The following is a 72,089-nucleotide window of genomic DNA, read 5'->3' as shown; positions in this document are numbered from 1 at the left end:
TTGATCCTGCTAGACCAGTCATGCAGCCTTCTTTTGTCGGCAAGTGTAATTGCCAGGGCAGATTCCAGCAAGAGGCAGAAAAAGCTAAACATAGGCGGGGCCACACCTACAGACGAGGTGGCACCTGCAGCCGAAGGACCAGGCAAGGGCAAGCGACCACAACACAAAAGTTCTCGCCCGAGACTCTTCTGCAGACGACATGGAGCAAGCCCAGCAAGGTGTCAAGTCGATGGCCAACGACGCCATGAATTTCTTCAACCGTGTCTTTCAGGTGAGCTGAATAAGTAGGGTTTTTTTTACCTATCGCAAATATTATAGTTTTCACTTTACGCTGCTCGTTCCCATCATCCTGCTGCGGTCAGAGTTCTCGACCGCCAGCCACGTCGCACGTCACAAGTCCCTGCGTGCGCTAAAAACCGTGCGAGCCAACGCCCGTGACTGGCCAGAAATTGATAGTCATTTCGGACCGATTGGTTAAAAAAAAAATTCGTAACTTTTTGACTGGCTTTTTTGGGAAGTTGGGATTGTGTGGTCTGGGATGTGTAGATCTAATGGGCGCATTTGTTTGTTGTGATAACTTTTGTTGACGTTTGTGCTTTTTGTTTTGGTACCATTTCGGAAATTGTTTATTGATTTTGCTTGGTAGTCGGGTTTTAATTTACTTGGTAGTGGCTGTATATGGGATTTGGACCTGAATTATAATTAATGTACAGCATTGTGAGATGATATTAGAATGAATGACGCTATATAAAATGCAAGTATTACTATTTCTCTCTCGCTCGCAATTCAAGCGTTTTTAAAGGTCTGCAGATTGCATAATTTGGTCTGATATTGGATACAAAATATTTACACGTGTCAACTCGATCATTGATAATACCAGACGGTACTGAGTATTTTGAAAATACTGTCGTAGTTATATGAAAGGGTATCCCCATTTTCTGAGATGTTCAATATGCAATTAAGGCAGAGTTATTTTAGTATTTTCTTTAACAATAAAAGCATGACGTAGACACAATTGAAGCGCTGAAATGTTACATTCACAAATGTTGGGCTGTGTGCTACATGCAGCTAAAGTTCACCAGACAATGAAATAAATAAACCTCGCATAATCTGGAAATGCATTTGCCACCTTTGAAGTTAACTAAGCGTGAGAGTATTGCACGTCAGTGTCATATATCCTGGCCCGAGGAGTCACATCACATCACACAAGCTATTTAAAGAGTCATATTAGTAATGCTGAGGAAAGCCATTTGAATTATATGTATGTACTATCAATTCTAATTAATGGAAAATGTCAATTGACATTTCGATATACATTTCATGCAAAGGAAAAATGCGTTCCTTCTGCTTCATTGAGATGCGTGCTAAAGTGTCACCAATGAGGGTTTTGGTCTTTCTTTATTTGATGAATATTGAGCCATAGAGATAATGCGGGCATTGTCTTGGTACTGTTCACCATTTGGCGTCCTCTGGTCTGACACTGGTGAGACGAGGCCATTTAGAAAACTATCTCTGGTGTAGACCAATCAGTTTCAAAGACAATGCAGAGATAATCAAGGCGTGTTTATTTGCATGTGGACCACAAGTGCATGTGGTTAATGCAGAATTGATTCCTTGCCAAAGGTTTCTATTTGGTGTTTGAACATCTTAACACCTAAATTTTGATCTAAAGCTTTCGTGACTGCAGGGATTCATATTCTTGGTTCTTTCGGAAAAGTCACGTAGAAGGGAAATAATAAAATAATAAAAATATAAAACAATAAAAATTCTGATGATGATTGCTTGTGTTGCAGTCGAAACGTCGTGATAATTTTTATTGTTTCATATTTTATTATTTCCCTTCTACGTGACTTTACGGAAAGAACCAAGAATATCTTAACACCTGTTTGATTGCCAAACAAATGTGAAACCTATTCTTATTTTTCATAGCTCAAGATAAATGACTATTTTTATTTAACCCACAACACCGCAAAACTCACGAGTAGAACATGCTTCTTGGTTCTTTCATCGACAAAAAAATGACAATATAATTTCTACAAATGTTTGCAGAACCGAAAAATCGGAACTGAAGTCGGCAGATAAACGTTTGAAAATGAGAACAAAATGAAAGACATACTTTTAGGTTTTTTTGGTAAAGTCACGTAGGTAAAAAATAATATAAATAAAATAATAATAAATGAAAATAAATAAATTAAATCACGACGTTTCGGAGGCAACACAAGTCTCCGTCTTCAGGTGGGACCGTCAAAGCCAAATTTACAAATTTACTGTACGTGCGGTGTTGTGGCTGTGACGGTCCCACCTGAAGACGGAGACTTGTGTTGCCTCCGAAACGTCGTGATTTAATTGATATATTTTCATTTATTATTATTTTATTTCTATTATTTTTAACCTACGTGACTTTACCCAAAAAACCTAAGAGTATGATTCCTTGCAGTCACGAAAGCTTCAAATCTAAAATGAAAGACCCTTGAACAAAACTTTCCTCGCTGCGTATTAATACCACACCCAGGAATGCTACTACACTGCAGCGTATGGTACTGTACAGTCTCAGGTGAAAATACAATAAATCTGCAGCAGCGACGACTTCCTCAAGCAGTGCAGAGTTGACGTTCACAGCCAAATGGAACATTCCCTTCTCAGTGCATTGGACCATGATCTAGGCACGTATTTATTTATTTTTTGACACTGCCACACATCTCTGACATTTGCACGCTGTCAAAAAAATAACAAGGATGGCGTTTTGTTAAACGAATATGGTGTACGGCGCTTTCTTGCGGATATCTAACAGTGTTATGACCGACCCATAAATGGGCTTCAGGTCCGAGCAGGGAAATTTATTTGATTTATGTCTCCTGCGGGGCAATTGAACTTTATTGCACAATTCCCAGATGACGTTGGCTTAAAACCCATGCACCATCAAAAACATAATTTTTTTATACAAGCAATCACACTAGAACCCATAAAAAAAAGCATTTAAGTAGAGTTCTGTTATTTAGCACAATGTAAAAATATTGCTGTTCCTTTACGTGTGGCGGACCTAGAAAAGCGTACTGCTTGTGCATTGTCACATTTTTAGCTTGTACCGGGTGAGCGCAGGCGGGCATTTAATTGAGAATGGTGCCTTACATAATAAATGAATCATAATTGGTATCAGTATTTTGTATGAAATAAATGAAAAATATTACCCACAATTATCCTTGTTTATAAAAATCGGTGGATCTCTTCCAAAGAACTGCACTGCAGTACTGTACATTTTATTGAGGGTCTTAATAGATGGTAAAGTGAGGACACAAGGGAGAGATGTGTACCAATTTCACTAGAAAAGAGTGATTCAACTAGATTATTTAAATAAACAGCAATGACAAAACAGGAGATCTGTGGTCTCCTGTCATCCAGTTCAAGCAGCAGTGTGAATTTTCCCTCAAGGTTCCCATTTCCCACAATAAAAATGGTGACCATAATCATGACCATGTAACTATTGCACGCTGGTTTTTTTTTCACTTTAACATAAAAAATAAATGAATGTCATGTGCAAGTGATATGACTGTGCGGTAGCATGTTTGACATTTGGTGCAGAGGTTTGTGGTTCAAGCCCCACGGCTGTCCTGGTTAATACTGCGGGTGTATTAACCGAAAAGCACCGTGCGCCGCCAGCGTCACAGGGAACATGAACATCCCCTGACATTTTTGAGGAACAGAGGAGGTCACGTGTGTCGGCGTAATGGTCCAAATAAATAAAAACTATCATTAAATTACTCGATTGGCAAAATTACGAAACTACTGCAGACTATAATCGTCTGTGCAACATCGCGCTTGTTACAGCTTTGCACGATAAGAATACCAAATGTACTCATGATTTGAATTCACGATACCGAAACGTATGTATTCTCGCTTTTGTGAGAATAGTGCCAAGTTTTAGTTTTACAATGTGAGTAGTTAAAAAATCTAGTGATTTCTTTTTTTACACCAGCATGCAATGGAACTTTACAAAAACGTAGCATTGTAAAAGGCCCTCAAGTTAATAATATAACAGTGAATCTTTTACACTGAAATATGCCAATTTTGTACAGGCAGTAGTTATAGACATTACAGTAGTATAGCGCTACAACCTATAGTTTTGTACACCTACTTACATTTTTATCAGTTATTCCTTTCACTTCAAACGCACACACAGGTTGAATGCTTCCCTGCAGCCGGATGTCCCTTCCTCCGAAGACAAATTCACGCGAGTGCCGGCTGTACCTGCCTCCTAAGAGACATTCGCGTGCGTGCCCTCGGCAGATGGCGGGAGAGACGGTGGGCCAAGCCGAGAAGACAGAACTGGACGCCAGCTTTCTCAAGCTCTTTGGCGATGTGGACATCACCAAGAACTGGACAGATAAGCTCATCAAGCAAGTTGAAGTGGTCATACAGCCCAATCCCAGTAAGTCCCATTTCTCTGGTGTGAGGTCAAGGGTTTAAGGTGCAGCCCTGCAATTGCTTGCTCATTTTCATTGCTGGTGTAAGGGCCTCCAACTAGAGAGAGCTCTAGAGGGTATTTTTGGCCTACTCTTCAATGCTGGCCTGATGTCTTGAAAGAGGTGGGTATTACCCACAATTCACCCTACCACACGCGACCTTCCAGTAGACTGCAGAGTACATATTCACACAGCTGGGTGGACAGAGGTGGGCAGATTGCAGAAACCTGCGCATTGCTTCAACTGCTGTGCCGCAGAGTTCAAACCGGAGACTTCTCAATTTTAAATGATTAGCAAGCTGTGTTGGAGAGCCAAGCCACAACATTTACAATCTGAGTACTGTGGCTTGGCTCTCCAACACACCGGTGTGCTGTACTAGTGACGAATTGGCACGTTCTGTTTACGTGACAACCCTTACTAGTTGGCTGTGTCGGGTGGTGGCGGATTTTAACGACACATTTTATTTATATACGCGATCTAACCCAAAAACCTCTTATGGATGATATTGATCGCGAAAGCCTACGTGTCAAACTGAGCGGTAACTCAGTTTGGCGAAATAAAGAGACATTTTTTCTCACACTACATACAATTTATTATAAAGTCTTTGTCATGTTCTACAAACGTTTTAAAGGGCTGAAAAAAGGTACGTGTCAGATTGCATATGTGCACCCATGCATCACATTATTTATCTTGCCACTATAACATCTGCGACATCACAAATCAGTATTGGGTTGCCATCTGTTGTGCATTTCGTGTGACTTTACTTTATTTTTCTTGTCAATTTAATTGATTTGCTGACTACATACTAGAGCAGGATGTCCTAAACCATCGCAAACAACAACAACAATAAAACCGAACAAGTAAGATTTAAATTTAGATTTGAAGCTTTCGTGACTGCAGGAATCCATACTCTTTGGTTTTTTCAGTAAAGTTACGTAGGTATTGAATAAAATAAATCACGTTTCGGGCACAACACAAGCGTCCATCATTAGGTGGGAAAGCATGTGTCGTGCCCAAAACGTCGTGATTTATTTTATTTTATACCAAAAAAAACAGAGTAAAGATTTGAATTGCTTAAATGCTGTACTCGTAATTAATAACACATTTTACCCCATTGCATCTTCTGATGTCGTTCTCTCCAGGTGCCCGGGTGCAGGAGTTTTTCACCGGTTTTCTGGACATGCCACCAAGCCCACGGCAGACAGACACCGAGATCCTGGGTCAGAGCTTCGTGGATGCCGGCCAAGAGCTGGGACCCGGCACTAACTATGGTGAGCAGATTGAGTGCGTTTCTCAACGCGGAACATGGGCAGCCCATTACCGCCCCATTAATGTGATCAATCCATTTATATGCTGCATTCAATGGCCAATTTTACTATTGATTTGTAGGCTCCATAGGCAATCTTAAGTCATTTTCATAGTACATTGCACGTGTCTAAATCAGCTTTTTGTATTACATACAAGTCTTTACCATGGTCAGCCTTTGAACAAATCACCTGGAACGTGCCCCCAAATATTAGGATCGAACCAGAATAATGCTTGTATTGACGTCCATCATGCACAACAGATATTGTAGACTGCGTGGCTAAGTGACAGGCAGCAGAGGGCATTGCAGTAAAATCCATTGTTGGACTGTACTTCTACGTTCCCATGTCCATATGCCTTCACCGACCCACACTGACAAACATGGTGAAGGACGGTAAAATAACCCCCATGACCCACGCAGAATGAGGTCCTCATCCAGCAGTGGATTGAAAAAAGGGCTGTACATATACGTGTACCACTTGGTCAAGATAGTTCAACAGTTACCTGCAGAAACTACAATTATCTACAATCAGCTTTGGGAAATTGCACTGAAGTAGTCACTTAAAAAGTCCCGATATATTACAGAACTGTACTGGAATTCTCTACTGACGTCGGGACGACACATCTTGGCAGGCAACAACAAAAGAACTCATCATTAATTCATAGTCATATCTCCCAGGCATTTCACGCTTGAATGGCACAAAGTTCTCCTTAACTTTGTAGATGTGCTTAAACCCTATCTGATGCCATTTTGTACCCTCAGAGCTCGGGCGTTGCTATTCCAGAGTGCAAATACAGTACCGATTTACAATGGGCTTGTTAGTTTAACACGTAGGCTTTCGCGACCAATATTATCCATAATAATAATTTTTTTTGGGTTAGATCGCGTAAATATAAATGTGTCGTTAAACCTGCCACCACCCGACACAGCCAACTAATAAGGTTTGTCACGTAAACAAAACATGCCAATGCGTTACTAGTTGTGTTGTACTCGATTTGTAATTGTTGTGGTTTTACTATCCAACACACCAGTGTGCTGAACGAGTAACGAATTGGCATGTTTTATTTACGTGACAAGCCTTACTAATTGGCTGTGTCGGGTGGTGGGGGGTTTAACGACGCATTTATATTTACGCTATCTAACCCAAAAAAAACTCCCATAATGGGGATGTTATACATTCATCAGTGAATGAAATTAAACCATCAATGAACTGTGCACATGAGCACTGATAACACCAGGATTCCCTCCACTGCTTTTGTATGACAAATCAACGATATCCCAATGTAGGGCCACAGAGCTTGGGCAACTGTTGGTGTTGTATAATGGCTGCCGTCCCACCGCCTGTGGTTTCCTGCACCTCTCACGTCATTCTCTTGCTCTCCGAGAGCGAATGAAGACCGCGCCTGATATTTTTTTTGCAATATTTATCTTTATGCAAGGTTACATCTCGAGTGTTCCATTGTGGATTCAGGTGCTGCGCTGACAAAGGCAGGCGAAACCCACAAGCAGCTTGGGACCAGCGAGAAGGAATACATCCATGTCGTCTCCAAGGATTTCCTGGGCCCTCTGCACAAGTTCCTTGAAAACGATGTTGCCATCATTGCTGTGAGTTTCAGTTTCGCACTCCGTGGTGAAGAGGTTTCATCTTCTGAGTCATACCGGTGTCTAAAATTACAACCAAAAATTCACTACAATACAGTGATATTTCCTAATTGATTAATCGATAAACACAGTGTGATGGTAACTATTACTACGTACGTGTAGCTTTGCATTACCCTGCTAAGAATTACACAAAGGACTGAGTATAATCTGTAGGCGTTTGAAATGCCGTCTACTTAAATAAATCAGTTGATGGTCTTTGACCTTCGTTGTATTCATGAAGTCCATCCACAGTTTAAACAGGCTAGCGTGATATGCTTTAAAAATGTTCGTGTATATATAGGTCACGGCAGGTTCAATAAAATAAAGCACCAGCTAGGAAAGTGCTTCCTTTATAGTGGACAATACAGCACAGTATATTGTACATCTTGAAAAAAATTACACGGTTGATTGTGTGCCTGTGTTAATGCAGTATATGTTCATCCTCTAACCTCAATGCTTTGTATACCGTAATGTGTTTTCAGAGAGAGAGGAAGGCTCTGGAAGCCAAACGCTTGGACTTGGACACACTCAGGTCCAAGCTGAAAAGGTGCACTGATGAGGAAGAAAGACAAAAGGTACGGTATGGCTAGGCCGATTATGAACACCACCAGCTGCAACACCAAAATACATGAACACTGGAAATATCACATTGTAAAAAGTAAAAAAACGTAAAGATTTGAGTGATCCAATTACAAAACTTTAATGAACATGTAATAGGAAATGGCCTAAGAAGGTCATGATTTCGTTATTATTTCGTCAGTTACACAGTCTGCGTTCAAACACGAGGTACGCTGACATGTCACAAAGCAACAAACCTTCATTTGGTTGCTGCCCTGTCTGACATCTCTTGTACTGCATTCACAGCTGGAGGCTGAAACCCGCCAGGCCCAGGCCCAGTTTGATCACCAGGCCGAGACCACCAAGATCCTCCTGGAAGGTCTCAAGTCCACTCACGTGAGCAGCACAACGGCAGACACTTTGACATCTCATCTCATCGCACTCGGCCACAACACCTATATCTATACTCTATATCTATCTATATCTAAATCAGCTCATGCTTCATGTAAATCGCATAAATTCTGTGTGGCCACCTCGCACTGAATACCTTCCCTCTCTCTGCCCTCTGTGAAGACAGAAGCTGCTCCATGCAGCTTAGGGCCTTCATGTAGTCATCCCTATACTCCTCTCTCCTGACCCTCTTCCTCCCTATCCCTATTCATTGCTTTTCCATAAATTTCCTCCTATTTCCCATTCTTCTTCTTCTCTCTTTCCCATTCCTTTATCCAAACAATATTTTATCTTATGTTTATAGAGCACCTTCACTCGATACTCCCCTTTCCGTGGTGTGCTACGATTATGCTGAAGATGGGCTTTCATACTCCAATTTTCGCTCGGGACAATCTCGTTCATTTTAAAAACGATGCTCTCCATTGGAGCGAAGTGGGTTCTAACTCACTTATTTTACATTATCAATGAATATATGACGTCATTTTCTTTCATTTCAAATTGACAATATTGATAAACCTGAATAGATGCACTTTGAAAAGGCAAGAGCATTAGAGTTTTGTAAACCCTGAATGTGCACATGCTTTTTTTCATTGACTTAAATGTACGTAATGCATTGAATTTTTATTGTAAAATATCATATTTAGCAGTAGGCTCGTTGTGTTGAGTGGTGAAAAAAAGCATGTGTGGTAGGGCACTGCTTCTATTCCACCGTCTACAAAGTGGGTTCTCAACTATGTTCGGGTGCACATCAAGACCCATCCCCCCCTCCAAACTCTGAAATCTTGAAGTGTTTTGGACAATTGCTTGGCAACATGTGTGACTGCCATCTGCCACCTGACACCAGCGTGAAAAATATGGCCTCCAGTGGGTTTGTATGGTTTTTTTGGTTGGGATTCACACATATACACTGCCCAATTTTGTTTGACACGGTACTGCCATTTCCCACACCCAGGTGAGTCACCTGGCATGCTTGCATCACTACGTTGATGCTAAAGCCAAATACCACGAAGACTGTCTGAAGAAGCTGAAAACCCTGCAGCAAGACTTGGGAAAGTAAGACACTTGATACAATTTGTTTTTTTGCCAAGAAACAGCTGATTTGCGACGTAACATTGTGATGATTTTCTGTACTAGATTTATCAGGGTTGAGTGGTGGTGCACGGTAAGTTTCTTGAATCCCTCCATCCTGCATTATAAATGGATACACATGTTAGTCGATCAGCAGGCTGCGTGTGATGAGATAAAATGTGGTTACTCCCACCTCTTCCAAGACGTAAGGCCAGCATGGAAGAGTAGGCCAAATACACGCTTTAGAGAAGCTCTGTAGAGCTCCATCTAGTGGAGGCCCTTCCATCAGCGGTCACGCAAGTTATAACTTGCAGACCTGCACCTTTGCCTTGTAACACATACACAAACTCTATGAGATACGTGGGTAAGGGCTGCTGAAGTTTGCTTTGGTCCCACCCCACTGCATGTCTCCACTAAGTGGTCATTATGCTATCTTGGCATGCATTGGTTAAAGTTTGGTGTGCATGTGGGCTTCAACAGCTGCTTACATAAATTTCATGTAAAAATACACTCGTTTGAGATTTTCATTGTAGAGGTGTTGCAAGTAAAAAAAATGTCGTTTCACAGTGACGCTATTCGTGATATTTTTATACTGCTCAGGACAGCTATTTGGGATAATTTAAGCGTGACTTGTATTAGGATTGCAAATTAAACAAGCAGGAAAGTCTGACAAAAAAATAGAACTAAGTATATAACAGAATTGAAATTGTCTGCATTAACTTAACATTAGGCTTGTTTTTAGCCCCATATTCATATATGTACCAATGACATATTATTGCAAAGCGTTCATAGGGTTAACTATACTAAAACATACTGCTAAAGTATGATCTTGATTTGAAGATTTCGTGACTGCAGGAATCCATACTCTTTGGTTCTTTCGGTAAAGTCACGTAGGTATAAAAATAAAATAAATCACGACGTTTCGGGCGCAACACAAGCGTCCGTCATCATGCGTTAAAACGTGCTCTCTCTTATACATTGTTTGAGCTTTAACAAAAATGGACAGTAGTCTATTTAATACCCTGAAGAACATTATCTCTAAAGTTGGACCCTTGCCAGTGATATTTTATAAGGCTCATTTCTTCAAATTTAACTTCTCTAAAGATGAACACAGTATTTCTTTGCATTAACTACCGACGCAGAAGCTAATCTATGAATTCTAATCTATAAATTGCAGCGTTCCTGCATAGTTTATCAGTGCAAAAGTGATCGGGCAGGAGTCACGTTCAGTACTGCAATAACCATAATTTACATTTGTGATTAGGAAACCTGAACCGCCAAAAGTGGCCGATCCTCCAAAAGTGGCCGATCCTCCGAAGAACACATATGCCCCAAAGAACGTGGATCCTCCGAAGAGCACAGTCTCCCCAAAGGTCGTGGTTCCTCCAAAGGCTGAAGACGATGCTGAACTCTCCCTGATTGATGGCCTGTAAAGTCTGGTGGTGAGATGAACATTCACGGCTTTAAGAAATGCGAAATGTAATTCCACGGTAGGAAATATTTGACTTACTGGATATATTTTCATGTCAGAATAAACATGTAAAACAGTTAACGATAACAATAAACAGCAAAGAGATGTGATCCAGCTGTTTACTGGATATCTGTAACAATGAGCTTCATAGCTCACCGGATTCCTTCAGTATAAATAAAGATTTCGGTTCTGATTCACTCACTGTGCTATGAACCTGGATACCAGGGATTGATTCCCGGTCGAGGCTAACAGTCGAGCATGATATCTGAACAAGTCTGTACTCTCCCCTCCTTCACCAACCCGCACTGACCAATATCGTCAAACAATCCCTATGGTGACACAGTGCACGGAGGCCTTCATCCAGCAGTGGAATTACAGATATGTAAATTATTATAATTGTTCGTAACATTACTGTAGTTTTCCTAATTCATTGCAACATATGCTGCTGGATTTTTTTTCTTCCCCCACCACCCCCCAGTGTTTCAAATCCAGAGGATGCAGACTGGGAGGGACCAGACGTGCCTGAACAGCATAACGTCATCGCAATAAACGGTTCCAGCGAAACTCGCTAAAAGTCCCACCACAGTAAGCCAAGGGCACGAGGTTGGGTTCGATGTTTAAGCATGGTCAAGAGAGTAAATTGGACTACAGTATTGCAAAGAAGTAGGCAATTGCCACTGTACTGTGTACTTTCATTCAAAGAGGCCACAATTCGCATATCGTCTCTTATGAATTATGGCTGGCATGATGGGCTTTGTGGAAATGGTGATTTGTTTTAAACTGCTTGGTTTGGGGTGACGGCGGTTCACTTATAGGTTAGCACTTACAACCACGTAGAACGACGTAGTACAAATCACTTGTTTTACATGATTTCAATACGCATTTATATAACGTATGTATGCAGAGAATTCAACGGTGCCTACGTTTTCCTATCTCGGTGTCAATTGTGTATTTTAATAACAATGTTAAAGAGCTTCGGGCTGGGTATGCAAATCTGATAAATAAAGTGTTGTTTTTTTTACTGGAAATTGGAGCTAATGCAACATTAAATAAAAGGATTTTTTCTTGAAAATAAGTTTGTTACGGTGCTGAAATTTGTTTAATGAGAGTAGTGTATATTTCAATGTAGCAATGTAAATATGCATAAAAGATGAAATTATTTACGCAAAAGGGTTAATTATAAAAAACTATGTTAACACCACAGCAGCTGCAGATGTTTTAATTACTGTAATCCCAAAAACTTGGGAAATAAATTAAATTGGCTCCGAGTCAATCGCACAAGCCGCATACAAAGAAAAGTTATGGCGGTCTATAATGTTTCAATGCACGACTAATTACAATTTTATTCTATCATCAATACTGCATACAGTGACTTAAATCTGGTCACAAATTTAAGCCGAGACAAGATATAAAAAATACAAAGCATAATACGGGACTGCATTATTTGAAGAGCCGTGTATAAAACAGTGTCCCTTGTTCAATACAATGCTGCCTTTGAAAGCCATTATGCCATTCATTGCTGCAGCTCAATACTTGGCTTGCTCCTTTATGAGTTATTCAGCCCATAATGCCTTGCATTATGTACGGTTGTTTGTATTCAAGCCACGTGCCTAGAATCACTCACAGGCAGATGCGTATCTCTGTCTATGCAGCTAGTGGAAGTGCCTATTGCATGCAGATTACTGGTGATAACATCACAACACACCGTTGAGTGCTTTGGGATCATTAGAAAACAAATAAGCGAGTAAAGCTGACAGCATTTGAGGACACATCTTTTATGTAAAATAACATCTTTGTATTTGAAAGAGATGATACAGTATTTATGATAGTGAAAAGTGTCCTTATTCTATTCACAAGTCTGTCCGTGGGAGGAAATGGGAATTTGCATCACATGATCACGTACCAATATGTTTTTGGGAGGACAGATTACCAAATAATTTGAATCCCATCTTGGCAAATGGGATTTTTGCCCGTATTTTAAGTGAAAGTCGCAATGTATTTTTTATGGAAAAATACTGAAATGGTATTTTTTTCACGAGGGAAATCATGCCCAGTGTGTCCCTGAATATACCCCACTGAGCCCCAGCATCGCCCTTTCTCATCACAAATCAGGAATCCCCACCATTAGAGCAGTAAGCCTGCACGTGGAGCTTAATAATTTCTTCATTTCCCCAAGTGCTGGCAACAATAACATAATTTCCATTAAACAACAGACAGTAACATTCTGCGCCAGTTTCGCATCCTGCCTAAACAACAGTAACGCATCGCCTAGGTGATTTCCTTCGTTGCTGGTAAATAAAGACATTGTCACATTTTTGTCAAATATGAAACAGACATTTTTGCCAAATATCATTTGGGTCAAACATGTTAAAGATAGCATTTTCATTACACGGCACAATACTTTGAAGCCAATAGGCAATGGAAGCATCTTAATTCTATATGGCATGCTCTAAACAGCATTGGGGTGGTGCTCGTCCTTGTTGTAGATCCTGAATCAATGGTGAAAAAGCCACATTTGTATGGTTTAGACCAGTCTCCCCATAGGACAATCATTAACTGGGTTACCATTAACAAGCAGAATAACTTCCCATTATCCAAAACGGAATTCTTTCTCCTTAACAACCCACTGGAGTCGGTGTACTGTGATGTATGCATTGTTTTCACATTACGGTTCCTTGTTAGTGGTGTAATTAGATGGCATTTGTCACCCAAAGCTTATTTTGCCTTCTTTCTCAATCACGATATCCTGAAGGCATCTGCAGACAAAAACAGCCATTTTTTTTATCAAGGTCATTAGGATTAGTTTTTTTTTGCAAGGATGTGTATATTTTATAACCATCCAATTGATGTTTTCAATGTGTTATAGAATAAAAGACGCTCTAAACCAGGCTGTAACTGTTGACCATTACATGTAGGCCCTGTCCACACCCATCGAAGTATCTGTGCGTGGTGTCACTATTTCTATTGATATTTACATATCTGACCTGTTCACTTATCCATCTCTATACCTCAGTCCCCAGCAAGTCACGCATGCGATCTTGTACTCTGTTCAACTTAGCAAATCCACAGTTTATGGATGATGGGCTGAGTGACCTCCGTGGCCAGAAGTTCAATCTTGCCATCCTACAAGCGGGAGACTTTTGCAGTGTTAGGGCCTTTTTGTTGCCCCTATGCCACCCCTACAAACCTGCCCCAAACACCTTCGGAATTTGATTAAGTATTCGATGTAATTGCCTTATAGCGTCTTGCCTGTGTTTTCTGTACAGTCTCATCTACTCTCACATGTACGATCTCGTCTGTTTCACGTAAGTCACATGTCGTATGAAATGTGTTACAGTCATATCTGTTTCGTAGAAGTCTGCCTTATTTGAGCTGTCAGCACTGCTGTGCTCTCAACGTCCAAACCGCCCCCCGTCTGGTGTCTTGCCTGCATTGTGTGGCCCATATCTTTTGTTTCAACTTATTGCGTTCAAAGAAGTGACCAGGATAGCCACATGTGCAAGGTGTAATCTAGGTCAGCAAAACGGCAAGTCAATGACACGAAACAAAAATACGTTGAATAACGAAGCAAGTAGAAACATTAAAATAGCGAACACAACCAAACATAATTCAGAGCATTAATAAAAAAAAAACTCTTGATAACTTAAGCTTTCTTAAAGCACCCGCTCTCTCGTGGCATTTATATGTCAAAATGTTTTATAAATAACTGGACATCTGTAGGAAAAAAAGCGCTTTGCAGCTCACCGTATTAACCCCACTCTATGGAGATAAATATTCGGGGATCTGAAAATAACATGCCCCCGACCATCACCACCCACCCCAGCAAGGCCAGGGGACACACAACGCATTTTCTTGGTTCTTTCGGTAAAGTCACGTAGAAGGGAAATAATAAAATAATAAAAATTCAACATAATACAATTATAATTTCCCTTCTACGTGACTTTACCGAAAGAACCAAGAAGATGAATCACTGCAGTCACGAAAGCTTTAAATCGAAATTTAAACACAACGCATTGTTTGAAAACAGAGGCTGTGGGCGGCACAACAGCTGGGGGGGCGGGGGGGGGAAGGCTTCTGTCTGCCCACCCCGGATGTCCTGTGCGTGTTGAGGGGAGGGGGAAGGCCTCGCGTCCATTGGACTCGGAAATACTTCAAGGCGGTTAAAAAGAAAAAAAACATCACACATACACCGGCACCGCGTTTACATTTTGAACTGCTATCGCCTGCGTCGGTGGGATCTTACATGCACGTCTGCGGCGCTTAACCCGTGAGCCACCTCGCCATGGACTTCAACATGAAGAAGTTAGCGTCTGACGCTGGCACGTTCTTCACCCGCGCCGTTCAGGTGATGACCGCCGCGTCTCCCCCCCCCTCCCCCCCTGCATTGCCCCGATATTATGGGACGCTTTTAGGAAAACCGTAAGGCCCCGAAGGCATCCAGGCCTCACCACAGAAACGTCGCGGAAACCTGAATATGTTTGACGTGCGCGTGTCCGAGTGGCGTTTTAAAGTGAATGTTGGGAATAAAGACGATTTTGCGCGGTGTTGAACTTGTGGTTTTAAGTCGCTGCTGCTGATGTGGCGTTTGGTGACATGCAATCGGGGCGCTGTATTTGCTAGATCGCATAAGCGGGAGGGCTGTGTTTTGCTTGATGTGATTGGTGCGATTTTGGCACGCGCGCGCTGTGGCCAATCGCAGGCGAGTAAATTGATCGATGCGCGTATGTGACGTGGGAAATTAAATGTAGGTAAAGGTGTAATTTTTAGGACATCGATTGTGTGTGGCTTTTGAAGTTAAATGTCCAAACTTTTAATCTGACGTTTGTCTTGAGCTTTGGAAGGAAACCCATGACGAATTTAACAGCCACATGATCAGAGTAGACAGCCACAACGAATTGCAAGATAAAAGTCACCAGCGTGAATTTGTGTAATTTTTACCAACATTTTGAGAATGTATATAATAAGGATGTGATCTGAATTTATGTTCATTTTTATTTCTTCAAAATTAGTTGGAATGGAAACGCAGTATTGTAATTTGTTTACTTTGTCGATTTAAATGTTATGAAATGCAAATCAACAAATAACCCCACCTCTAACCAAAAAATCTCACTGAAATTGTATTTTAAAATGGGATAAAATATAACCTTATGCAAACCAGCTGACCACTGTACATTCCTTACATTTTTAATGTGGTTTTGTCCAATGTATTTAATTCAAGTAGATTTTGGATATTTCCTGTTAAAGAGTGTTATGTGCACTGTATATGTAATAAATTATATATATATAGATAATGAAACACATTAATTTAAAAGATGGCATCTAGTCGTGTTTAAATGGTGGGCCTATGAGAATCTGCGTAAGTGGTTTTGTAATTAGACGCATTAACATTTGATTCTTACTAATATACATTTGACTGTATATCAACAACATTCAGTTCCCCTGAAAATTATATGCAATTAATTAATGTATCAATATGCAAGTCATATGAGTAGAGTTATTTGGTAATTTTCACAACTGGAGCACAGTATTCTGGAATGCATATTGATTCATAGCACTGCTCCATCATCCATGATCTATCTATCCATCCAATGCCCCCCCTCCCCCCCAAAGTCATCACCATCTCTCATAGTCTTGCAATGAAACAATTCATCTAGTTCCTTCATATAAGCTGATTTCATCACTCCATCTCTCGAGTTATCTTGAACGTGTTCCCTTCCTTGGCCATCGTTATTCTCAACCACTAGCGACATATCCTGCCCAAGCCCACTTTTCCTAACAGTCAGCATAATATATCTTACTTGCTTTTGTTCTCTAATCCAAGTGTGTCTCTTGTCAGTGTAATTCCACGCATGGCCCTATACTTGCTTATTTGTGCAATTTTTTGTTGTAAATTGTATTTGATTGTCTATAAATAATATACCCTGATTATATATATACCTAAGACAGTTATTGTGGGCAGAAATAAAGAGGCGCACAAAAGGATATTGTAGTGCTTTCGGAAATGTGTGATTAATAACACTGTAACAAAACAAAAAATGTGGTTCCTGGGTAGTAAGTGTTATTTCCTAATATGCCTCAAAAGTACAGAAAATGGCTATTATTCCCCACAAACTTTGCTTTTGTGACGAGGACACAAAAGCAAAGTTAATAATCCACTCCATTAATAACACTCTGTAACACTTTTTTTTTGTTCCTGGGTAGTACGTGTTATTTCCAAATTGCTTATGCCTCAAAAGTATAGAAAATGGCTATTATTCCCGACAAACTTTGCTTTTGTGACCAGGACAGTGATATTTTGAAAGTTACCTATTTTCAATGAGAAAACGTGTGCATTTATGTCTTTAATTCACATAAAGTCCTGGACACAAAAGCAAAGTTTGTGGGGAATAATAGCCATTTTCTATACTTTTTAGGTATAGGCAATAAAAAAATAACACTTAGTACCCAGGAACGAAAATTGTGTTACATAGTGTAATATAAAGCAACGTGCATAAAGAAGCATTGTCCCATCAGGATTTATTTACGGCTGCAGTGCAGTAAATATTTCAGTAACCTAAGTATTTATTACTGCCTGTTTTGTGTGGCAAAGGATAGTGAAAACTTCGTAGTCTGCCCAGTGAAGGCATATAAATGATATTTCGGTTTGTGAAACTTCACAAACGTGTTCTTACATTTACCCACATTTACTCGACTTAACACCTTGTAGCATATGTAATGTACACATTCATGCGTGTATGTGATGGATGGTAGTCAACATTGCGCATTCATAAATTCACGTTTAGCAATACATTTTGTTTATATATTGCATATACATGCCAGCTTGAAATATAATTTCTTTATCACTGCTATTTGTGTTTAGTTTGTTGTCGTTCCCCCAAACCTCCGCCTTGCACGGCTAGTTATGGACTGTGCGAAAGAAGTTCAACAAACATACATACTATATGTAGCTACTGTGCTCTGTGTGGAAAATACACACAAGGGATCCTCTCTGAGCCCGCAGGGAAACTCTACACCCCTTGGTTAGCATGGTATTATTGTGTCTGTTTAGCCCATGGCACACATTTCTGCCCTTTTGCCTTCGGTGCCAATTTCATGGAGGTGAATTCTACTTCCATTATGCTTGTATTGACATTGGTTTTCAAGCAATCCTATTATTTGTAAAGCCTCTGTTTTTTATTTTCCAATTTTTGACAAATACATTAACTGAACACACTATTCCATATTTACAAGATCAGAATATAGTGCACCTTTGCATAACCCATATCCCAGTTTTCAAATTACAATTATTGTAAAAATTTATTTTTGTATCGCTACATGAATGTGGTTCATAACTCTGTTACTTTAATAAATGTGTCGATATTCACGTACAGTATACATATATTCCACAAATTATCCAGTGTTGTTGACATGCTGTGTGGTGCATAGTAAACACACAAGAATGGAAATTGATTATTTCATAGCCATTTGGAATGAAATTGGCAGATAGTGGTGTGCAGGTTTGTCACTTATAAGCATCCAAAACTGGGGCTTTGCATTCTTTGCTTATAAGTGTATGAATAAAACCACATTGTGAAAGTGTGAACGTTGAAGTCATTGTTGCAATAATATGGTTTGATCTTGACTTAAAGCTTTCGTGACTGCAGGAATTCATATTCTTTGGGTCTTTCGGTAAAGCCACGTAGATGGAAAAAATAATCAAAATAATAACTATATCACGACGTTTCGATCGCAACACAAGCAATCATCTTCAGGTGAAAAAAATAACCCGTAAAAACAAAGTTTTTCACTATAAATCCTTTATATGCGTGTTCAGTGGGCCACAACCCAGCCCACATTGGTCTTTGAAACGGGCGGCTAGAGTCCTCTCGTCCTCTGGCTTGAGATGGCTGCCACTTATGGGTCAGATGAATGGCTGCCACCATTAAGCAATTGGTAATTAAATATAATTTATTTTTTCCTAAAAAGTGGAGGACGCGGGGATCGATCCCGCGACCTTTGGCATGGGAAGCGAGGGCGCTACCAACTGCGCTACTCCGCCACGGCCTGTGGAGGGGTTACGCTCTGGGCTCTTACACTGTGCGTTCTATTTGAATATATGTAAAATAAAAAAATTTTGCCTAAAAAGTGTAAAATGTTGGGAATTTTTTTTTCACGAACATTAATTGTCTCGCACAACGAGTCTGTGTGGAAAATGTCAGCTCGATTGGATCACGGGAAGTGGGTTAAAAAACGACCAAAAGATTTGCACGGTCGTAAGCAAGCAAGCAAGCACGCAAGCAAGCACGCAAGCAAGTAAGCGAACTTAATATAAAGGATTTAAAAAGAGGGGGAAACCTGCCGAGGCAGGCTGTTTATAAAGGTTTAGCAGTAGACCATGCTTTCCCACCTGATGACGGACGCTTATGTTGTGCCCGAAACGTCGTGATTTATTTTATTTTATACCTACATGACTTTACCGAAAGAACCAAAGAATATGGATTCCTGCAGTCACGAAAGCTTCAAATCAAGATTGTTTACAAATGGTTTAGAGATGGGCAGGGCAGCTAATGCAAATGTTGGGGAGGTACTACAGAGCTGTGGGGGGTGGCCATTGTATCGTGAGAGATTAGCATGTCAATGTAAGAAATTTGAAGCTCGGCGAGAGCTCGAACAGCGCAATGGCCACATGGAGGTGGAAAAGAATGTCAAGCCGCCATTTACTAACACAGCTAACGGTGGCGGTGTTAGTGGAGTTGGCTATGGGGGGTGGCCATTGTATTTCCGACCATCACCACCTAGCCAGTGAACTGGAGCATGTACACCAATCCCTCAAGAGGAATGGATATTCGGACGACGCAATCCATAAAACTATCAACCCAGCCCTGGGGAGAGAACCATCTGAGGACCAAATCAAAACCATCACCTTGCCATACATAGCAGGGGTCACCAAAAAGATTTCCAAAATCATGAGCAAACACAAGATCCAGGTACGATTCAACACAGTACATAAAAATCGTGATTTGATCCCTTCTGTGAAGGGTGCGATCCCCGACATGCAATACCCCGGTGTCTACAAACTAAGCTGTGTCCGCGGCAGCAGTTACATTGGGGAAACTAAGCGACGTCTCGGACCGGGTCCGTGAACATAAGGCAGATCTGAAACACGGTAGGACCAATACCTCAGCCGTGGCTGATCATTATTTTAACGCTGTGGGCACACGCGAAATTGATTTTGCCAAGACAAAGGTACTCTACAAACCCACTGGCTATCAACAAAGATTCGTTCATGAAACCATCCAGATATTTCAACACAGACACAATTTCAACTGAGAAGATGGGTACAAATTGAACAATCATTGGAAGGACGTTATTAACCAGTTTAGGTCATAACTGGCTGTGATGTTCCTATCCTACCTAGCAGTTATTTTCGACTCTCTGAGTTACATTCACTAACACAGCCACCTTTAGCTTTGTTAGTAAATGGCGGCTTGCCATTCTTTTCCACCTCCATGTGGCCATTGCGCTGTTCGAGCTCTCGCAGAGCTTTAAATTTCTTACATTGACATGCTAATCTCTCACGATACAATGGCCACCCCCCACAGCTCCATAGTACCTCCCCCGCATTGGCATTAGCTGCCCCGCCGATCTCTAAACCATTTATAAACAGCTCTTTGATTGGTGTAGACCTGCTGCAGGTTACGGAGACCTCTCCTACATTAACATTAGCTGCCCCGCCCATCTCTAAACCTTTATAAACAGCCTGTCTCTGCAGATTTCCCCCTCTTTTTTCACCTGAAGACGATTGCTTGTTTTGCGATTGAAACGTCGTGATATTGTTATTATTTTGATTATTTTTCTATCTGCGTGGCTTTCGGAAGACCCAAACAATATTAATATGGTTTGATTTTCATAAGTGCAAACGTCGTGAGAATGATTTTATTATGTTTGATTTTTATTATTTTATTATTTCCCTTCTACGTGACTTTACCGAAAGAACCAAGAAGATGAATCCCTGCAGTCACAAAAGCTTTAAATCGAAATTTAAGTGCATATTTGTTTAATAACCATTACCAAGGTTACCCGTTTTATTGCTTTTACTTTGCAGTTAAAATTTGTGAGATAGTTTGTGTAGTGAAAATTTGTGCATATCGCTCACAAATTTCTATGAGCATAGTGGCTGAGGAACATATTTGCTCATTGTAGCACTGAATGGGGCCCTGAAGGGGGCTTTCATCGTAGGCTGGCGACACTCATAATGATTCACCTTGCGATGTTTTTAATAACTATATAATGAACTGTGTGCGCATAAAAAAAATAACTGCTGGCTGTTGATGGTAAAATATTGATTATGAAATGGGGTGTTAATATTTCAGAGCCTGCCTCTCAGCCCATATTACATCACTTGGCGTTAAAAGCAATGTTATGAGATAGCTGGGTGGACTGGGTGTAATGCACCGTGTCGGAGCGCTGAGAAAACACCTCTTCGGAGAACATGCACTCAGGCTCCCAGTTGTGCTCAGCGAAAATTGAATGCATCTCAGTGCAGATGCACAGCATGTTTAATAGACCTGAGCTCCAAGCCCATTCACAGTTGACTGCACCAAAGGAACGAATGCTACTGTGAGTAATATCCCAAGCAATGTGTTTCATATATAGCAGTATCTGCAGGCATCAACTATTTCATCATATTCCTTCTTTAACCCGCTGCTGGATACATGTTATAGTAATGATAATAGCTTTTTACCCAGGTTGGTTGGCCTGTACATGTTCTGTTATTCTGTTCCCAATGTATGTACTTATGCCTTGGGCAATTACTGTATAGAAAGTGGGCCAGGGCCAAAATTCTGAAATAAAATAGGTGGGCGAGGGCAGGTTGGGGTCCTTATGGAAAACTGAACTTAATCATGAAAATCAACATACCAATATGCCGAAATAACTTTTTTGAAATCAGTGTTTATTACCTGCTATGATACGTGGATTGGAAACATTGATAATTAAGTGCAAGCTGAAAAGTGTGTAATAAAGGATTGAAAATTGCCCGCTTGGAATTATACTGAGAGACAGAAAATGGATCTGAGAGCGAATGAAAATTACGCATAATTGACTTCAGAAAAATTAAGTAGGCTAGTTGAGGACATGTCACTGGAAGGGAATGATAGCTGGTGGTCAAGACTGACAATGGACTGGCAGCCAAAGAAGGGAACATGCCCGAGAGGATAACCACCACCTGAATCGAAGAATGAGATAAGCTCATGTGCCGGAGCAAGATGGGTGGTTGCATTGCAAGAGTGAGGATTGGAATGGCTTGGAGAAGCCTTCATACAGCAGTGGATAGATCATGGCTGATGATTTGACTTTCGCCAGGAAGGACTCAACCCATTTGCAAAACTATTTTGGAAGTGTCTTGATCAGGCTGTTTTTTTCAGTAAATATTTATGTTTGTGGGAACCTTGATCACAAAAAATTGCATAGCCTACGTCAGCAATTTACATGCCGTAGTGTCACGTACTGGCACCTTGCTGCCATGGCAGATGAATGTTTCACACACAATGAACTCTGCATGATCCATTAACCCTACTTCCAAAGAATTTGATCACAGGCGTGCACTACCATGCATGCATAACTATAGGGATGTGCTGTCATCCTGTATCCTTCAGTTCTGTACAGCTGCCATGGAGTTTATTTTATCCTGTGCCTCTATTTCCCTGCTCTGTACTCATTTTGTTTGTTCCTTATATATGCCATTAAGGGTGTCCTAACCATCGCAACAGATACAGACGTATTGACTTTATTTTAGCAGGTAAAGCTCCCGGAGACAACAAGTGTATTTTGCAAAGTTGAGAGATAAGAATATGCACTTTAGACACCAAAACAGAGATTTGTGATCTGCAATCGAAGTTGATTTTCACTTCAGCTGTAGATAGATGCAAAAACAACAAGTCATGCCATACTGAGTACAGTCTGTTCTCCTATAACGCGTGTTTTTATAACACAGATTGGATATAACACGATGAATGTATTAGGGAAGCATTTTTTATAACCCGGATGCGAATTAAAATATAAGGCGTGAACAGAACTATGTCGGGTGAGTAGGAATAAGCGGTTGTACGGCTGCCTCTGTGTAGCATTGCACAAGGCGGGATGCTGCTGAATGTTTCTAGATGCTACCCACGCACCTCAGTCTTTGTTCAGCCTGCATACGGAACTCACTTATTATCGCAGATCCTACCCTGTATTATATAAAATTTATTTAACGCGATTTTTCAATAATGTGGTGTTCTTTAGGAACGCAATTACCACGTTATAGGAGAACAGTCTGTTTAAGGCTGCAAATTTGGCCTCAACATTGCAGTGCATTGGGGTATCTCCACGCACACTGGCATATGATGACACGTTAAATCAAACAAGTGCATTAAAACATGCCACCACCACATATTGACTTCACCGTATACGCGCGGCCACAATAGTGAAGGCGATTAAACGGTTTCACCCGTGTGGTTTCGCTGCCATTAGTTTACAGAGGAGAAGCTCGGTGGGGCGGAGCGCACCGAGCTCGACGCGCACTTTGAGAACCTGATGACGCGAGCGGACAGCACCAAGAACTGGACGGAGAAGATCATGCGGCAGACGGAGGTGGTGCTGCAGCCCAACCCAAGTAAGGGGCTCGCGGTGTCCATGCATGTTGGCTATTAATGATCCTCTGCTTCGCCATGGATGTTTTCTGTGGTGTAATATGGTTAGCAGCACGCTGGACCTGCAAACCAGAGGTCACCAGTTCGATTATATATCTTGGCTCGGCAGTTGAAACAATGGAACAAGTGTCTTAAATCGCCCACCTCTGTCCACCCAGCAGTATAAATGAATACAGGACATATTCTTTGGGTCTTTCGGTATAGTCACGTAGATAAGTTCAAAGAAAATAAGAAAAAACTATGATGTTTCGATCGCAACGCAAGTGGTCGTCATCAGGAAAAGGGGGGTTAGCTTCTAAAGGCAAACTGTTTATAAAGGTTTGAAATGGGCGTTGCCCAAATGTCAGCAGCCAATGTTAATGTAAGTGGTGCGCAGCGACTGCGGCGGTGGTGGGTTTTCCACCAATCAAAGGGCTGCCTGGCAAAAATTAGCATGTCAATGTAAGATCGCCGAGCGCCTGGGTTTTGCATGTCGGGGATCACATCCTTCACAGATGGGATCAGATTACGAATTTTATGCACTGTGTTAAATCGAACCTGGATCTTGTGTTTGCTCATGATTTTGGAAAATGTTTTTGGTAACCCCTGCTATATATGGCAAGGTGATGGTTTTGATTGGGTCCTCAGATGGTTCTTTCCCAACGGTTGGGTTGATAGCTTTATGGAGTGTGTAGTCTGAATATCCATTCATCTTGAGAGCTTGGTGTACGTGTTCCAGTTCACTGGCTAAGTGATGATGGTCGGAAATACATTGGGCTCTATGGCGTAGGGTTTTGATGAGGGAATTCTTCTGGGAAGGATGGTGGTGGAAGTCAGGTTTTAGATATGTATCCATTTGGGTGGCTTTCCTGTAGACAGAGTGTACCATTGAGCCATCTGGTCTCTTTTCGATTAAAACATCCAAGAATGGTAGCTTGCTATCCTTTTCCACCTCCATGGTGAATTTGATGGCTGGGTGTATGGAATTGATGTGGTTGAGGAATTAGTTCAGAGCTGGTCGGCCATGTGGCCAAATGACAAACGTGTCATCTACGTATCTCTTCCACAAGAACAGACGTAGAGTGGATGCCTGGATGGCATCTGTCTCAAATTTTTCCATTAAAACATTGGCTACAACTGGAGATAAGGGAAAACCCATTGGGGTACCTTCAACTTGTTTGTAGAATGTTCCATTCCAGGTGAAATAAGTGTCGGTGAGGCAGTGTCTCACCAGGGCTGGTACATCAGCATTCAGTCCTTGTTGGACCAAATCTTCAATTATTGCAATGGTGTCAGGCACAGGAACTTTGGTAAACAAAGAGACTACATCGAAACTAACGAGCAAATCACCTGGAGATAGTGAGATGTCCTTAATTAACGATGCCAAGTGAGCTGAGTTACGTACAGCTGAGGTGGTCTTACCAGTGAATGGTTGTAAGGTCTCGGACAGAAATCGGGCCAGTTTGTCGGTGGGTGAGTCAATGGTATTTTTGGTAAGCCATGAGTCAATGGTATTTTTGGTAAGCCATACAATCTGGGTGGTCTAGCAGCAGAGGGTTTTAAGGAAAACCGCTTGGTTATGAACAGTTTGCCTTTAGAAGCTAACCCCCCTTTTCCTGATGACGACCGCTTGTGTTGCGATCGAAACGTCGTCGGTTTTTGTTATTTTCTTTGAACCTATCTCCGTGACTTTACCGAAAGACCAAAAGAATATGAACTCCTGCAGTCACGAAAGCTTTAAGTCAAGAATACAGGACAGTTATTCGGATTGTCGATCGCGTGTGGGTGGAATAAAGTGTAGGTACTGACACTTCTTCCAAGAAGTCTTGCCGGCATGGAAGAGGAGACCAAATACCATCTGGAGACGTTCTCTTGGGCTCCTCGTGGTTGACCCTTCTGCCAAGAGTAGCTTGAGCAAACAATTGCGGGTCTACACTTTGACTTATTTGACTCACCATGAACAATTTATATTATGTCAGCATTGCTGTTGAAACATATGTACGGATATATTTAATTTGCTGTTTTTTCACGAGTGCAATTCTGTGAGTGCAATCCTAGGAACGTGTCGGACAGTACCAGCTGTTGGCCACTCAGGAATTGTTAATGTTGTGGAGCATAATGGTTGTGCATCTGGGTTTAGTGTTCCCAGTTGGTCAATTGGTAAGAGCGGCTGTTTATATGAGTCTTTGCAAACATGCACAGCTACAAACTAGAGCGAGTGGAAGTGTTAACTTATAATAGTGTTGTTTATTGTTTGCTGATATTTCCTCGTCGGGAAATCCCCACGTTGCCAATGAAAGAATTATCCTCATTTACTTCCTGCACTCCGTCCTCTGCTTCACGGCTAATTCCCATGCCCATTCCCTCCACACAGCACATAGCACACCACTCGCAACACAAAACCTCAATTCCTCTGCCTTAGCAACATCACTAGGACTGTATTTCCCAAAAAGTATGCCCAGAACCATGAATTGTTGTTAACAGATGTGAGCGTGGTGTTTCTTTTTATTATTCTCTCTTTGGATGGCTGTGGCTGTTAACATGATTATACCCTCCCTTTATAGATGTGATATTGTTTTGCAAGAATTTTAGTTGCACTTTGATTGGAAATAGACCTGCCCTAATTTATGACATGAACACTGTGACTCATTCTAGGTTAATGTATCTGTGTGCATTTCGGTTCATATCGGCTCAACATCAACATTTCTAGGCAGGCGTTTACCTTCACAATTCGGCTTATTGTGTATGGCCAGGTGTTTTAAACACAAAACCCACAAACCATTCCCACTGGCGAGATCTGTGGCTTGGAACACCAGAGGCCAGTCACATGACTGCCAATAAAACGGTTGCCCAAGCCATCCTAACCAGTTTAATGTAATTTTTAAATCAAAGGTAAGTAAAAGTGGACTTGGCTGATAAACTAATATGTTTGGCCAACAAGGCAACGTGCAGTGATAGCTCGCCAACTCAAATGATCCGTATATATCCGTAAACCCAACAGGGTACTCCTGTGAATGTCTAGCGAATAAAAGCCAAGGCAGCATTCGCGCTGACGGAAGGTTGGAAAGAACGAGCAGAGTGGGGCACACGCCCTTTCGTGGGTTGCGTAAATATGAGCTTGCATAGTTTGTGGTGGGTGAGGAAGCATTCCGCAATAGATTTAATCAGAGGGTTGAACAGGTCTCAAGCTTATATGATGGTGAGAGTCCAGTGTTGCAATACGTCAAAAACACGCAACAAGACTCACATGAGAATCAGTTATCGATGTTTGTGACAATTCGCTTTTTAACTTTAAAGAGTTCCTTCATGGAGACGAGACTTTAACTAGCATTCTAAAATTTGGTTGATAAAATTTTTGAAGTTTCTAAATATATGTATTTGTCTAATTTCATTTGTTTTTCTCGGTCATGTGAAACTGAAGTCTAACATTTTAAATGAACCATTTGGCGGAAAACAATTCATCATAGTTCAACTGTAATATGACGGCACCAAGAAATGTAATTCCAGATGAGCACATTTTAAAATCCTTTATATTAAGTTCACTTGCTTGCTTAGGACCGTGCAAATCTTTCGGTCGTTTTTTAACCCACTTTCCGTGATCCAATTGAGCTGACATTTTGCACACAGACTCGTTGTGCGTGACAATACATTTTCGTGAAAACAAATTTCCACAATTTTACACTGTTTAGGGGAAAAAAAATATTTAATTACCAATTGCTTAATGGTGGCAGACAATCATCTGACCCATAGGTGGCAGCCATCTCAAGCCAGAGGACGAGAGGACTCTAGCCGCCCCGATGCCACGCATATAAAGGATTTATAGTGAAAAACTTTGTTTTTACGGGTTAATTTTTAGAGTATGGGAAGCAAATGCCCCACTTGTGAGGTGCAACGATTCAGTGGGCCTTTTCCCATTTCATTATCGTCACTCACTGCTCTAAAAATTAGGTTTGTAATTTTCACATTAGAGAAATTTAGCAGCTCGTGAAATTTGACACGCCCTTTATTTTATTCGCATTCATCCTCTCCAATGGACTTGACGTTTTATTGATCGATGGCTTAATGGTTGCACTGAGCTCAGGTGTGAGTCACAGATTACTTTTTTTTTTCTTACAAGGCGCTTCAGGTCTATGCTGGAGGTGGGGCACAGCAGAGCAGAGTGTAGGGCAGGCTGTGTGGTGGATGACAAAGTGCGCTCTTCATATGGAGAGAATGGATCTGGCAGAGCCCTTATAGTCCTGCAGCTGTATGTAGATAGATCTAGCAGGTCTGCAGAGGGCTATAAATGCCACCCATTCATGAATGCCTCATGTGTGATACATCAGTGTAATATACATAGCTACTCCTTCGAGCTGTTTTGGAGCTCACTTGTCTTTGCCTGGCTGTTTGCTTGCAACAGGTCTACAAACTGTAAAGGGAGGGGGTCATCTTATATACATTCTTACTTAAAGCTGGAGGAAGCTCTCTTTTCATACTGGATTGACCGGGTTTTTGTGGAGATTGCTCACGGCAGGATATGCCCAGGACAGTTCAAAATGTGAATTGCTTGGAAGACTATCAATCATGCATTTAAGTGTATGGGTCACACCCATCTTTGAGAAGCCACAAAGGCAATAGCAGAAAATCGTGTTGTACTTTTCTTGAAAGACAGGGGTTACTGACAATGTTGCTCATAAAATAGGGTGAACCGATTTATGAAGAGATAGATTGACTAGATAGCATGTTGCAAGAATTACAAGAGACTCAAACAACACCAAGGCACTTGAATATTCTAACATGTGACATACGATTAATGCTTTATTCCTTTCTCTTGTTTGGTGTAGTGGCAGTATATGCTGTTGCTTGCCACTGACCTTCCCCTGGGTGGGATTGTGGTCTGTAGGCTTTCTCAGGCTAAATCCCATCTTTCTCTAATTCCATTGCCACCCCTTGTTGGGTATTCTCCCTGGAATTTTCTTTTCGCTTTGCTGAGCAGTGGAGCCTCTGCGATCCTTTCATTTGGCATTCTGCTGACATGCTCAGACCATTTAAAATAGTTAGGTCATCCCGAGTGCTCTGGTGATGGCTTTTTAATATTGCCAATTGTTCAACATCTGACTGAATTGTCACCTTACTTTTTCAGTACAATTTAATGGTGGCTGGCAGGCCTGGAGGTCAACACACTCACCATTGGGCCATTTTGCCTGTAGTCATTACGTTCAGCTTCTGCAAGTGCCTGCTCAATAGCACAAGGCTTTGTCAAAGTACACTGTGTCCTTTACATTGAATGTAAACAAATTGAGTGATATGATTCTCAGGAGAAATCTCAGAATTTAAAATGGCCCGCAATTTGACACTATATTTCTGCGTGTATTTTTCTAGATATAAAGTGTCCCTGTAAAAAATATTCATTTATCTCATTAGTTTGTCAATTAGTTAATTGATAAGGTTCAGCAGAAGCAGCCACTAACTGTTTGCTAAGCATAAGTGTGATAAAGTGCCACTGCATGCAGGCACAAATTGGTTGTCAAAAGCCACCATAGCTTAGGTAGACCAACCTTCAAACAATCCATTCATGAATCAATTTTCCTTACAGCGGCTCAATAAAGTACAACTATCGCTTGCGTTACTGGCCGGTTCTGTCGTTTGAGCTAGCAGCCTCCGTTTGAGGCATGTGCCTGGCGTTTGGAAGGGATGAACACAAGAGTCTGGAGTAACCGCCGTACCGGCGAGAGGTTAACTTGTGTGCGTGCGTGCGTGCGGCAGCGGCACGGGTGGAGGAGTTCGTGTACGAGAAGCTGGAGAAGAAGGGGCCTGCCCGACAACGCACGGTGGAGCTGCTGGGCCAGTACATGACCGATGCTGGCAATGACTTTGGTGCAGGAACCCCCTATGGTGAGGCCAACATACACAGCCACTTGCTCATGCATGCCTAAATAAGCTGTGTATGTAGCAGCCAGAAAGCCTAGCGGTCACTGCCGATTCCACAAAGTCCACACCTAAATTCCTACAACCGCTGATAATGGTAATACTGTAACGTCAAGTATTTCTGCAGGAAAGACTCACGAGGCCTCGAGACTTTATCTTTTTTCACAAGTCAGTAAAAAATATGATTAAATCCTTTTTTTTTGTTTTAACGCTGAATGGATATGTATGTTTTCTCACCACAATGAAACAAAACCTGTTATGCTGTCCCATTTGTAAGGTGGCAGCTTGTGTAAGCTGATTGTGACCATGGCAAAGTCAGCTTTCAGCCCAGGCACACTGCCATTGTTCACTAGGCCAGCAAAAAAAATAGGAACCAAAATAGTTATGAAATTAAACTACGAAAAGTAAAGTGTAAGGAAGCTCACATATGGACAAGAGGCATTCACACGCAAAGAAAATCCGCATATACCCTCAGTAATTTAAATTATCGTACTTTGGAACAAATATCATCACATTAAAAAGGTACTTTGGGTTTAAGCAGAGTAAATATTTGAATGTGAAATCACACGGGAATACATTGGGCTGCTTCTGTATCTGTATAGTGTTCACTGCTGAGTGTGATTGCACTCCTTCCTCTGGCATAGGGCCCAACCGACACCCCAGTGTGATGCTGTGGGGACACGTTTGCTGCATGAGGTAGCGTGTTTACGATGTTAATATGCCGTCCTGTCTCCTCGGTGGATATGAAATAGCCCGTGGCACGCATCCATAAAGAACAAAAATGTTGGTTGACCCTAGTGTCTGGGCTAACATCCCACAATAGGGCAATAAGATGTCTAATGTGGCCAAATTGCCAATACCTTTTGAGTTTCTAAAAGCAGGTCTTCGCCCTGAAGATTGTAGGCCCCCATGCATTGAGACACATCCATGACCGGTTGTAGGAATAACATTTTCAAAATGTGGCAAATAGACAAGGGAGTAGACAGGAGTGGAGTATTAAAATACAACCTACAGTACTACAGTAGAGGATGTTTTACTTGTTTGTGTGAATATAAACCTGTTATCATATGATTTTGTTTGGCAATCTGAACTGTGCTGTCACATCAAGGTACCGCAAGCTGTAGGAATTTACAAAGGGAAAGGAATGCAGATGTAGACACGAATAATTTCTATTCCTTTTTTTTTCTCAAATAACCGAGTGCAATATTTTTTTAGGGAATACGCCAGCTGTGAGACGAGGGACTTTTAATAATCCTAGCAAGCCTCCAATAAACCCATATTCACAGAATCAGAACAAGGGGCGGCAACAAGGTGAACCTTGCGTACGACTTGACTGTCAGGGTGGGAACTGGGTAAATAATACGGTGCTCAGAGACCATTTATGGACCAGTCACGCTGCCTGCGCGTGCAACATTTGCAATTTTAGGTTGTCAGCACGGCACGCATGAAACGGTAAACATCGAAGTGGGTTGAGATCTATAGTGGGCTGTAACACACTGCCAGCTCACCGCTTTTCACGTATTTCTGTAATATTGTTTTGTCCCCCATTTGGGGGATATAGTTATTACTGATATTGATGTTTTTTTTCATGGTATTTTATGAGATATTGGAACAGAGGCAGTGGCAGATTACAAGCATATCACTTTGACATGTCATTCTTGTCTAAATTTATAAATAAATAAAATGAATATAAATTGCCGTGAATCTTTTGGCATTCAATAAAACTAGATAGTTGACCTGCCGCCTAAATATTATTTCTCCCGCTTCACATGTATGTATTTTTTGCTTTTGATTTCGACTGGTGAATGTCTTGGTTTCACTTTATTCAGTGTGTGAGCAAGGCTTATGTGATGAATAAGGTTCCACCATTACCCTCCGTCCAGATAGTCTAGTTTCTAGAATACCCAAGGCTAGTACATTTACCAGCCAGCCATCCATCTCGACGAAACATAGCTTTTTATCATGGGCAGTCTATAGAACTTGCTCTGAGCAGCATTTCATCACAGGGGCCCCATCGGCCAAAACTGAGCAACGTTTTATCTTTTGAGACCCATAGGCTAACATTTCACAGCTTTTTATCACTGAAGCCCATAGGCCAGCATTGAACAGCATTTTATTATTGAAGCCCCATAGGCTCACAGTGAGCAGAATTATATCAATGCAGCCCTTTCTGGGCAGCAGTGAGTAGCATTTGTTTTTGCATTATATAAATATTGTTAGATTCAAGAACTTTGATGGGGTTTTTTGCGTCGAATACCATTTTTTTACCTAATGATTGGATTGTGAGATCTTATTTCTAAATAGAGACTGAAAATAGGTTTTTCCCCTTTTTTCTGGCAACAAATCAGTTGTGTTAAGATGTTAAAACACCAAACTAAATCCTTTTACGAGGAATCATGTCTGCATTAAACCTATTATATTTTGGTACTGGCAAAGGAGGTCCCATAAATAGAGACTGACTAACAAATACAATAAATAATGATATGCACACAATATATTCATGTGTGATGAAGCATTCACACAGGTTTGAATATTCTGTTGTAAGTCCAGCGACCTGAATTCATACAGCGGCGGATTGACAAATGGCCGTATATTAGTTCAATTAAATACAAATACATACAGCCCGTGTTTGTATTCTACACACACATACATACTTAATAATTTACATTCCTTTCTTAGTTCAGTGTTTGATGAAGGCCTGCCCAAACCATGTCAGTCGTGACTATTGTTTAACCATAATTCACCATGATTGTCAGTGCTCGTTGGTTACTGGTTGGGGGCAGACAGGACTGGTTCACTTGTCACTGATGTTAGCCATAGCCAGGAATCAAACTCAGGTCACCGGGTTGATAGTGCAACGCACGAATCACTTCGCCACTGCAAGTACAACCCGTTTGCTATTCCACTGCTAGATGATGGGGGGGAGGGGACTCTCCATGCCTTGTATACCTTGAGGGATACTTGACCCCAGTTTACCCACTGGGTCAGTGTGGAGCAGTGAAGGTGGCGGTGGGGGGGGAGTGCAGAACAACAATAGACTTTGCTGCACTGCCCTCCACTACCCACAATGCCTACTGCGCCTGTCTTGTGTCAACGGCGTTCGTCCTTCTAAGCACACCGTGCACGTTCTGCCCTGCTCGGTGTCTGAGGTATGATGGATATCCGGCACATTTCAGGTGATTTGGTCACAGGCCGTAACTATAGAGAGCGGTGTAATTCTTCGCGCCATTTGCACAAACACGCACCCAGTGCTTGGTGTTACCGATCTGCCCATTGTGTATGGCCTGGGAGTGGAAGTCCTCCGTGTGTCTCCCCTGTGCTCGCAGGCGGAGCCCTCATCAAGGTCGGCGAGTCGCAGAAGCTGTTGGGCCTGGCCGAGAAGGAGTTTGTCCAAGCGTCCACCATCAACTTCCTCACCCCTCTGCGCAACTTCCTGGAGGGTGACTACAAGGCAATGGCAGTGAGTGTCACTCATGGTTGTTGCTCGTCCCTTGAACGTTTATATTATTTAGATTATTTGGCTAATATAAATTCCCACATGATTGGCTATCTAGTTGAGCGATCATTTGTGGCCAGGTCGCTTCTGAAAAATAAGCTAATAGCTCAGTGGCCTTTACCTGATAAAATAAAATTGGTTTATTAGCGATTTGTTTACCCTTCCTATACTTTGCACTCCTATCGTGTTTTTGTATTTTTGTTGTAACGTTCTGATCGGATTCCTTCACTGGGCCATACCCATGGCTGGGGAGGCCAACCAAAGCCTCCTGGTGTGGCTCAGTATGGCTTAACCTAGACCAGAGGTCGCAAACGGGTTTTGATTCCTTACCCGTACCCGGCCGCACCAGGGTCGCAAACGGGTACCCGTACCCGTACCCGGCCGTACCCATACCCTACCCGTACCCGGCCGGGTACGGGTAGGGTACGGGTATCGGGTACCCGATTGCGACCTCTGGGATGAAGCCATGTTGCAGGCGCGGGTGGGTTGATTCTAGGAACTTGAATTGTGAGAAGAGACAAGACGTTGGGAAATTAATGACAAACGGTTACTCACCAGTGACTCACGGTCTACCCGTACCCGTACCCGGCCGCACCAGGGTCGCAAATGGGTACCCGTACCCGTACCCGGCTGGGTACGGGTAGCCGTATATCGGGTAGGGTACGGGTATCGGGTACCCGGTTGCGACCTCTGACCTAGACCCTATACCCCAACTATTGTCTGGATTCAAGTTCCAATTTCTTAATCCAACTTTCGTTTGTGCTGTACTGTTTCCAGCTGTGCATCATTTATATCCAACAAAATCTCAATGTAGGTCATCGATCTGGCAGTGGTTAGAGTGTGTGTTGTTTTCGAAGGACATAATTCTTAACACCACAGTACCAAAATCTTTTTTTTTTGTTCTAAAATATCACACTTTAGAGCTTACATTGTTTGTCTGGGAAAAAAAAGTATATGCCATTTTGAAATTTTGGAATTAAAATAAACTAAATCACATGCTGTGGGTGCTGTGAATTGAGCGACATCTGTGCCGTTACTTAATGAGAAACCAGGGGATGGTGGGGGGTGTGAACTTGTGAGAAAATATTTCTGCGTGTTACTTGCGTGCCATGCGCGTGACAGAAAGAGCGCAAGTTACTCCAGCACAAACGCTTGGATCTGGACGCATCGAAAACAAGGCTGAGGAAAGCCAAGGCTGCTGAGGCGAGAGCCAGCGTAAGTAATTTGCTAACAACGCACCACCAGCAGCATGCCTCGTGATGCGCGCCGCATCGTGTTCCAAACACATTCTCTCCGTGTCTGGAATCTGCTCAACTATAAACATGTGCCCCATGTTTACCAGTTTTTGCTGTTTGATTGTGTGGATTCCGTCAGCCTGCTGGTGTTTTTTTGTTTTTTGTTGACCTTTTACATTCTTCCTGGAACCATCCAGCAAATTGCACAACATCCTGTACTTTGTACAGCTGTCACTTTATCCAGTTGTGCGTCCATACCAGTTGTGGCACTGTGGGTTATTCGTTATTAATGACTCGTATACAATTCGACTATACATACGTACATTGTATATATATAAAGGGGACGTATAATGTATTTTGAGAACACAGTCACTAGTTCACAATTTAAGTATATTAGCAGCTGGATATAAGCATATATGTCGTGGGAGCAAGCTCAGCTGTGCTTAGATTAGAAGTAGTGTGGTTGTATCAGAATTTCCCCCTTTACCTTCTCCCTACCAAAGTAATGTGTTGCGTATAATATAACTGTGCTTATCGAAGGTGTGCTTATATACCAGCTTCTTTGGTAATAAGTTTGGATATTATGTTTCGACTGTTAGTTTTTTGTTAGATGTGTTTTCGAGGAGCAAACCTCATATTTATGTAATTTAAAAAATTAAGTATCGGCTCAAAGGTTTTGAAATTTACTTGAAGGGCATTGAGCGAGGGTCAGAGGAAAGCACCCTTGTTGAATGATTGCACATCTTGTATAGAGTAGGCATAGAGCCGGTCAAGCTCCAGTGTTTTATCATCACGTGAATAACAGAATTGTACTGGTGACATCGGTATTCTTTTCCAGCATATTTGAATTGTTTACAAAAACCCATGTGATCGTAAAATAATTATGTGTCGTAGGCTACAAGCCTATCCCCATTTCGCCGTTCGATTTTAATTGCAAATGCACTGGGCCAATGGCATTTGCCAAGTCTCTATTAAATTAGAAATTAAATTGATGTACATTCATCACCACAGGTCTTGCCATATACGTATGGCAAATCGCCCGAAGATGCTGGATGTAATTTCCAGCGAAACGTCGTACTCAAATTCTAAATGTTGTGGATTCGCTCTTCAAGAAGTAACTAATTGGCGTTTTGTTAACGTGACACATTTTTTACTGATTGGCCGTGTCAGGTGGTGGAGGGTTGCGACACTATGGACGTATGATCCTCACATGCTTAATTCATCCCTGGGCTGCAGGATGAGCCAGACATTCGAGAGACTAGGCCTCGCAATGTTGTGTTCTGGGCCAGTATGGCAGGGGTAAGAATCTTATCAAACATTACATTCGCTCTATGTTGTTTCTGCTTGCTAACAAAATATCATTAATTGTGGCTTTTTGGGACAGGTCACTAAAAATGCTGTAACGCTCTGCAAATGAGTTGTGCCAATCCCATCCATTCTTTGATTTCTTGGAAAATTATTGGCAGCAATCCGGCTGTCGACTCCGTTACACATTAAAAAAAAATGTTTTACAAAATGTGCAGATGGTGCATTTAATTAGAATCAATGTAGAAATTGAGCTGGGCATATGCCTGCAATTCGGTGCCATAGGGCAAAAGGTTTATGCATCCTGCAGATTTGTGTCTTAACGCCACTGGGTTGCAAAATGGGCAGGAGATGGAATTACCAAAAGTGGGTGAATGAAACCCATGTGTGGATCTTTAAGTGTTATCACCTCGAATGCACAAGCTTTCTCCAGTTACTCCGGTTTATTTTCCACATCCAAAACACGCCTCTAAAAGGAACTCCGCCAAACATTCCAATGTAATAGCTTCCTGAAACACGTCTTGACACTGGGTGAGGTTTGGCTGGGATGTAAAAAATATATACTTTATTATGAATCTGTGGTCAATAATTAACTATTGGCAATGGAATGGAAAATGTTTCATCAGAGCCCACTTCACCAGGTAGTTGCTTTAAAATCAGCAAACTCTCGTTGGAGTGCTGAACCAATGCACTATAGGATGGTTTGCATACTAATCAGCCAATAAACGTTTTCCATGCAGTGATACGCCACTTGAAAAGCACAACATGGAGTTATATGGCCTCCCCTAAATAGTCACAAGATGATAAATTATCAGCTCAGATTTCAGAAAATACCATTACAAACGTTGGAAAATTGTATAACCTTTCTTAAATTCTTTCATTAGTGTGAATTACTGTATACGGCTTAAAGGTTTTTAATTGCAGTTGTAAAGTTGACGGTCAAAATTGTGAGAAATGTGGTCAGGATACTACCTCAAATATTCATGAGTTGAAAGTTAAACACTGGTCTACCACACGAACTTTGTTTATTTTCTTAGAAGTCCAATACTTTGGCTATGGAACCGCCAATGTACATGTCGCTTATTAAGTAAAGTAATGTCCCATGCAGCCACACTCAATGATTTTCGTTCCAGCCTTCCTTTATCACCATTGATTGGGTGCTGTTTTCAAATGTCTGATGCTCAAAATTTGAGAAGGAAAATTAACCTCTTGTGTGGGAAATGAAAACTGGTGCAGACATAAAATCAAAACTTTATTTAAGGCAAGCTCTTCTTTTTTTGTTAAATTAGGTGAAGAGCATGTTTTTTTTTATTGATGAATCTCTGACGTAAAATTCGGAATTGAGTATGACTTTAATGGCATGGCCAAAGTAAACGTAGCAATTTAAAATGTACAGGGTTTTTTTCCCCTTGGTGTTTTTATTCTTATGTCTCCATCACTAATCGCAACCGGGACATGGTGTTTTTTTGTGTACGTTCTATATTGTACTTGGTTTCACTAACCTGGCAGCGAGAACCTGTGCATTGTTTTCACATGAACATCTCTGTGATGGACATCACATCACGTTTGGCGTGTACACTAAGACAAATGGCCTTAGCTGCGAATATAAAAATTCCTGCATACTGATTTATGAATCATGATTATATGCATACGTTTTCATGTTCAAAGGGAATATTCTTTTTCGACGATTGACCACATTGGGGTGATGCCTTTGGGTGGTCCCAGCAGAAAAGCAATGTCGTATTTTAATATTGGACCTCTAACACAGCTTTAGACACAGACTTGCATAGCTGTAATTGCAGGAAGTACTCATAACTGACTCAATTCCATTTTCCCATTATAATTACTAATATTTATACACACAAGCAGAGTTCACTCAAATACACACTGACGTGCATAGCACGATGGGTGAGTACAGCGCATGCAATTGAACAAGCCAAATACTTTTACATAACATAAGCTATACTCAAAAGAAATGCATAAGGTAGTTAGTTTCAGTACTAAGAGTGTGGCCAGACACTGTAAAATAGTAATGATGTGACAGAATAAATGAATTATCTTTAATAGGGGAAAAAAATATATGAAATGTACCCTTGTAACCATATACATCATAATTACACTTTGCAACCCAGGGATCGATGAAGCTCCCATACAGTTGTTAGGTTCTGCCAGGCTAGGTATTTCATCGACTGCTCGTCAGGATTGGCCAATAAATTGAACATACATTGCCTTAAAAAAATCCCTGCACGTCTTTCATTGAACTACACGGATTGCCACTAAAATTGGCATTGTGAGCAATGTGAGCATGTGCTCTTTTTGATGACCCTTTTGGATTAGGGAATATCAGCTCGCTCTTTTGAGTGAATAATGTTAATACCCAGCCTTTCGGAAGGCGTGCTTAATTAACAGTATTTAGAGTTGCGTTGTGTTTTGGTTCTTTATTTAATGGAGTGGGGGGGGGGTAGACGTGAGCATTTTTTTTATGTTATATTAAGTTTACCCTACAAGGAAAACTGGTATTTTTATCTCGACGGAAGGTATTTATGTTTTTTCCTCCTGTAGAGGGTGCCACATTCTAGATTCTTCTGCACACTTCGGTACCTTGATGAAAGCGCAATTTATGCCATCACGGCGCTGTTCTATCAAAGGTAAAAACCTTTGAAGAAATATATTTTATGTCCGGGTTGACATTCGTCTGACTCGTAAAAAGGGTTTGCTTTAAGAAATTTGAAATATCACTTCTCGCGTCTACGAACTAATAAAATATTGCAACTCTTCGCTGCATCGGGACTTTTGGAAAGACCTTTATTATATTTCTGCGGTGTTTCTCCGTTTACTTTTCATTCGAGGATCAAAAACTGCTTTAATAGTGTCAGCTTATCATGAAAATGTGACCATGATATAATACCACTGTGTAACCTCTCAGAAAGTTACATTCAATGCATATGAAAATTAAATTAGCATAGTTTAGATTAGTTACTTAAATATATGTTAATGACCTAAGCAATCTTGTATACAACATTTTATTTTCAAAAATCATTCAAAGTATTTTCAAAGGCAGCATTCTGCATGGCTTCATAAAGCACTCAATCAGTTTTGCTCCTGAAAAATATATGTTATGAAAACATTGCATGGAGAGAAAACAAAACCAGCATTGGTAACCATTTAATTTTAATCTCTTTGTCAGATAGTTATTTTGCTAATCGACAGAAATTTTCAGTACGCACAACATGCCTGCAGGCAAGACTGCATTGCCATAGTTGGTTCACTTAGTGGGTGCCCTCAAAAGGGCCAGGGAAGACACTGTTTGCTTGGTTCGCACTCACCACTTCTGCTTCTCTGGGAGGGTGGGGGTGGGGGGTTCTGCCGCAGTGTGGCTTTGCGGATGCACAGAACGGTCTCTGCCAGGTTATGTGGCTCCATGCGTGTTACCCAACTGCCACCGCCGCCCTCGTACTCTGTCTGCGTTCCCCTGTGCCGCCCCCTGCTTTCGGGAGCAGCTCGCAACGGGCACAGAGGAAGGAGATAAAGCCCTGGCGGTAAATGTTGCTCACGCGTGCACTTATAGCATAACAGCAGCAGCAGCTGTGCCCCAACGGAGTGCAGAATGCAGCAGCGGCAGGAAACATGAATCGGAACATCATTAAAAGCATTATATTCAAACGCAGCGTTCTGAATTTTAATATTTGAGTTTAAAATGTTTTAAAAATCTCCAAATTTAAAGCTGTTGGCTGTGATACCCTATTTTTAATAGCAATTAATAACATTGAAAATTTTTTCCAGGTGTGAAATCCGTGACACGGCTTGGTTAGATGTGTGTGTTTCACACTCTGAAAACACTTGTAATGCCACTGGTTTTCACACTTGTACGACAATATCTGGACAATAGGTGAAATGTCACGATTGCTGCCGCCCGCTGCCTCCCCCATGCTGTGCTGTTGGGCTGTAGCCACTGCATTGCACTTCTTTCTGGCTCGCTGTCATGCTCCATCCACCACAGTAACCTTGTTATGTTTAGAAGCTTCGATAATTCATCAATTAACTACTCTACACTGTATTTGCGGATGTTCCAAACGCAAAGCAATAATTTACAGGTACAATTAGATGTTCAAATCCTTTATTGGTTTCATAGACTCATATTAATAATACAGTCATAATAATCTTAACCCCTTTTGATTTGATTCAGTTCTGTACGAAGACCTCCCCATGCCGTGTTGGTCATGAGCATACTTTACCATGCTGACTGACCAATGTGGATTGGTTAAGGAGGAGGGGGACCCAGGGCTGCTCCAGACATCGTTCACCGCTGATGTTATCCGTGGCTTGAAATCGTACGCAGAGCAAAGTGGGCGAACCACTGCACTAGCACTGCCCCATATACAGTTACACAGAATAATCCTTATACCTCTTCTTGGTTTCGATTTAAAGCTTTCGTGACTGCAGGGATTCATCTTCTTGGTTCTTTCGGTAAAGTCACGTAGAAGGGAAGTAATAAAATAATAAAAATAAAACATAATAATAAATAATAAAAATAAAACATAATAAAATAATTCTCACGACGTTTCGGCCACAACGCAAGCAGCCGTCCTCAGGTGGAGAACAGGTCTGTCGAGAAGACAGAGTCTGGTCATGAGCATACTTTACCATTATTTTATTATTCCCATTCTACGTGACTTTACCGAAAGAACCAAGAAGATGAATCCCTGCAAGTCACGAAAGCTTTAAATCGAAATCCTTATACCGTTACTTATTTATTATACATTGCTTGAATCCATTTTCAATGTAACTGCGGGAGTACACTGCACCTTTGTGATGGAGGTCGTGAGATGCTTAACAACAGTGGTGAGGAATGTCACGTCGTGAACGAGCAGGCTGTGTGTACAGCCCTTAGCCATGCTTCTTCAGTCGAAGCCTTAAGGAGAAGTCCGAAATTCCTTTTGCACTGTACTTGTTGTTCTTTATCCTTTTCAACCCTGTTCTTTCCTCTGTGCCCCGCTCAAGATGTGGACAAAGGAGGTCTCCAAAGTAAGTGGGAATGTATCTCGTGAAAAATTTTAATTTGAGGTGTAACGATTCACCCCCCCCCCCTCCCCCAATGCCGACCCCCCGATGATGCAGTGTTGAAATTGATGTAACGATTCGATTCAAGGAGAAATTATTGTATTTGATGTTAATTTTAACAGTCACTAGTGGCTGCAGAAGTCATATGAGCCCATTAAATGTGACATTTGTAGATTGATATTTACAATTTGCTCGCATACATGCTTCGATGCCTGTATTGTGTTGTAAGAGAATTATCTTTAATCGATTAATCATTGCATCATTACACCCATACCGTCACGACAGCAATATTAAATGGCACATTCGCACCCAGCTTGTCTCTAATAAATATTCATGACCCGTGCCTAACAATGTATTTTTCTTCTCGTAATTATTGTTGCTTATTATACAATTTGTGATTCACAGTTTTTTTTGTCTGTGCTAACAATAACTACATGATTCATGGGCATGATTACATTTTTCTGATAATTCAATATTTTTTTTAGAAATTACTGAGTTTCAGACAGTTGTTTCCAGTGATATTTCAGTTATACAAAAATACGATGTTCATAATCACATTTTAAAAACACAATAGAATCCTTTAAAGCCCAGGAATCATCAGTACTGTCAGAATTACAAAAATGTGTTTGTGCGTATTTATTCTGTATTCTTCCTGACATTCAGATAACACCAACACAACATATGCATTGCAGTGCATGTAATGTAACATTGGCTAACATTTAACATGTAATGTAACGTTGGCTAACATTTAACCCATGAGGTGTGACGCTTCAGCAACATGCGATGCCTTTGCAATGTGTAGTGGATAGGTGTTCCCCAGGACTCATCTGCCACCATTGCAGATCCCATGGTTCAGTTAGTGGGCCAGTCTTAGGGAGTCACCCATAATACCACAATGCACTGCTTCACATTAATGCCCCTAATCACCAGTGCAGCGTTGGCTCTGTGAGAGGTGCTAATATTCTTTGGGTCATACGGTAAAATCACGTAGATAGGTTCAAAGAACTTTACCAAAAGCGCCAAAGAATGTGAATTCCTGCAGTCACGAAAGCTTTAATTCGAGAGGTGCTAAGTTTTATTTTCCTGGCATCACTTCAACCCCGTTGTGCTGGTCCTGCCTAGTACGATACATTGGCAGCCCACAGGCTAGGTATTGACTGAGCAATCGCACCAGATGTAAACGAGACCCAATCTGTATTGCCACACGCATGACGAAGTGGCCGACATGAGAACGGCGGCCGTGTAACACTCCCGCGTGTGATTGGAATCTACGCCTGTCGACGACGGTGCGCTGGATTCGGAGAATGCATCTGCCACTCGCGTAGTACAATGCCAGCACTTGGCCAGCGGCAGGTTTAAACCTGACGTTGGAATTGGACCTCTTTTTTCTTGTTGAGATTTGCTGTTGGTGCGTTTAAGGGGGACTCACATTTGAGAGCCTTGCCCGTCACTGCCTATCACTCGGCAGTGGAGGCTAACCCCCAAATTGCTGCTGGAACACTTTTCCTATTTAGTGTCACCTTACATGCTAAGTAAGACCTTGTCCGTGCATATGACTGATTGCTCACAACCTCCTCTGCCAGGCATCAGACAGGTATATAAGTTTAGAAGACAAGTAGCCATGGGGCCCCTGCTGAGTAGCCAGAGGGTCATACGGACATTATTAATTGAACAGTTACAACATGTAATGTACATGTCCTCCTGTATAAAAGTTGATGTTAGGGGAGGGGGGGTTGCCTCCCCCACCCCTCTTGTCACCTCTGTGCCTATGCCCACTGTGGAGAATTCTAAGTTTCCAGAAAGGCTAGTCTAGAGTTATACTGCGTGCCCACTTAGAATTTTGTAGAAACATTCAGCAGTGCAGCCAAGTGTTTATAACTTGCAGGGCTTGCATGCAAATCTGCTGGCCAGACAAAGTGTCCCCTAGATTTTCCCAGATTGTGCATTTTTTTTTATCTGCAAAATCTCTTGAGATGGAACATCTCATTTGCAAAGGCGGCCAGAAAATGCAGTTTAGATGAGCTGTTAAGTATTTTTTTTTTGTTCAAAAAAGGTCTCCAATGTAAACTTTGCCCATCGCTCACACTGCCACAAAAAATCGATTTCAAAATGGAAAAGGCCCGGTTTCATCAGTTACACTGCAGGGCCTGCACACCGTCACGCTGGCTTGTTGCGTTGTCTCGATTTGTTCGTCCAAATCACTGGCTTCTTCGCTGAACCATAATCACTCTAAGAGGTAGAAAAAAAAAATACAGCTGAGGTTTCTTAGAGTCGCTCCATAAGTCTTCCCTTTGCCAGTTGCATCCTTCGGTGAATCACGCCTGCTGTGCATTGCACAACCGTACTTTTGAGATCTTGCCGTAATACACGCTCCCTGGTGACGTGCTGCATCAGAGGTGAACTGAGACGCAGGACCAGGTGCATGGAATTGGCAGCAAGTGCAGGATTCACGCGGCGTGTGCCTGAGAATTGAGCTTAGCACTTACGACCATTTCCCAGAGCAGTGAGTGGTGTTTACTTTAATTAAAGTTTCAGAGTATCCCTGTGTGCAGAGACCGTGCACTATTATAATTTTCTAAGCGGGACTGCATACATTGCATCTGCAGTGCTGCCTCCTACATTCTCTCGGCCACATTGACCCAGGCGGCAGGGGAAGGCACAGTCGTCAAGCTTGCGCACCGAGGATGAGACCCCGTCTGCCTTATAAAGCCCAATTAATTGCATGAGCCTTAATAGGACATTGTGCTTTGCTGGACCACAGCAGTTAATCCCAGTTTTGTTCAACCCATTAACAATCGCACATTCATGCTTGGATGTGCTTATGAGGTTAAAACCTTACTGTTCTGATTATGACATTCACATGACCTCCATAGTTCCCAGACTTACAAATACCACAACATAGGTATTACAGTGCAATAGAACAAATATATATTAGGGATGAATGCCAGCAATATAAAAAAAAAACATCTTAATTTTAAAAACTATTTTGTATATCGTTTCAGATTTCTAGATTATTTTCGTCTTATAATAATGAAACATCTTCATGCTTCCAAAAGTGATGTCACCCGATGAAACCAAATTTTTAAACAAACTTTAGATTTTTCCAGGTAAATTTTGGCAGGGAAACAAGGAAGTGACCTGTAAAAGTGACGTCGTTTCCTGTGACGCCATACTTTTGTATCAATCTGAAACAACGTGATCTTATGTATAGGCATGGCTTTTAGACTTTTCAGTTTAATCCAAAAATCAGGCATATATCCCTTCTGTAATGATATTTTAACTCGTGCAAAGAGACCGTTTCCCGTGCAAAAACGTGGCTGCTTGTCGTCCTAACAGGGTGAGCAGGAGGTGCGTGTGGCTCAGGCGGAGTTTGACAGGCAGGCCGAGATCACACGGCTTCTCCTGGAGGGGATCAGCACCACACATGTAAGTGCGAGATCGTTTATTCCAAGTCGCATAACTCTTACGGCTTTCTTTCCTCGAGCGTTGCTTGCCATCAGTGTATTAGATAGTCCACGGTGGCATCATCACCATCAGCAATGAATAATCTCCACTCCTGGATTAAGACCTCCCCAAGGTGACACCACGTCTCTGACGGTTGGGCGATACAACCAACCAGCACCTGCACGCAAACTGATTTCATATCTCCATCTGTGCGGCGAACGTTACCTTGGGGCACGATTCCCTCCCTTGACTGCCACTCCGTCGTTATTCTCAACCTTGGGCAATCTGGGATTAGCACCGTTGGCTACGTTCTACACACATACATCTTCCCTTCTAGCGATGTATCCTACCCAAGCCTACTTTAACCTGCCGATGTTCTGTAATACATGTGGTACTGTTTGTGCCTCAAGTGTGTTTCCAGCATGCACCTGCCCATGCTTCTCTATGCACTTTTCAGCTTTTGTTCCAACTCCTCCATTGATGTCCTTGTTTCCATCTCATTTGTCATTGCAGATAATACGCACTGATTAAGTCATTCTCCATTTTCACATTGGTATGTTGCACCGCATTGTCGGTGGCACCAGGCTGACCTTACCTGTACAGTGTCTCTGATTATTCTTCTTGGTTCTTTCGGTAAAGTCACGTAGAATGGAAATAATAAAATAATAAAAATAAAACATCATAAAATAATTCTCACGACGTTTCGGCCACAATGCAAGCAGCCGTCCTCAGCTGAAGAACAGGTTTATCGGGGAGACAGCGTCTGAATGAACACCACCAGGCTTGGCAGCGTATATTTAAGCTGGGTTGGAGGGGGAAGAGCGCCTTGACAAAGGAAGGCGCTCTTCCCCCTCCAACCCAGCTTAAATATACGCTGCCAAGCCTGGTGGTGTTCATTCAGACGCTGTCTTTCTGACAGACCTGTTCTTCAGCTGAGGACGGCTGCTTGCGTTGTGGCCGAAACGTCGTGAGAATTATTTTATTATGTTTTATTTTTATTATTTTATTATTTCCAATCTACGTGACTTTACCGAAAGAACCAAGAAGATGAATCCCTGCAGTCACGAAAGCTTTAAATCGAAATGTCTGATTATTGTTTTTCTCACATATGCGTGGGTTTTCTAAGGACACACAATGATTCTCAAAAAGTAATTGGACAAACACCCCAAGCAGCATCCTCCGGAAAAGTTTTGAGACTGTGACTCCTTTCTGGGAAAACCAAATTGAATCTTCTCTTGAAATACAAACAAATCACGAGACGCCATTGCAGAGCCATAACAGGGAACTGCACAATTAGAGTGAGGTCGGGAATAATACACAGGTGTGTCTACAAACTTTATACAGTTCCAAACTATAAATCATGAACATCCAAGTAGGTCAGCATGAAGAGCATCGTACATAAAAAGTAATATATAATATAGAACTAAGACTCAAATCCTATAGCAGCTGGCAGTTCAGCATTGATTCAATCAGGCCTGATTCTGCTGATGAGAGACTCTGTGTCAAAACCGGTCCAGAGTTTTTTGTTGTTGTTGTGCCGAGTCAATTCTGCAGAAATATGCACTCCCAGAAGGCCATTGGGTAAGGAGATATTTATATTTGATATTTTTACATGGAAAAAACATATATGAAGGAGATATTTTGTCAGCTTATCTATTTTTTTATATTCTCAACAGAGACGCTACGTATTTTTGTGAAATGTAATATAGATAAATCCTGAGTGTGAATTTAAGCAGTGGGAAAGAATATGAAATGGGAGCTACATGGGCAGGTTTGCTCCAACCAGTGGGCCCATCTTGGAGAGGGAATGATCCTTCACGTGGAGATTACAGCTTACATCTCATCAAGGGGATGATGCGATGAACACCGAGGCTTTATTGCTAAGCTAAACTTAACCATCTCGAATTGTTATTGTTCTAGGTCAGAAGGCAGCCAATTTTAGACTAACTCTTGAGCATCAAATTCAGAGGAGCAAAATTATTCAATGGATATTCACCACTCTGAATAAATATATACGTGTATATTTTAGGAAATGCAATAAACCCAGATATTTACGTAACATGACCGCTCATTTGTCCGTTAAGTTAGGAACCTGGCAACCCAAGTTTGATTCCATCTCCATGGCTAACATCAGTCGCAAGCTTTATCTGAACAGCCCCCCGCCCCCCTGGCCCTGCCCCCCCCCCTTAGCCCTTTAACGATTCCGCACTGAAACGCGTGGTGCAATATGGTCAAATAATCCCTGTGGCTGCCACGACGTGAGAAGGCCTTTATTCAGCAAGTGATGATAATGTGCTGTAAAGAGATATAGCACAGTAATATTAATAATATAGTAACAGTATTTCACTGTGTAATAATATTATATGAATCTTGACTTAAAGCTTTCGTGACTGCAGGAATTCATATTCTTGGAACATATAAATGTTATATTCTTGGGTCTTTCGATAAAGTCACGTAGATATGTTCAAATAAAATTATAAAATAACAGAAAACTACAACGTTTCGATCGCAACGCAAGCACTCGTCATCAGGAAAAAATGTTTTATCCTGATGACGATTGCTTGTGTTGCGATCGAAACGTCGTAGTTTTTTTTTTGTTTTCTTTGAACCTATCTACGTGACTTTACCGAAAGACCCAATAATATGATATTTATATATTCTGGATGAACGTTTTAAATTGAAAACGATGTGCAATACAAATGTATTTTTTTGTCTGAGATAAATCATAGAATGGGCATAGTGAAAATGATTTAAACTTATTAATATAATCAGCTGCCTGCGTATCGGGTACTGTGCGGATGGACATCGGCTGGAATGTACAATCAGGATAAATTCCTCTTTTGAACAATATTACACGACTATGATAAACGTTATCTGCGCTCCTAAACCTGGTCTCGAGGGATAGTGTCTGGAAAGACATCTTGTCAGTGAGCTCTCTGAATTAAGCAGCTGTTCATATGAATGATTATTCCTGATCATATGCACCGGGTGTGCACTGGGTATGGTGGATGGTAATGGTCCCTGCGTAGCTTGTAGAATTACCATAAAGTAATGACTTGGGGCGACTTGGTGGCTCACAGGTCTAATGCGGCATTGCCAGGGTCTTTCACATCTTGGGTTCATGCCCTGTGGTGCAGAAGCTAAACATTTATATTGTCTTTTCCAGCCTGCATGAGCCCTTACTCATTCACACAGACACAGGGCCTTTGATGGTATCGGCCACGTCAACAATGGAGACACAAAAGAATATATCTGTGTCTAAAATAGAACCTGATTTGGTTGCACGTATCTATGAACAGACCTTGGTATAGAACAGAAACTCCCCTGGGTACGTGTGTGAGGCCTATCGACCAGGTAATCGGGGAAGGCATTCATTCCTTTGCGATTGTGATGCGATGTTGTACTGCTCGTGGGAGGTCCACCTTTGATATTTCTTTCCGCCTTGCCAAGCACACGTGACTTGCAATTGATGATGGACCGGCAAAAGGCCAAATGATTTGAAATTGTTTAAAAACACAAATACAAAACTTTTCGGGGAAACAGCAATAAAACGCTGTATACATTTGTAATAAAATGATGGCTTTTATTGTCCTGTCGGACACTGCTCATGGCAGGCAAAATTGCAGCTGCTGACATTGCTGTTAGCGTGATTGATGATGACTGAGATGAATTGCCCGTGTAATGCGATGTCTGAGCGTGTGTTATTTCCTCTACTTGTCGAAGTGGTGCCACACACTTTTGCCAACGAAGTCAAATCATCCAGGTGACAAGAGGAACATTAAAGGCGTTATATTGCACCACGTGTTTATGTTCAAACTATACATTTTTATAACAAAAACATATTTAAACTTTAAAATCCCTTGAGATGGAACATCTCATTTGCAAGTTGTCCGGAGTGCCAGTCGACACATAGAAAGCACGTAACGGCGTGTGCACAAAACAAAATTGCGAGGGTGTTCTAGTACGTTGTTGTCTTTTTTTACAAACAATCGTGGATGTGATTTTAAAACAAAACATGCTGCGCGTCAATCCTGTACATTTTCTAGCGAGCACTCTCTTGCCTTGGCAAATGCAGCCCGATAAAATAATGATAGAATTCAGCCACAGAATCTTGTAAAGTTGTTCACTTCAATCTGCTCAATCTGCTGGTTGGGCCGAGTATGGAGGCACTCTCCACACCCTGATAATTGGTTCTTTACCCTTCTATCTGGCAACAAAACTGACACCTTTTTACGAGGAGTCATGTTTGCATAGACCGCAATACCTGCAGTCATAATGCAAACAAAAAACATAACTCTGATAATGTGCACTGTCCTTGAAGTTGATTGGTCCACACCCGAGACAGCTTTCCTTAGAGCCTAGTCTCATATGGGTTGGACCAGATGACGCCAAAAGGCGCACAACTCAAAGACAATGCACCATCAGAGTATGAGAGCTCGGGGCAAGCATCTACACTATGGGAACCTCATTTGCCAGTAAAAATATGATAATTGGTTCTTTACCCTTCTATCTGGCAACAAAACTGACACCTTTTTACAAGGAGTCATGTTTGCATAGACCGCAATACCTGCAGTCACACCCTTTCGCATTTGAGTCTGGCCCAGGGAATTGGCGTGAAATTTCCCCGTTTCCATCTGATGACGTTCTGAGCAGAACTTGGGCTGCAGCTCCCCGCTACCATTGCAAAATTAATCACCCGCAGTAAATGCCATTTCCCCAAATAGTCCTCTTTGTAAGACACATTTTCAGCCTAATGGAGCTGTCTTACAATTTATCTATTAAATATATTATTAAGTATTAATCATTAATTGTTGATTGGTTAGATGTTTGGCTGTGCGAATAATTTATTAATGCATTGATCAGTCTATAGGTTTGTGATTTGTATGCATGCAGGGCCTGGTAGAACAATAGCAGGATTCATATTCTTGGTTCTTTCAGTAAAGTCACGTAGAAGGGAAATAATAAAATAATAAAAATTCAACATAATAAAATTCTCACGACGTTTCGGCCACAACGCAAGCAGCCGTCCTCAGGTGAAGAACAGCTGTCCGAAAGACAGCCCTGTTCTGAATCCTACAGTCACGAAAGCTTTAAATCGAAGCATCTGTAATGTGCACTAATTAATTAGCTTTAGTTAGTGTTACACAATTATATTACCAGTCTGTTAACAATGTACTAAGAGTACAATTACATTGCATCAACAAGTCAGTTGTATGTGTGTTTTGGGACGTTGAGCTGTGTTCCCAAGTGTAACATACACCGAAAGCCGCAGGAAAACATTGGCCCAATAAGGCTGAAAGACCGCAGTCTTGTTTTACTTGTTTACAAAGTGCAATAGATACACTTTGTATCGGCTTCTTTTTTCGCTCACCCACAGTGTACCGTGACAGCACATTGCATTTTTGTACAAAATCGTGTTGCCTGCTTGGTGGGTTTGATTAGATTACCATGACATTAAAATTCAGTTTGATACAGCAGATGTGGAATGTCGTTTGAATTTAAAAGGCAATTATTTTCTTCTTTATTTGTAGAGCATTTGTGTCTCTTAATTCACCTGTAAAATTGTAAGACTTATTAATTATACACTATGGGCTACTTTTCTTATGAGGGAATCGGAAATCAAAATTACATGAATTTCCATTTACATTAAAAAAATGTATAAATCCTGCCCCGTGATCTCAATCTTTTATAGCATTCCACTGTGGGATGCAATCCTTGTCACACATGAAATAGATTGATATTGGTACTTTTAAATGTATTTTTAACACATTTTGCTTTTTAACAAAACAATTCAAACCTTTATATAGTCTGCCATTGTTGTAATATTAAAATTGTAAGGACATCAATTATGCACACCATTAAGAGGAGCCTGGTGCTGGCCATGGTGCGCATCTTTGTAGGCTCAGCTGACAATCATCGGGAGGGGGGTTCGTTCATTTTCCTCTGCTGCCTGGGAACAGGGGGCGCTGCGGTGGCGAGATGTTATCTCCCTCGCCGAGTATTCAGGAGGTCGTGGGTTCCATCCCGACGCTGACGACGCCTGTGTATTTGGAGTTTGCGTGTTTCTCTCCCCGTGGTCGCGTGGATTTTTCTCAGCGTCCTCTGTTTTTTTTCGCTCTCAATTTGGAGACATACGTTTAGGTGATTTGGCTGCTATAAACTTCCGCATGATAAGCCACTTCGTTGAGATATCATTTTTGACCAGGTCGCTTCTAAAACAACGTGGGCTTTACCTGGAAAATAAAATAGTTTAGTTTTCCTCTCTCTCGCTAAACTACTCAGCCTCTATACATATGCAAAAACCGTCAGCAGTTCTCGAAGAGGTACATTGTGGTCCTATTGTCTTAGGTCACCAACAAACTAAGTTTGAGCAAATGTGACCCACATTTGACTGAATGAATCATTTGTAATTGTTTTACCTGGATTGTTTCCACATAACAAACCCACCTTGAAGATCTACATTATATTAAACTACCGCGATGCATTATCACTTAACAGACCGTGAAACAAACACATGAATACATAATATGTTGTGAAAACCTCTTTTTTAAATCCTTTATATTAAGTTCACTTGCTTGCGCGCTTACGACCGTGCAAATCTTTCGGTCGTTTTTTAACCCACTTCCCGTGATCCAATCGAGCTGACATTTTGCACACAGACTCGTTGTGCGTGACAATTTATTTTCGTGAAAATTTTTTTCCAAAATTTTCCACTTTTTAGGAAGAAAAAAAATTTCATATTTAATTTTAAATACCAATGTGATAAAAATGAAACTCTTACTCAAGAAAAACAGAAATGAATAATAAAATAAAACCAATGCCACGCATATAAAGGATTTATAGTGAAAAACTTTGTTTTTACGGGTTTATTTTTTTACATACTAATACTGATCGCATTGCAGAGCTACATGAATACTATAGTTTAAATAAAATACTCAAAAGTACATTTCCGCGCCAGCGTACTTTTGACGTAAACACCTGAACAGTTTACCTCTTCAATGGGTGTAATGGCTCGTCCCTTGAAGTGTTGGGTATGACGTCCTGACATTTTGCTCCACGTGGCTGGGAGCTTCTTCAGTACGTGAAGAGAAACGTCGGACATCACACCAAACGACACGCGGTCCATTCCAAAAAGCCCATCGGAGGGCTATATAGCACAAACTTAATTTGGAGCTTTCGTGACTGCAGGAATTACTCTTTGGTTCTTTCGGTAAAGTCACGTATAAAGAGAAAATAATAAATTCAAATAATAGCATATGACGTTTCGATTGCAACACAAGCAATCATCATCAGGTATAAATTAAATAGAAAACAAACCTAGTATACTTAGGAATATAATGCAATACAACACAGTGAGTCGGCTAACATAACAGTCAACACCCTACCTGGTTGATTACGTTCTTCCAGAGAATGCTAAATTTGAGAGAGAGATTTCACACCGAACGACACGCGGTCCATCCGAAAACCTGTGCTCTACCTGAAACAGCTTGCCTGCAGTACTCTGCCCAGTTCAATGTGGTGCTCCATGTTCGTGTGAATGTAATGCAAGTCCTCTTGTCCAGGCTTTGCCAATGTAATGAGGTAAAACTAATTTTGGCCTACAGTCATTTAGGCTTTGCTTTCTTTTTTTACTTCACTCTATCATCTATATGAGGTCCTGGTTATTAACTTCTTTGAGCTTTTATACCGTGAGTGTGCCTACGTGTCCTTGAAATGTGTTAGTCCCAGCAGGAAACATGACCTGCCAAAGAAAGAAAGAAAAAAATGTATTGAATTAAAAAGGGACTGTGGGCAAGGGAAATGTAGGTTTCACTGAATCATAATTGTGTTCTACTCTCCTTGACTTGACTCACATGTTATGTATATATTTTTAACATACTTATAATGAGGCATTACATCATGATAATGCTCACAAGGGTGAACCGTTTTATACTGACATTAATGGCAAAATATTCTTCGAATGTATTTTAAGTTGCTAATTTTCTCAAATATTTAGACTATATAACATTTTCAGATGAAGATGTAAGACATGGCCAGTGAAGTCAGAGCCTATGCTATAGTCTGCCTATGAGTAAATCACTAGGAATATGCTCGATCTCATCAGATCTCAAAAGCTAAGCAGGTTTGAGCCTGGATTGACGATCACCATGCATAGAAACAAGTGTCGCAAGCTGCTGTGGGGCTGCATACTCTGAAAAGGGCAGTGTAGCAAGATAAATTGTTGTACTATACTATGCTCCAACGTCTTTGCTCCAGTCTTCACCAACCTGCACTGATCAGCATAGTGAAGTCTGGTCAAATAACCCCCACGACTCGCACGGTGTGCGGAGGCCCTCATCCAGCAGCGGATTGGCAAAAAGGGCCATACATGCTACATGCTACAGCCTGCATCGACAGTACATGCTACCAGTACTCGGGATGGGCAGCGAACAGAAATGTTTGGTGCTAATTTACTCGCTGCTGAAGCGGACGTCGCAGGCTGTGTGTCATGACATTAGCAGAGCCAAGCACATTACTGAGAAATACAAAACACAAAGCAGTCTGTCGCCTAGGGGCCCCATGGGGTTCAGAAGGCAGTAGGTGGTGGCAGATGTAAAAGTCATTGAAACAGCCCAAATTATTGCCCTGACATACGAGGGCTCGGAATAGCCTTAATCTAGGCCATTGCTGAACAACGGTGTGGATGTGTAGACCTCCGATGCGTTTTCGGGTTGCACCGCGTATTGTTCGGCGTGGTGTCCGTCACATTAATTTCCTGCAGAATGTCCCAGCATGTCGGGCGAACATCGCCCATCGTTCCGAGCAGCAAGAGGTGCAATGCGAATATATAGGCGGAGAGAGCCGTGTAGATCAGTGGTTCTCCACCAGGGGTATGCGAACCCCTGGGGGTCACGTGGCAATGTCCCAGAGGGTACGTGAGGTGATTCTTAAATGTGTGAAATTATGTCATACATGAGAGCCATTGGTGAATAATCGTGCATGAATCTGGCAATATTGAAATAACTACGATAAAAATTGTATCTATATGCTGACCTGGAATTATATTAAAGACCTCTCTAAACTGATTGATCATAAACAGCGTTATTTCCAACAGTGACTTATGTCAAGCATGCAGGGTGTCTGTTATTTTTTTTTGATTCTCTTGCAGTTACTTAGCTAGTTAGGATACCACACAAAATGGACAATTGGTTAAAATATTCAACAAGGGGGTTACAGTAGCCAACAAAGGTTGAGAACCACCAGTGTAGATCATGCCCCTGCTCGCCCTGCTGCAAACTTTGACTTGAGCATCACCTTTGTCTGACCTTGTCGCACTGCAGGCGAATCACCTTAGATGTCTCAACGAGTTCGTGGAGGCCCAGATGACGTACTATGCCCAGTGCTACCAGTACATGGTGGACCTACAGAAGCAAATGGGAAGGTACGGTCTAATCGCCTCCACAAAATATTCCTATTATTGTTTATCAAATGCGTGCAGCCTGCGTGAAGATCAGACTGCAGGTATGTGCGACTGATGTTAGCCACTTAATGACTCCAGCATACTCGCAGAATTGAAGCTCTCACCGGAATCCAAACGCATGTCAAACTTACACATTTATAAATATATGTTTGTGTTCATTTGCATTCTGGTCTTGTGCCCGGATTTATTTGGGTAGCTGTCGAAAGTAAGTTTGGCCGAAACACTAATGCATTTCTGATGGACTCAGAGTTGCAGTTCAGCAGTAAAAAAACTTTTTTAAATGTGAGTGCGCTGAATCAGGCGGGTATACATGATAATCCCGTACCATTGTTGCTTTCGGGTTGAGTGCTTATGGTATTAAATCACCAATCCACCCGTGCAGCCATTGCATTTGAGAATAGTTGAGAATATTAGGGATTGGAAGCAATACGAACTATGTGTTGTTATGGTATTAATTATAATAACCATGTCTGGTTATTGTGTTGTATCCATGTGTTGTTATGGCATGCATGAATAAGCACATGTACAAAAGACATTAAAAAAACAACTCAAATAGCAGTCTACATAATGCACAGACTGTGCACCAGCTCGAACCCTTATTGTCAAACTGACCTTTTCAATCTCATCCTGAGCATTGTCTCTGGGATGTTTTTTTAACATGTTTGCTTATTTTTATTCATTGCCCATATTCACATCTTGACAAATTGGCCAAAAAACCCATTTCCATTGTAATAATCCCCATAGTTGGCAATGGAGATGTATTGGCTGGCGCGTTTTCTTTCAAAAATTGGCACAGATGTCTGTAAAATGCACCACCCGTGGTTGGATAGGACTGTGTGCTGTTTGTTGTCTTGGTGTGGTCTGGGACTATTTTTATTTTGCTGCCTTGCCCAAGATTGCAATTGTTGAAAAATCGGCAGGAATTGATGTACTTCTGCAATTTGCACTTAAATACTTTTATCGTTTTTATTTTTGTGTCTTGCTTGGCTTTCCTATACTTCGCACTCCTGTCATGTTATTGTTTTGTTTGTTGTTGTAACTTGCTGAGCCGCCCCTACTGGACATCTGTAAAAAAAAAAAAAGAGCTTAACAACGCATAAGATTCTTTCAGTTCTGAACAAAGTTTCTCGCTCTCTGCCTTTCACGTTTCGGCAGTTTCCCGACGACGTTCCTGCCCAACAGCAGCGCGCCGCTGCCGCCCGTCACGGTGCCGATCCCGGCCGCCCCGCCTGGCGCGTCAGAGCTCACCGCGGCCGAGCTGCAGCCGGCGAGCGGAACGCGGCGTGCGCGCGTCCTCTACGACTATGACGCTGGCGACAGCAGCGAGCTCTCGCTGCTCGCGGACGAGGTACGCCGCTAGAGCTCGACAGCTCTCTCTTCCTCGCCGCTCTCTTCCGTTTGCTCTTCCCGTTTCTCACCGCTTAACCCTTTCACATTTCGTTTTTCTTCTGATTCCATTCCGATGATGTACGATTAACATGGTTTGCTATATTTGAAGCTTTCGTGACTGCAAGGATTCATATTCTTAGGTTTTTTCGGTAAAGTCACGTAGGTAAAAAATTCAAATTAAAAATGTATAAAAGTCAAATGAAATAAAAATAAAAAATCACGACGTTTCGGAGGCAACACAAGCTTCCGTCTTCAGGTGGAACCGTCACAGCAACAAAGGCTCAGTCTTTTGTTATGCAGTCTATTCTTAGTCTTAAGCCTCACCTTACCATATTAATAAAAAAGTGTGCCGTACTTGGCCCTTCCCCTCTTCAACCATTATATATACGGAATGGTAGCTCTTGTAATCTCTCATTTACTTGATACAGCTGTCGTGGCTGTGACGGTTCCACCTAAAGACGGAAGCTTGTGTTGCCTCCAAAACGTCGTGATTTTTTTTATTTTTTTATTTTACTTTTATTAATTTTAATTTTTTACCTACGTGACTTTACCGAAAAAACCTAAGAATATGGTTGGCTATGTTCAAAGCGCTTGCCACAAGTGAACCACAATACCTTGCTGATCTCGTCAAGGAGAATAAACCATCATCACACGAACTCCGGTCATCCTCGCAGCGGCTTTCGGCTAGCTATCGAACGAAGACGTTTACCGCATCGTGCGCTTTCAGATGCGCTTCTCCAGCCGTCTGGAATGCTTTTCCTTCCGATATTAGGAATCCGCTGAAGCTATGCACTTTTAAATTTAGATTGAAAACTTATTTCTGTAGAACTGCTTTTTGTGTTTAGTTTGTTTTCCTTCCCTGCACCTCCGATTAGCATGGTCGGCTATGTGCAGTGCAAAAGAAGTTCAACATACATAAATACGTACGGTGCGAAGGAAGTTCAACATACATACGAGCAAAAACTAAAATAAAATAACTTTATCGGTACCGCAGTTTGGGGCCAGCTATCGTAGAGTGCGGTCGTGTCGCTACAGTTCTCTGCGGTGAGTGCAATGTCTTTAAAAACAACGGCGCTATGCCTCTCTAAATAAAATGAATTCTGACTCGCTTGTGCGTTCCGAGATTCAGCGCTGAACCGGACACACACCCTGCAACTTGCAGACATCTTGAAACGGGAAAGGGTTAAGCAGACTGCTGTTTCTTTCCACTGAGGTCAATGGTAAGGTTTCACAAAACTCCAGTTCTCACTAAAGTTTCTCCTTTCCTCATTTTATCTGATTTTGTCCATACCAAAACAAATTGTCGCTAAATGCCGCACGCGCCTAATGACTACTAAGCGTGCAAAAAGCGAAGACGGTTAGTACAGGAAGTCATCGCTTATCTAGGGCGCTCTTAAGTTGGTTCCATATGGAACAATTACTTGGTAAGAAATTGCCTAAATATCCCAAGCAGAATCTTAACGAAAGTTTCATCGAGCTCATTTGGGGTTTTACACGTTTAGTAATGGAATGTTTTCTGAGACAAATGGGTAGATTTGAGATGGGAAGTGAAGGAATAACTTGCGAAATGGAAAACAGTCCATTTCGGAGGCTAGCATCATGAAGGGGAGTGTTGTAAAGAGTGAAATACTTGAGATAAACAGATACTCAAATACGCGTGGCCAAGAGGAAATCAAAATCGCTGATACGGTTTACGTATATCGGGAGTATTGACATTTAAAAACATGTAAATCTAGACATGAAAATCAGGAGCATCATTGTTAAAGCAAACGACTTCGATCAAAGCATAAAAAGGGCTGCTGTGGAATGAGAATTGTAATATATGCTGGGGAAACGTGGACTATTGGAGGGAGGGAGGGAGTACAAGCCGCTGAAATACAATTTCTTGAAAGCACCGTGTTAAAAATGAGACGAGATAGACTGACGAACCATCATGTTGTGTGGGTCCACGGTAACAGAAATACAACTGCTTGAAAGGATAGAACAGCCACGACTAAAGTGGTTCCATCACGTGAGGAAAAACAGGCAAAATCTGATCGTTGGCGCCTTGAGTTGAGGATGGAGAGAAGTACATCAGAGGGAAGGCCAAGGAAGAGAGAGATATGGAGAGAGAGTGCGATGGTGGTCTTACAAAAGAGATGACAAGCTGTAAAGTGATGCAGAGAAGCCAGCAGGTGGTAAAATGTAAAGAGATTTACACCATTGGAACCTCATTTGCCAGTAAAAAATATGATAATTGGTTTTTTACCCTTCTATCTGGCAACAAAATTGACACCTTTTTTACAAAGAGTCATGTTTGCATAGACCACAATACCTGCAGTCATAATGCAAACAAAAAACATAACTCTGTATGCACTGTCCTTGAAGTTGATTGGTCCACACCCGAGACAGCTTTCCTTAGAGTCTAGTCTCACATGGGTTGGACCAGATGACGCCAAAAGGCGCATACAGAGTTATGTTTTTTGTTTGCATTATGACTGCAGGTATTGTGGTCTATGCAAACATGACTCCTTGTAAAAAAGGTGTCAGTTTTGTTGCCAGATAGAAGGGTAAAAAACAATTATCATGTAAAGAGATGTTGCACCAAGCCAGGATATGCCCGGACGTGGAGACTGATGATGATGATGATTCTTCTCAATGAATTACACAACTAAACATTAATAATGAGAATAACTTAACAGTGGCGCATTTATATGAAAGCATGGTAATTACAGTATGTGTAGGAATGTGTGTATAGCTTATAATAATTAATAGTTATAATAGGTTTAATAATTCAGAACTATCTCTTAATTCTAGATTTGAAGCTTTCGTGACTGCAAGGATTCATACTCTTAGGGTTTTTTTCCGGTAAAGTCACGTAGGTAAAAAATAACATTAAAATTAATAAAAGTAATAATAGAAATAAAATAATCAATCACCAGAACTATCTCACTGAATCTTGGTGAAACAGCCTGAGATAACTGCCCTGCATTGAGATTTGGCCAATTCATGAATACGTATATTACGAGTGTGTGTGGATGCACATATGTATACGTGCGGAGCCACTATGTTAAATAAGCGAGCGGACTGGGTGCTGTAGTTAACACTGGTCACCGTATTTTGAGAATGGACACTTCATGGGTAGAGTTTAGTCAGGTTAATTTTCACACCTCTAAATGTATATTTGATGTAACATGCAACCTAGCAAATATGTTTTGTTTAAATCGTGTTTATAATCATACAATACAAAATTAACTTATGGAATATGTTGTACAGCAGAAAATATGTTCATTATGAAAATAGCAACCCAGGCACACGAGAAATACTAACTGGAGTGGTGGAGGAGAAATTTGAACACAGAATTCTTCAATGATTGATTTGATTCTAAATATGTTGGAAGTTAAATATTAATGTCTTAATTCTAATGATTCAGCTGAAAACCTCTTAACATTTTCAGATGTGCTGAGAATACTATATTACACATTGTTCATGCACGATAGGATACCCTCGCTGTTAAATCATTTTAAAGACCTGAAACCTGTAGGCTGAATGAAGAAAACCTAATTTAAAAATTATACTTATTTTTATGCATTTTGCAAACTATAAAAGATTCCTAAGTAGAGCAATTTAAGTGATGTGTTTTGTTAAATCTGCTAAATGTTAATATACGAACTACAAAGTGATTGCATGCCAACTATATTAATAAAAAACATTGTAGCAGCAGGAACAGCATCTCTTACAAGTCAAAATGTATTTTATTTCTGCATAATTTTCTATTATCTTCATATTTTAATCACAGCAGAACCTCCCAAAACCCAATTACAATTAATCATCATAATGTCGTCTGGTCATCCCTGCTAATGCTCCAGTGAAATGCTTTATCTACAGTGTGTGTAGGAACGTTTGGAAGCGCCGGCTTCGCAGCTAAACAAGTACTGTGGTTGCATTTTAATGCACGTATTTGGGTTACATCTGTAACTGACGTAAAAAACCCCATCATTACATAATAAGACAGGTTGGACAACCGCAAGTTTCAAACAAGACTTTAAAATACATAAAAAAACACATAGCCTCTGTGCATATGCAAAATATATATCATTTCCTGAAGAAGTGCATTGTGGTCCTGTTGTCTTTGATCACCATCAAAATAAATGAGCCAATGGGACCGGCTGATAGTAGCAGTGATGCCGTGAGAGACGACTGTTTATCATCCTAATTTCAGATGGTTCCCAGAGGCAGACTTTGCAGCAGTGACAATGATGATGAGCCCCAATTATGATTAAACTGGTCGACGGTTCATCTTCTTGGTTCTTTCGGTAAAGTCACGTAGAATGGAAATAATAAAATAATAAAAATAAAACATAATAAAATAATTATCATGACGTTTCGGCCACAACACAAGAAGCTGTCCTCAGGTGGAGAGTAGACAGAGTCTCATTCAGACTCTGTCTTTCCGACAGACCTGCTCTCCACCTGAGGACGGCTGCTTGCGTTGTGGCCGAAACGTCATGAGAATTATTTTATGATGTTTTATTTTTATTATTTTATTATTTCCATTCTACGTGACTTTACCGAAAGAACCAAGAAGATGAATCCCTGCAGTCACGAAAGCTTTAAATCAAAAATGGTCGACGGTTGTCTGTTAACTAGCACTGCCTCACTGCCACTGTCAATCGGTCACACTTCTTCAGGAAATGCTGATGGTTCTGTGCTTTTACACATGTCCGTGACTTGTTTGAATCTTGCGTGTTTGGGTGCAGTAAACATTTTACTGTAGTACGGCATGCCAGGAGCTAATTTACCCTTCGGCAAGGCTAGAGTTACTGGAGAAGGCATTTTTGTGGCTTAAATATAACAAAAAAATGTTTACAAATAATCGCGGTCTTGTACCAATATCTGTCGCCGGATTTCAGCTGTTTTGAAAAAAAAACGTTAACTCAAAAGGTCGGAGGAGCTTCCACGGATTTCTATAGGCTTCATGGCCTATGCACACACACCAAATTAGACATACTGTCCTGGCAGGGCAGCAAGGTGGCTTGGTTACTGTTCCTCATGTGCGTTATTTAAAGACGTGTCATTGTTTTAAATGCAATGCTCGTTAGATATGTTCTGGCCGCGTCCCATCTGTGTAATGCTGCGTGACCCCACGTCATCGTCGGCTCACGAACATTTCGTTTTTTGTTTAAATGGACAAGTGATTGGACAGATGGACGAAAAGATAGTTGAACGCGAGCGTGTGAAATGCAAGAAGCCCACTTGATTTCGCTGCTACAAGACAGCTGCTATTACAATACAACATAAATTTTGTATTTGGCACTTTGATGTATCTTACTCAAATCCGTCTTTTCAGAAACACACATCAAACTTGCAGTAATGAGATGCAGTTCATGGCAAGCAAATGTGGATTGTACTTGCGTTCAAGCTCATTGAGGCTTCAATATGACCTCGACAGCGATGTTTCAAATAGCTCCGACGTCTGTACAATTCTAGATTTGAAGCTTTCGTGACTGCAAGGATTCATATTCTTGGGTTTTTTCGGTAAAGTCACATAGGTAAAAAATTTAAATTAATAAAAGTAAAATAAAATAAAAATCACGACGTTTCGGAGGCAACACAAGCCTCCGTCTTGAGGTGGAACCGTCACAACACGCTCGCTGTATCAAGTAAATGAGAAATTCCAAGAGATCCGACCCCGTATATATATACTGGACAATTTCGGCATGAGAGTAAGTATCCTGGAGGACTTGTTCTGTTCTAAATTTAGGGTTCGTTCACGAGTCGGATGTGTTCGGCTACCGAAGTTTTCCATGCCGACATGCCCCTTCCTGCAATGTTGGTCGTGATTTTAAAGGATCAGAACGCACCTGACTACAAACTACATGAAGGTGCTGATCCTGACGCCACGTGCCAAATATATTCTGTGACGCGTGCCAAATTGTAGTGCTGCAAAGCGCTTGTTATTTCACTATCTTTTGTGTTGGGTTAGCCCGTCGTAGTTTGGCTCGACGAGCTTCAGAAATGTCTGTTGTTTCCTACGAGTTTCTTCTGAGGAACCTGCATTTATTCTGATGGCTGGAAAGTTGAGATGTAGGAGGGGAGCGTAACAGGAGCAGAAAATTGCTGGCCAAGCCGTGGGGGAAGGAGCTGTAATTTAACAGCGAGTTTGGTGCATGCTGCGCGGTACAGAGTGGTACTAGAGGATCACATGGTATCTATTTGAGAGCCAAACCTAGCTTTTACCTTTTAGAGCTAGCATTGTAATGACGCCACTGGATTGATAATGAGCAAATCACTTGGAATGTTCCGGATGCTGTCAGATCCCATTATATCTCGGCAACTATGCAGGGGCTGAACGTGGATCGTGTCACTTAGATGAGTGACAGCCATGCACAGACGGGTTGTCATTGCGCTGCAGGGCAACGTGGTGGGAATCGGCGAACACGATAGCAAAATACAGTGCTGCACTGTACTCTGACCTGCACTGACGAGCTTGATGAAGTATGGCCAAATGACGCAGCATGGGAAGGCCCTCATTCAGTCGAGGATTGATGAAGTGACAGTACGTACTCTTAGGTTTTTTCGGTAAAGTCACGTAGGTAAAAATAAATAATAAAATAAACATAATAGAAATAATAATAGAAATAAAATTATAAATCACGACGTTTCGGAGGCAACGCAAGTCTCCGTCATCAGGTGGGACCATCACAGCTAGATTTACTGTCTCAAGTGAGTGACAGTACGTGTACACGTAAAACTTATGGATTATCACAACCATAGCCACGGTTGATGTGATGTAATCGAGGCAGGCAGGGGACGAACAATAATAGTGCCGTATGTCGCAGAGTAATTGCCTGGCTTGACCTCGCTGTTCTCAGTCGAGCCTTGGCATATGTGCGAGAGCTCCATTTTTTACAAACATCAAGGCGAAATGTAAATAAACATGCCACCTTGTCGAAGGTTGTGCGTGATGTAATTTTATATAAACTTACCAAGGGTGATGGGAAAGCCTATTTAATTCTCAACCGTGGACTCGAAACGGGAGACGTTTAACCTGAACAGACTTTTGGGGGCAAGTGATTATCTTATATCGATTTATATAGCGCCTTAGTCCAAGGCGCTTAACAATAATTGTAAAATTGTACATAAGATGATAGTGGTTTAAATACAAATCGGAGTTATTAAAAGTTGTGTAGTTATACACAACCTGTAAACAGGAGGAATGTGGGTGTGGTTAAGGAGGGTTGGCGTTGGGGTACTGATGATCGGGGTAGTGATAGGGGTAGTGATAGGGATATGAATGGTGATGATAGGGGCTGGGGGGAATCTTTGATCGTTACCTTTGTGCGTAGTGGGAGTGCAGTGGTGCAGTGGTTACCGTGCTGCACTACGAATCCAGCGACCCGAGTTCAATTCCCGCTCACGGCCAACACCAGTGACGATTATCTGAACTGTGTGTAAACATCGCCACTGGGAAGACAATGACGGTCGGGCATGGTGGTGGCCACCCACCCCCTCGTGTACCATGCCGGCTTTCATAGGTGCTCGCTAACAGCACTTGCCCAAAAATTCTGTTTTACCAGGTAAGGCCCACTGAGCTGTATAGCTCTTTTTCAAAAGTGACCTGGCCACAAATTATATCTCAACAAAGTGGCTTATCATGTGGACATTTATAGAAGCCAAATAATCTTAACCGAATGTTTCTGAATGTGGAGGAAAAAACTGGAGGACCTGGAGAAAAATCCACACAACCACAGGGAGAACGAGCAAACGCCAAATTTACAGGCGTCAGTTTCGGGATCGAACCCACGACCTCCTGCATACCGGACGGGGTAGATGACATCCCGCCACCGTGGCGTCTTTGTTGCGTGTGTGCGTGTGTGCGTGTGTGTGTGCGTGCGTGCAGATGATCACGGTGTACAGCGTGCCTGGGCTGGGTTCCGACTGGCTCATGAGCGAGCGCGGGATACAGAAGGGCAAGGTGCCTGTGGCTTACCTCGAGCTACTCAAGTGAAGCAGACAAACGCTTGCCGTGAAGCACAGCACCTCTTGCAAGCACGCACGCACGCACACCCCAGTCGCCGTCACGGTCGCACTGCCAGTTGACGTTGGCAAGGGTACTCTGCGGACACTTCCGCAACTGGCTTTAGCGCAGCGCAGATGGCAGTTGTGATTACCGTTGCCGCGTTTTTGATATGTATTTTTTCTCTCTATTTTCATTTCAAAGTGCTGCTCTGCAGATGCGTGCTTGGCTTACTACGGGCAAAGTGCTCGTTGTTCCGATCGGTGCAAGTGCAGGAGGGGAGGGTTATTGAGATTCTGACAGAGCCACACAATGGTAGGCACGTTTGGCAGACAGTTGAACACTTGGTCTTTTCTCTTTGGGCAACTTTGCCATTTCTAATAGCAGACTTTAAATCCCATGCTTTAAATGCGCAGGCATATATATTCTTTTTGCACATTTATTATCCTTAATATTGACTTTTACACTTTAATTTGAATAAATGTATTTATATGCATGGCCTAACGCAGAGTCCTAAACTAAATACCGTTAATTTCCCAAAGCTCTGACTTTGAATTATTACGTTTAGTTTCACTTAGGTCTTAATTACGTGTAACAATTCCACAGAGGTGCTGTTATCATTTACAGGGAAAATTACTTGCAATCATTGCAGGATACGTTCCATCTCACCAAGCACAATGTGGCTTCCTCTGCTGAGCTATGTGCCACGTGATTATTTCTAGCAGACTCTACCCTAGCAGGTGGCTGTGAGATTTGAACTGTCCACATACTGCAAACTCACTCAAGTGTTAAGATCTATTTAGTCAGCCAATTATATATAATTGCATTTAGTATTTTTGAGCTTAATCAGATGTAGTAGTTCCACTGTTATTCTTATACTACCCGGATTGTTTAAGATGATGCCTCAATATGGATGTGATATGGACCAATTTGTAACTGCTGTAATTTTCAAATGGATTAAATGGACCAATAATACTGGCATGAATAAATAAAACAAACTGGTCAATTAAGATAGAATCGGTGGAAATTATTAAATATATAAAATCATGGGAAAATCTGCACATTTAGCGTGAAATAATGTGGTGATTTCTGAGCAATGTACTTGTTTACCAGACACTTTGTACTCCCATGCAAACTGAAGTATGCTCATTTAAAAAAAAATTGCTTTTAAAAAATAAAGGGAAGATTTAGGAACACTGACAGATATCTTCACTGACAGTCGATTTAAAGAGACTGCCATTACCTTAAACGTAATTTAGATGCCACAGTGAAAATGATACATATTTCACGACCTGATTCCTCATGGGGATGGTTTGCCTCGCACTTGTATGCTGTGCGCATTGTTGTGTTTGTTGAGAAATGCATTTCTGGAATCAAAGATTGATTGTGTAGATTTATTGCACAAGCCTTGTAATTTTTTCCAACCCTCATCGGTTTTTAAAGTGTCATTTTAATTACGTACTTGCGTTTGATATTACGTCTGTATTTTTGTTTGAGTACTTGTTTGACAAAAAAAAAACATGTCACTTTCTGAATGTTGAAATGTAAAAAAGCAAGCACTGCCCAAAAACCGAGACGAAGATAAATTGTACCAATAGGCGCTCCGACATCATTGTTCACTTCCGTTCCTTTGCTAAGCTTAAACTATAATTAGTTAACGTGGGGGAATGTCAGCGGGAGTAATGGAGTGGCTATGACAGGATATTTAAAAAGGGATAAACCAGATATATATTAAAAAAAGTGTCTCTTCTCATTCGTTAAGTTACCGTTCACTCGATAAGTCGGTGGCTTCTTTTGGCTCCACAAATTAAATGCTGTACCCAACGTAACGATGACGAATGCATGCATTGCTCGTGGGTAATAAATTGGGCAGGGGGGGGTCGGCGGGAGGGAGGAAACGGGAATTGTAAAAAAAAGAAACCATTGCCCGTTAACGAACACAACAAAAAACAACGGCAATGATGCACAGGAGTTGGGTTGTTTGATTTCCTTTTGTTGATGGGACAGGGGGTTCGCGAGCCGACGTGGAGTTGAGAAGTCTCCAAAGTAACATTTACTTAAAACATCCTTCGGCATCCATCTATCGTCCTTCGTCTGTGAAAATTTTCGGCCTTTGCTGTTGCCGGTCGATTTTGGTGACGGAAATAGAAAAGACGTGGAATTTAACAAAACAAGCTCTCTCCCCCAAGGTATTTCATAATGAACATCTCTTCTTCTGTAGGTGACGCACGGTCATATAAAGTGCCTGACAACTTAATGATTTATTTTTCATGACCTTTCTAAGCCATAACATGAAAACAGAGATCTCCCTCATAAAAAAACTAAAATTGGCATTATACATTTTCTCGGAATACGGATGTGCTGCTGCTGCTGCGGCCGTGTCTGAAGGGGCGCCACCGTGGTGAGATGTTAACTACCTCGCCTGGTATACAGGAGGTCGTGGGTACGAGCCTGACTCTGACGCCTGCTGTATATTTGGAGTTTGCATGTCTCTCCCCACGGTCACGTGGATTTTCCCTTCCAAATTTAGAATCATGCATTTCCAGTATTTGGCTGTTATACATTTCCACATGATAAGCCACTTCGTTGAGCTATCATTTATGGGCAGGTCGCTTCTGAAAAAGAGCTGTATAGCTCAGCGGGCCTTACCTGGTAAAGAAAAAAGTGTAAAGTTTAGTTTTAGTTTATGCTGGGTATTTCGCGAACAAGATTGCTATGCATATTTGCCAGCCACTGACAATGGCACGCGCTTTACTCTTGACACTCGCAATCGTGACAATTGCGAGTTGTCCTTCAATGTGTAAAGTGTAGTGACGTCGTTCGATGTCGAAGATCTTCTGTGATGTCCTCGTGATGCTTGTTTCTCAGTCTTGTCTAAACTAAGCATGCTATTTGTAAGAATGATGTCGGTTGCTCTCTGTGTGGGGGTGTGTGTTCGCATGCACGCGCGCGTGTGCGCGTTTATCGGAGCTGGGAAATGGATTCCAGCTATAAGAGGGATTAGGGGCCATCCATTTAGCACGTACGCATGGAGGGGGGAGGGGGTAACCCAAACGCGTACGCTTGCCTATGGGGGGGTCTACTGACAATGTACTTACGCATAGGAAACGGGGGTGGGGGGGGGGTGAAGCCTCGATAATAATTTGTCTACATTGGCCTTTAAATGAGTTAGATAGTCCGGCGGTGGACTATCTGTTTGCTTAAACACGTCAATATAATTCATCCTTGATCGTTTCTGCATGGATTAAATATCGGCCGTTCTATAGGATTTGGGGTGGGGGGGCGTCAGGCGTACGTACGCACGCAGGTGGGGGGGGGGGGTAAAAAGTCCGCGTGCGTACAGGGAGGAGGGGGTCAAGTTTTGACAGATTTTTTTGCGTACGGACCAAATGGATGGCCCCTAAATCCCGATGCTGACCGCATCACTGGGATGCGTCGGCCAGAAATAATTGCTCGCGAATAGCACTTGCACCAGCCACTCGCAGCCCGACTCAAGCGAGGGGGGATATTGTTTGTTCTTAATTGTGTGCGCGCGTGCGTGCGTCTGTGTGTTTTGCCACATCCTGCATGTGTACGTGCACGTGCGTGAGTGTACGTGCATGCTTGCGCTGAATATGCCGTGGGTGAGGGATGTGTACGCAACAAGGAAAACAAAATAAAGTCGGCTGATGTGATGCGGAGCTTCTGCTAAGATTTGCTGTTTCGCTTTGCCGCGGGCGTGGAGGTGCCCTTTGATGCATGCAGCTGTGGGTTTTTTTTTCCACCGTTAAAACGCGAGACGGGTGTCTGTACGACTTGGGATTTTCGTCTCGGGACATTATGCCTCTGTAGCAGGCATATACCGGCACGCTATGCTGCCTTGGTTTATAGAACTCCTTTCTTCTTCTTCAGTGAAAGATCCAAAGGCGGAGCAAATGTCACACTGCAACGCCCCTAGGTGTCCTGGTGGGCATTGGTGCTGTTAATTATATAGAGAGGTGGGCTATTCTCGGGTCTCCGGCATCGTTTAAGAGAAGACATAAAGGGACGCAAGATGAGTATCTGTTTCGCGCTAAGATATGCTATAATTTATATTTGTAGAATTAACCGTGTACTCTATTTCACCATAAAAATTTCTCTCCACGGATGCTTGCGCTCCCCTAAAAGATGTTTGATATTATTTGGAGTAATATGAGTTTGCAGTGAGTGTTTTTAGATGGGGTTTTAACTCGGCAGTAGCGATCAGATCTGGAGCATTACTATTCTTGAAAGGACTCAAACAATATCTGCGGGCACTTATATCAGATATACCGATAACCCGAATGGTAACTTTATATGGCCTGCCACAGATATGGTAACGGTACATCTATATGAAAAAAAACCTAAGGTTTAAGGTGAAACGGAATTATACAGGGTGCTTAAAAAAATGTAACACTTCTGAGAATTTGCAGCAATACCACAAGATATGTGTTGCCTCCGGGCTCTGGAGACCACCTGGAGAAGATTCCAGGAATGTGTTGACAATGATGGCGAACAAGTGGAGACTGACTTTTCGTAGCTATTAACATGACATTTGTTATCATGTTACAGTGTATTATCCGTTCTTTTTCCATTAAAAACAATCGTCCCATATACGTGTTAAAACATTTTTGAAGCACCCTGGTATATTAATGTGTGGGGTTTGGTCAAATTTGGGGTGAGTCTTTTTTTTACGAAGAATCCCGAACCTTTTACCCCACAAATACAGCATTCGTAAGGTACATCTCGACCGCATATGCAATTTCAACTTGAAGCCCATAATATCACCACCCAGGGCATACTATATTCCCATGAGCAGTATCAGTAACCTTGATATCCACGTGGGTGACAAGAGGTACGAGATTTTCCACAGCATTGTTTATTTGACCAGTGTGTAAGTAGACTGGGTGGGGAACCTGGCAGCCTGGGTTGATAAGAATTGGAAGTGCTGTAATTGGAAATGCTATTTCCTCCTGTGAGCCACACCAGTCCGGTGTTACTCAATGTCTTGGCTTATACAGCAGCGGCAACCTTAGTTTATTGCGTAAGTCTCACATAATTGGTCTGTGTCACTTATGCTAAGGCCACAAGGTTGGGGGGGTTTCATGTGCAGGTAAAAGTATGTCATAATAATCTGCTTAAAACTCCAAATTCATAATATAGGGCACAAGTGCCGTCAAGAGTCATTCTAATAAAGTGCATCATTGCCAATGAGATATTTGCAACACAAAAGGGATACAGATTTTCTCTTATTGTAATTTTGCTTTTTTCGGCACGCTTAGCTCCATGAAAGCATTGTGATCAAAAATACTGAAATGTGATTGGCTGGATAAAACAACCGTACGATCGTGTGGTCTATTAAGAGACATACGACTGCACTATTTTGCTGTTAAATGTGTTCATTTCGATAGAATGTATGTTTGCATCCGTGCATTACTTTTACATGCTGAATAAAAGTCTTTTACGCAAAAAAAACTGCAATAATCCTATATCTTTGCTAAATGTGTATCCTTAACTACGACACTTAAATGTCATTTCACATGGCTCGCAATGCCAGCCTCTTGTGCATGTAGGACAAACGGGAAATCTCAACAAATACGCATTCGTTTCACTTTACAAATGAGCAACTGTCTTTTTGTTCATGCCTTTTTGACGGGTTTTTTTTTGCCACTAATTGATGTTCGATATTCACCTTCATCAAATCTTAATGGCAGTCTGATGCACAGACGGCAGTCCTTTCGTCTTGAGCGATAAGAGTCGTGTCGAGGACGCCACTTTAACCCCTTCTTTGGCCAGTAGTTTGTGCCGTGTTGGGAACCGAAGCACATGGTTTGGCTGCTGTAGTTACGGGTGCACAACGGAACACTTGGTGGATTTTTTCAACTGAAAAAATTTGAACCTGGTATGGCCCAGGATCTAGCCTAGGCCTACAGACCTTACTGCAATTTTTAAGCGGGGTTGTCCTGTAATTGGTGACCGTGCTCAAGCCATCAAGCTCACTTCAACACGCCAGGGATCTGGTAGGTAAGGTTCATTTGTATTATCTTCAGGCCAGAGCTTGATGTGGAGGATGCTGGGGAGTGAGGATTAATTGGACTCGAGCCATGCAAAGAAAATCCCCCTGTTGTATCCGCTTTCTAAGATGGCCTTTGTTTTATTCTGCGATTTGCAAAATAACGTATGAAAGTCAGTACAGTGCTGAAATATTGTCGGTTTTCCCATGCGGGTCTTTCATCAAGAGTAGCATGAAAGGGCAAGTGGAGGAAGCAGCCCCCTGCACCGCTCCTGAATATGTATGACGGGCATTAGATCCATCAGTGCTAGAAAGCTTTTTTGAACGATAATGCCCAGACTTTATGTCTTGCTTAAGGTGACCGCTTAAAATGTGCGGACATGAGAGATTACAGTTGCTTCACAGTCTCTAGAATTGACGACCACGAATTCCCAAAACTTGGAGGTGTGGGCAAAACTCTTTACCGGTGGAGATGCTGCAGGTGACGCTCTTTGAACCTCCATTACTCGAAACCTCGTCTCCACATCTAGTTCCCCCAACCCACGCGTCGCCCCTCGCAGACACGACCGAGTAACGAAAATTGAAGCTGAACATCGTTACGATTTTTATAAAGTGGCCATGTCAGGTGTGACCGGCACCAATACCGGTGAATTATGGATGGCTTCCAATGGGTGTCACATGGAATCATCGCCCCCCCCCACCTGCCCGTGACGTAGCCTCTTGATCCCGGGGCTTTGTTTCGTAACCCCTATCCTGACCCGAGACGACAAGACAACATTTGCCAGTTTGATTATATGATTTGTTAACATATTTGAGCCTGGGTAATACAATTGCAACTAAACAAACACGCCTGTTATAGCAACAACTACCCGAAGCTATTTAGACTCATTAAATGCACAACATATATTTGTTTTCACTGAATCGTGGAATGTGTATGTATTTCACAAGTCAATTCGACGTGTGTATTTTCCGCGTAACGGTGTTATCTTCATCAGGGTTTCAGAAACGTTATGAAATTATGGTTTAAAAAAAAAACCCTGAGATTGTTACTCATAAACTCAGCAACTTTCCCGAGCACTTGGGGTTTCTGCTGTGGTCATTCACTATTAGACACGGTGGTGTACGCCAGCAACGTTGAGGCTCAGTGGATCATTAAGACTTTGGCCTCACTAACAGAGTTTTCACTCGTGTGGTATCCGCGTGTTGCTGGCAGTTTGATGGCTGGGACCCAACACACACACTCGAGGCAAAGTTCTACGAGAACCTGTTCTGAGCCACCACTAGGTCGACTCAGCCTTTAAATGCGTGCCTGGTGTGGGGGATGTGCCACGACCCAATAATTTTGAGCAGTTTAACAAGTCGGCTTTCGCGACCAATGTTATCGATAATAGAGGTTTTTAGGTTAGATTGCGTGAATATAAATGGGTCGTTAAACCCACCACCACCCGACAAAGCCAATTGATAAGGTTTGTCACATAAACAAAACATGCCAATTCGTTACTAGTACAGCACACCGGTGTGTTGGAGAGTCAGCCCACAACATTTATAATTCGAGTACGACGTTTCGCCAGTAATTACAACTAGCATCATCAGGCGACAGGCAGAGTTGTGGAGAGATCTTCCTGTTTCGGTCTTAAATAAACATCTATTATTAATTCTAGATTTGAAGCTTTCGTGACTGCAAGGATTCATATTCTTAGGTTTTTTCGGTAAAGTCACGTAGGTAAAAGTTAAAATTAATAAAAGTAAAATAAAATAAAAATCACGACGTTTCGGAGGCAACACAAGCTTCCATCGTGCTGTGACGGTTCCACCTGAAGATGGAAGCTTGTGTTGCCTCCGAAACGTCGTGATTTTTATTTTATTTTTTATTTTACTTTTATTAATTTTAATTTTTTACCTACGTGACTTTACCGAAAAAACCTAAGAATATGAATCTATTATTAAACCTCTATTTATGGATAATGTTAATACATTTTGAGTAAATGAGTTGACGGATGACTCGGAGGTTTAAACAAAAAAAAAACTTCTGGGCTGCAAGATGGAATTCAGTAACCTGTGTGGTCACGTCAGTGTTGGACTCCTCTGCCCGTGCCTTTCCTCCAGCTACCACAGTTTCGTCCGCCACGCCCGACACTCTGAACATTTAGTCTTGGCACTCGTCAGCAGCAGAAGCAACTTCCGCAGCAGCAGCAACAGAAGGAACGGCAACGTCGTTGTCGTGGTCGCCGTCATCATCACCATAATCTTGCGCGTCAACATCATTATCGGTCATCGTCATCATCACAACAACTAAACTATAAACTATCTTAAATTTTGATTTAAAGCTTTCGTGACTGCAGGGATTCATATTCTTGGTTCTTTCGGTAAAGTCACGTAGAAGGGAAATAATAAAATAATATAAATATAAAACAGTAAAAATTCTCACGACGTTTCGACTGCAACACAAGCAATCATCATCAGGTGTGAAATCCACACACTGTGGATATAAACTATCTAATATAAACTATCTTTTTTATTTTACCAGGTAAGGTCACACTGAGCTGTGTGACTTTTTTTTCTCAGAAGTGACGTAACTACAAATGGTAGCTCAACGAAGTGGCTTATAGCGTGGAAATGTATAGCAGCCAAATACCTTAAACGCGTGTTTCCAAATGTGGAGGGGAAAACCGGAGGACCTTGAGAGAAATCCACGCGATCACGGGGAAAACACGCAAACTCCAAATATACAGGCGCCAGGGTCGGGATCGAACGTATGCCCTCCTGCATACCAGGCTGCGAGAGAATTAACATCTCGCCACCGCGGCAATAATATTCAACAACATACAGTAGTTACAATTAGGGTAATCGTCACCACTAACTTCACTATCATCGTATTCATTTGAATGCAGGCCTGCATTTAATAACTGACGTGCAGTGCATCACGCAGCGTTAGCCGCCGCTGTTCTCCAGCATCTAAACTAATCACTATGTGAACTGACAATTACGTGACCCCATCAACACGTGAACCCATCAGCATGTGAACTCACAAACATGCGATCTCATCGACACATGAACTTACACTGGTCAACACACTTTTTTCTGGCATAAGGTATTCCAACGGTTTTAAGGTAATTTTGGGGTGTTGATTCCAAATCTGGAATCAGTTTTTGTCTATCACATCAGGTTTTTGAGATATC

General features: G+C 41.7%; 2 protein-coding genes across 5 annotated transcripts; both read left to right on the top strand.

The window, feature by feature from the left end:
• The first annotated feature begins 117 nt into the window (after positions 1-117).
• On the top strand, positions 118-12,016 carry LOC144937755 (endophilin-B1-like). The gene is made up of 9 exons (XM_078865198.1): positions 118-271; positions 4,285-4,426; positions 5,603-5,731; positions 7,238-7,371; positions 7,890-7,982; positions 8,272-8,361; positions 9,368-9,468; positions 10,748-10,925; positions 11,433-12,016. The coding sequence occupies exons 1-8, from the start codon at positions 200-202 to the stop codon at positions 10,914-10,916; spliced, it is 930 nt and encodes a 309-aa protein (XP_078721324.1). The 5' UTR covers positions 118-199; the 3' UTR covers positions 10,917-10,925; positions 11,433-12,016.
• Positions 12,017-15,047: 3,031 nt separating this feature from the next.
• Positions 15,048-68,358, top strand: SH3GLB1 (SH3 domain containing GRB2 like, endophilin B1). Of its 4 annotated transcripts, XM_078865550.1 has the most exons (12): positions 15,048-15,299; positions 23,447-23,588; positions 29,350-29,478; positions 32,838-32,971; positions 34,130-34,222; positions 35,479-35,541; positions 39,048-39,086; positions 40,549-40,572; positions 43,945-44,034; positions 53,373-53,473; positions 54,668-54,860; positions 62,784-68,358. In XM_078865550.1, exons 1-12 carry the CDS (start codon positions 15,237-15,239, stop codon positions 62,889-62,891), a joined length of 1,179 nt encoding a protein of 392 aa, XP_078721676.1. In that variant the 5' UTR covers positions 15,048-15,236; the 3' UTR covers positions 62,892-68,358. The 4 variants fall into 4 exon arrangements, with proteins under 4 accessions (XP_078721676.1, XP_078721678.1, XP_078721677.1 ...); XM_078865552.1 differs by lacking the exon at positions 35,479-35,541; XM_078865551.1 differs by lacking the exon at positions 39,048-39,086.
• Positions 68,359-72,089: the final 3,731 nt, after the last annotated feature.

The sequence above is a fragment of the Lampetra fluviatilis genome, chromosome 20 (assembly GCF_964198595.1).
Source record: "Lampetra fluviatilis chromosome 20, kcLamFluv1.1, whole genome shotgun sequence".
In the NCBI taxonomy this organism is placed as follows: domain Eukaryota; kingdom Metazoa; phylum Chordata; class Hyperoartia; order Petromyzontiformes; family Petromyzontidae; genus Lampetra; species Lampetra fluviatilis.
This window is presented reverse-complemented; position numbering and strand designations above follow the sequence as displayed.

Coding starts and splice junctions, on each gene's coding strand:
- LOC144937755 (XM_078865198.1), top strand. CDS start 200: ATGGAGCAAGCCCAGCAAGGTGTCAAGTCGATGGCCAACGACGCCATG. Junction 272..4,284: donor TCTTCAACCGTGTCTTTCAG/GTGAGCTGAATA, acceptor TGCCCTCGGCAG/ATGGCGGGAGAGACGGTGGG. Junction 8,362..9,367: donor AAGGTCTCAAGTCCACTCAC/GTGAGCAGCACA, acceptor TCCCACACCCAG/GTGAGTCACCTGGCATGCTT.
- SH3GLB1 (XM_078865550.1), top strand. CDS start 15,237: ATGGACTTCAACATGAAGAAGTTAGCGTCTGACGCTGGCACGTTCTTC. Junction 29,479..32,837: donor TGGTGCAGGAACCCCCTATG/GTGAGGCCAACA, acceptor CTGTGCTCGCAG/GCGGAGCCCTCATCAAGGTC. Junction 53,474..54,667: donor CTACAGAAGCAAATGGGAAG/GTACGGTCTAAT, acceptor ACGTTTCGGCAG/TTTCCCGACGACGTTCCTGC.